General features: G+C 37.2%; 1 protein-coding gene and 1 long non-coding RNA gene across 3 annotated transcripts; one reads left to right on the forward strand and one right to left on the reverse strand.

Moving 5' to 3' along the window:
- Positions 1-1,963: 1,963 nt before the first annotated feature.
- CHIC2 (cysteine rich hydrophobic domain 2) lies at positions 1,964-58,549 on the forward strand. 2 transcript variants are annotated; one of them, XM_047854890.1, is made up of 6 exons: positions 1,964-2,479; positions 25,762-25,816; positions 25,965-26,120; positions 50,711-50,767; positions 50,934-50,993; positions 54,694-58,548. In XM_047854890.1, the coding sequence occupies exons 1-6, from the start codon at positions 2,361-2,363 to the stop codon at positions 54,742-54,744; spliced, it is 498 nt and encodes a 165-aa protein (XP_047710846.1). In that variant the 5' UTR covers positions 1,964-2,360; the 3' UTR covers positions 54,745-58,548. The 2 variants fall into 2 exon arrangements, with proteins under 2 accessions (XP_047710846.1, XP_047710847.1); XM_047854891.1 differs by lacking the exon at positions 1,964-2,479 and adding an exon at positions 5,861-6,906 and having other exon boundaries at positions 54,694-58,549.
- A 9,360-nt stretch (positions 58,550-67,909) lies between these two features.
- Positions 67,910-71,995, reverse strand: LOC125163337 (uncharacterized). The gene is made up of 2 exons (XR_007151411.1): positions 71,866-71,995; positions 67,910-68,518 (listed from the first exon to the last, which is right to left on the reverse strand). It is a non-coding gene; the product is annotated as an uncharacterized LOC125163337 (long non-coding RNA).
- Positions 71,996-72,089: the final 94 nt, after the last annotated feature.

The following is a 72,089-nucleotide window of genomic DNA, read 5'->3' on the forward strand; positions in this document are numbered from 1 at the left end:
CACAGAAAGGTGAATTCTCAGTCACGGCACGCTGGGTGTGGGCCACGCTTAGAACACGCTGACCTTCCTTCCTCTTGTTCCCTTTTTTCACCCTCCCATTTGCAGCGGCTCCTTCAATGGAGGGCAGCCACTGGCCTCTTGGTTCCTGCTAAGAATGAAACTCAGGAGCTTGGCCTACCCAGCGCACTGAGGTTGAAGCCGTGGGTTTGACTATTACATAGCTATTTGGCCATGAGGAAGTCACATAGCGTCTCCGAGATGAAGGACTAAATTACATCCTCCTTGGTTACCTCATAGGAGTCTTGGGGGAATATTCAATGATATGTATGTGCTTTATAAACAGTAAAGCATTACATAATGCGAGCAATTGTGCTGATCCTCATAGAGCTGATTAGTGGGATGGGGCCTTAGACAGCCCTTATTTGCTGTGTGCCAGACCTTCTTCTAGGCATTTCATGCATCTGCGGAGGAGGCCATTGTGGGGGTGGGGGGTGGGTACTATTATTCTTATTTGACACATGAGGAACAGAGAGGTTAAGTGACCTGTTCAGGGTCACATAGTAAGTGACAGAGCTGAGATTCAGAGGCAGGCAGTCACGCTTCACAGCCCACTGCTAACCACCAAACTAAGCTGCCTTCTGTGTGCTTCATTAGTACCCTCTGTATACTCCTCTGGGAGCACTTGACACAATTATAATTGCTTACGTTAGTGATAAATAAACTACTAGAAGGCAGGGACTGTATTTCATTCACACACACACACACACACACGCACACAGTGCCTGACACATAGAGCTCAGTATGTATTTGTTGAATTAGTAAATGAATAAATGTCCCCCGGGGAGATATACAGCAAGTCTGATACAACTACTACGGTTTTCCTTTGTCTTTTCTTGGCTACCTATGCTCATTTCCTTCAACCATTTCCAATAAGAAAATGTTTGGTATTTCTTGCCGTCCTTATTGCCCTCCTTTGCATTTTTCTCAAGTTCAACAATGACCCATCTAAAGGGAAATGTCAGAATGTGAACACTGTACTTGCAGAATAGTCTGACACCAGCCCTGGATCCAGTATGACTGTTCTCTCCTGTCTTTGTGGTATATACTCATTATCTAGGACTCCCTCAGGAGTCCACTCCTGCCCCTGAACTTTTTGTATGGCCGGACAGGTTCTTGACTATGAAACTAAGCACCCAGAGTGACCCTTAGGCCTTCATTAGTGGTCTAGGCAGGTAAGCAGAATCCATTAAACTCTTCCTCCCCTCCCCTCCTCTCCCTCCTCCACCCTTTCCATTCTAGAAGGGGCTGTAAGGAAGGGAAAGGGATTCCCTAAGGTCTTAAGGGAAGAAAACAGGTTATGGTTGATGAGGGAGTTGAGGCAGGGAAACTGCATCTTTCAAACTGGAATCCAGAGAATGTGGCAATTTTTTTTGCTTCATGTCATGACTACAGTGAGCTCTCTTGTAAGAAAAAAATAGCATCATTGGCCTGTATTTAAGGGGATGATGGGACATGATGTTTCAGTTTGGACATGTTTTGAAAATTCTTTTATCAAAGTGGACAAAAACATTTGCAATGTTTCTGTTGGGCTCCTCAAATTGGGAAAATACAGACTCTGGCTTCCATCAAGACTAAAAACACTGACAAAAAGCGAGATTCAGCTATTAGATAAACTGGCAAACGCGCACCATAAATTTTGTATTCCAACCAGGGTTTTTGTTTTTAGTAGTTTTGGGTAGAGGTTACTTTGGGTGATTAAGTGCTCCATTGGACAGACACTCCGGGCTCCATTCCTCCAGGCGGGATCAACGCCCCGGGCCCTCGGAGCCGCCCTTTGCAGGACTCTCTTGCTGGAGGGCGGGACCGCGCCGGCGGGGGCGCGCTGCCGAAGCGTCGTCGGCGGGTGGGAGCGGAGGAAGGAAGGAAGGCGCCCTGGGAGCGCGCGAGGCCACACGTTCGCGCGCGCCCGCGCGCCCACGCGCCCGACCGCACTCCCGGGAAGTCTCGCGATGCCGTAGCCGGCTGCTCCCGCTGCGGGTGGCTCTGGCTGTTGCTGTGGTTGCCTGAGTTGCTGCTGCTGCGGCGGCGGCGGCAGCGGCGGTACTGGTGGAGGTGTCGGCCCTTGGGCGGATGTTGACATTGTGTTGTTGTTATTGCTGATGGTAATGGCGGCGGCGGCGACGGCCGGGACCCCATCTCCTCTGTAGCCGGAGCCGAGGCAGCCAAGAGCGAACTCCGCGGCCTCTGAGCCCGAGGCAGCGACTCCCCTCAGCCTCCGCCGCCTCGCCTGCCCGTTTCCCGGCCGCGGCCCCGGCCCCTGGAGTCAGGCCCCTTTGGGCAGGGGGCCTCGGAGGCTCAGGATGGCGGATTTCGACGAGATCTATGAGGAGGAGGAGGACGAGGAGCGGGCCCTGGAGGAGCAGCTGCTCAAATACTCGCCGGACCCAGTGGTGGTCCGCGGCTCCGGTCACGTCACCGTGTAAGGCCCGGAGGAGGGGAGGGCGAGGACGGGAAGGTGCAGGGCTGGGGTGGGGTGGGCCCCCCCCCCCTTTACTCCTCGGGAGCCCTCTTTCCCCGGTGTCCGTCTTGTGTCGGGGCCTTCGGGAAGAGTAGGCGACCAGGAAGTGAGAACTTGCTTTAATTTCGTTTGTTTCGATCTCCGGAGTGGGGACAGACACTGCCCTTCCTCCCCCACACGCCCCCTTTAGCAGGCCCTACAGGCCTGGGCGATGTGACGGATCCCAGGAGCGAAGGTTTTTCTGGAGTCTGCCCTTTGGGCCACCTCTTCAGCTTCGGGGTGGAAGTACACGTATTTATGAGGTTCCTCCCCCTTGTTTTCTCTTCCAGTTACCCTGTGGTTCTCTCCTCTCATCTGTGCCTTTGAGCCTAGTGACATATGGCTCAGAGGCCAGATCTGGGCCATGTGAGACCCCAGTGACAATTGGTAATGAGTGGTTCACCGTTGTGTCTGTGCCTTTCACACATACTCACAGGTCTTCCCAGTTTCTTGCAGAGTCAATTTCTGCGGAAATGCAGGTTCCTGTGATTGTATATGATAAAAATGTGTGGATGAGCCTATATTTAAGATCTGCAGAACGATATATGTTTACTACCAGTTTTTAAAAAGAAATCTACGTGCTGGACACACTCTGCTAGGGTTACTGAGTTCTCTCTGTAATCAGAGCCTCCTTTGGGCATGAACTCTGGGATGGCTTCTTCATTTGATAAGGGTTCCTTCCTGTAAGTCTGATTTGCAACATTTAAACGTCCGATGTTATTCAAACAATAAGGAATGAGAGCTTTGTGAAAAGGTCATGACTAATAAAGGAATGTGAAGACTTGAACCAAATAATGAGCTGTCCGGAAGCAGGAAGTTTTGTAATGTTTGTCTGAGAAGTCCAGAGTTGTGTAGAACTTGAAGTATTTATATTCTTCATTTTAGATCTCTTGTTCAAATCCTAGATCAAACTTGTATGCTTGTCGGAAATCTCCCCACTACACCCTTCTAGTAAAATAAAAGGGCCAGCAGATCCGAGACTGTCTGGAACAGTTTTCGTTGCGTTTTTGGTGTGGGGTGAGTGGGATGTGCAGTGAATAACTTTTAGTGAAAAGGTAAGACTCCTTATAGAAGATTTTCAGCAAAATCCTTGTATTTCTCACTACGTGATATGACCAGCCATATTGTTGTTTGGGTGTGCTTATGTAATGCTTTGATTTCTTTAGCACCTGTTAGTCTATATTCAGGTGACTTAATAGGGTAAAAACACTGCATAATCATTGTCACAGTGCCATGGGAAGACAATGGGATTTATCACCACAATAACAGTTCCTTAGTATTTTAACTGTCATCTCCAGCAGAATTAAGAAGTTTCATGGATATTAAATCTTTCTTTAACATGTATTACAGAACTTTTTTAGTCTCATAGCCTGCCATTTAATTTTTTAGTTTGACACTCAGGACCTTTTTACATACATACATACATACATACATACATACATACATTTTTACATACATACATACATTTATTCATTCATTCATTTATTTATTTATTTTCTTTTTACATTGTTTTAAACCTAATGAGTGTATGTGTGCATAAAGAAGGGATTTTTTTTTCAAACTCTTTGATGCTATCTCCCTGCCTTTCCCCCCTAAATTCCTCTTGTTAAAGAAAAGCAGGCAATTTTTTGCTATTTAAAAAGGCGCTGCTAGAGTTATAATGTTTCCTCTGTTTAAGGAAAAGAAGAACTAAGCACTTTGTTGGGTAAATAGAAAATATAATAGATAAAGTGCTCAGAACTAAGTAGGTGATTAGTAAATTTGATTGTAGTTGGCTACTCAGAGAGGTTAATGGGGTGGGAAATGATTATTAGTGGTTTTCAATCTCACTGCCCATTAAAATTACCTGCGGAAATTAAACAAACAAAAGAACAACAAGAAAAGCTGCGTTTTCCCCAGGGCCAGGCCAGTTGAAGGCCTGGTATCTGAGTGAGGTCCCAGGCCTGGATGTTGGTTTAGAAAGTCCTACAGGTGATTTTAATGTACAGGCAGAGTTGAAAACCTCTCATCCAGAGTATGAGGAGGGACTACATGCCCCCAGTAAGCAGTATGCCTTTCTGCACTGGAGTTCATGTTTCTGTGATCTCTCTCAGTCACTTTCCCTCTTTTCCCCATTACCTTGGTTCTAGGCTCTGGGTTCAAATCTACTCTCTGCCACTTGGGTAAATTATTTATGCCTCTTCAGTTACGATGGGGATCGTTATAGTCCTTAATTTTTAAGGTTATTAAGGATTAAATGAGACAGTATACGCCAGGAAATCATCACATTGTGTGATACTGTGCCCAATAAATATTAACCTTCATTAGTTACCCTCTATATTTAAAAGTGTTCCACTTTGAGAAACATAAGTGTAAAGCACAGTACTAAGAAATCCGAACTGCCATTTTCAAACCTAACAGTGATTGACTTTAGTCCTATTTTTCCATTTCTAAACAATGTATATGAGGTTAAATTACTATGTGAAGTATTTGCATGAAAATTAGTGAGAATCTTCATTGAAAACCTAAACCTGTTTTGTAACGACATAGATAAGTATAGTAATAGTAATACAAAACTTTTTACATGACTCTGTCATACATAATTCACTGGCATACTATGCCCGTGGGTAGCCCACTTAGTGCCTATAAGGTTTTTGAAATTGGCTCTTTTTAAAAATTTTTTTTTTTAAAGTTTATTTATTTCTGAGAGAGAGAGAGCGAGAGAGAGCGAGCACGAGCTGGGAAGGGGCAGAGAAAGATGGAGAAAGAGAATCCAAAGCAGGCTCCAGGCTCTGAGCTGTCAGCACAGAGCCCCATGCAGGGCTTGAACCCACAAGCTGTGAGATCGTGACCTGACCAAAGTTGGACGCTTACCCGACTGAGCTACCCAGGCACCCCTGAAATTGGTTCTCAAGGGTTACTATAACTGTTGAGCATGTTCAGTTTTTCTTACCTTTAAATATAAATAAGAGTTGTTAAAACAGTTGTAGTAAAGCTGCTGCTGCTCCCACCCTACCTGTTTTTTTTAAACTAAGGAGCTCTTCAGAGCAGTCTTCTCTTACAGGTTTGGAAGTAAATGATAGTGCCACCTGAATCGTCTGTAATCCTGATCAATCTCAAAACATACCGATTCATCCATATTTGTTTTTCATAGATTTCACTTTTGAGTAGACCTTTATATCTGAATATTTCCACTCTTTTTTCCTCCCTACCATAATAATCATTTTACAGTATTATTCTTACTTTATTTTAGAAATTACTGTATTCTCATGTGACATGATCTGGCATGTCAGTATAGTGATGTGAAAAAGTAAGATACCTTCCATTTTCTCCTACATAGGCAGGTCGTGGTTATTTTGGGGGTATAATTGTATAATCAGATTTTTGGGATATAAGGATGTAAAACAATTTGTCTAAACAAAGTCTGTTTTAATGTGTTTTTTAACACAAATATTTTTATATCGATTGCAAATCAGACTTATACTTTGTACTTCCATTATGATCAGTATTCTTTTTTGACATTCTTCTGGATACGTTTAATAGTTTTCTTCATTGCTAGATTTGCATGTAACAATATGGAACAGAGTGGCAGCTCCAACAGGGAGAAATCTTATATAGAAGCATATTTTGAGGAAAGGTGGTATTTGAAGGAAGAGGGAAATAAGTTCCTATTATTGCATAACATTTATGTGCATGGAATTTAAGACTTGAGTTCACACTTCCATTAAAAGTACATTTCCTGTGTGTGTGTGTGTGTGTGTGTGTGTGTGTGTGTGTGTGAGAGAGAGAGAGAGAGAGAGAGAGAGAGAGAGAGAGAGAGTTTTCTCATTTTATTATGTAATGAAAATGAGGGGAAAGTGATTATCTCATTAGGGGGTATAGGCGAGATTGGTTAATATTCTTAAATTACAAAGTTTTTTACTCTTCAGTAGATTTGTCAAAATATAGTGATCATTGTTGAAGACTTTGATTTTTCACAATGATGACAGTGTTAAAGGATTTAATCTAAAACTTAGAATTTAAAAATAGTTTTTGGACCAGTATTTTCTAGCTGATCTATCATTATAACTGACATTATTTGCTTCTGTCTCATTTAATGCCCTCCCATATCAGAATCACACTTGGGGCTTTCCTAGGGCATATATAATCTTTGACTTCTAACTTAAGTCCTGTCAAAGAGGCAAGTTATTTTGCTAAGGTTTGTTTCTAATAATGTTATTCTCTTTTAATTTCACTAAATTATTGTATCTTCATGTACTCTCTTCTGAGGTATAATCTTCCTACCATCTCCACAAATAATTCCTCATTCTTCAGTACCAGTTTTTACCAATGGCTGTGGAACTCACTCTCTTTGCTTGTCTTCATGTCAGGTATGCTGTGGAAAATTGAAAGATTTAGAATGGGGCTTGAAATGAAAAAACTTGGAAACTACTTTGGGGTGCAATAAAATCTTTGCATAGGAGACATCACAAGAACACGTTGACCTTTCAAATGGTAGAGTTAATAAAAAATGGTCTATCTTGAAATGTATCAGTGTTCCAAGACTGATACCAGATGCTGTAGTTAGCAACAGGAGATCTGAACGTGATTTTCCCAAATAATAGAATCACTTCAGTTAAACAAGTTTTTTAACTTCATAGCTTTCACCTTCTCTCCCCCACCCAGCATGATATGTAAGGTGTATTCCATTTTTTTATTTTATTTTATTTTATTTTATTTTATTTTATTTTATTTATTAAAAAATATTTTTTAATGTTTATTTAATATTGAGAGACAGAGAGAGATAGAGCATGAGCAGGGGAGGGGCACAGAGAGGAGGAGACACAGAATCCGAAACGCTCCAGGCTCTGAGCTGTTAGCACAGAGCCCGACATGGGGCTCGAACCCACAAACCGCGAGATATGACCTGAGCCAAAGTCGGATGCTTAATCGACTGAGCCACCCAGGTGCCCCAGGTATATTCCATTTTTAAAGATTAAACTTTTGTTCTGAGATTTTTTTTTAAGACATTATTGATCTTTCTCCATAAGGCTGTGAAGTTGTTTGAAGGCAGGAATTGTGGTTATTAGTTTGTATTTCTCCACTATTTAATCTAGTGTCTGGAATTTTATGGGTCCTAAAATGTTTGCTAAATAAATGAGATAATTGCATACATCTTTGGATCTTGTCAGAATTGCCAAAGGTGTAACTGTTTTCTTTCCTGAACCTCCTGATGAAGGCAAACAGTGTTTTACAATAGAACTCTTATAAAATCATATTCAAATGATAACTGGCTTCCTTTTTTTTTTTGAATTGATAATTATAAGGAAATTGTAAAATTAAAGTAAGATATTTTTTCCTCAGAGATTTTTCTTACTCATTATTTCAAAGGAAATTAGTTTGATTTAGAATATAGAGTTGAACATATCTTTGGTAACTAACACAAAGAAAAAGAATGCTAAACACTTTAATTGGATCAGCTACCAAAACTTCGCAGTGGGTAAACTTTCTTGAAGAAATGAGGATGATGGCCGTAAGCTGAAGTTTCAAAATTTTACTGTATTTGAATTTGAAATTTACATGGTGTTTCAGTGTAAACAGTTTAGTGTTGGATTTCCTCCTATTAACAGATGTGAAATTGACTAGTGCTTAAAATTTTATGTGACTAGCTAAGTGCAACACAGGGACTAAATGGTGAAAATTAGTTCTATGAAATTATAATTACTTAAATACTATTCTAGGTAACATTACCTTGAATAATAATATTTCTCTAAAGAGTAATATTTTTACTTTGAGAGCTACTCCTAAACTCCAGATTGAGTTTATATTCCTTCATTTATTTATTTATTTATTTTAGAGAGTGCCATCGTGAGAGTGTGGGAGTGGGGGAGAGGGGCAGAGGGAGAGAAAATGTTAAGCAGGCTTCATGCTCAGCACGGAACCTAATACGAAGCTCGATCCCACAACTCTAGGATCATGACCTGAGATGAAATCAAGAGTTGGGTGCTCAACTGAATGAGCCATCCAGATGTCCTGAGTTTATAGTTCTTATTAGGAATAGGTTAAAGGCCCAGGATCTTTTACTCCCTGTAGTATCTATGCCTGGTTTAGCTTTCTAAACTATAAAGCTACTTAAGATTTTATTCTCAATAAAATTAGGCTTTAAATATAACATTTAGCAACAGATACTTTTAAGTATCCTTACTTTAGTATCTTCTGTTTAACATTTTTTTATGACTTTTCATAATTTGTTTCAGAATCCATTTATAAAATCAAATCTTAAGCCAGACTTTCACCATTCATGTAGTCTAGCTTAGTCCCAATGCAGATTTCCTTCTTGTTTTTTTTTTATTTGAGAGAGAGAGAGAGAGAAACATAGACAGTTCAAGTGGGGGATAGGCAGAGAGAGAGAGAGGGAGACACAAAATCCAAAGCAGGATCCAGGCTCAGAGCTGTCAGCACAGAGCCTGACACGGGGCTCGAACTCACAGACTGGGAGATCATGGCTTGAGCTAAAGGTCTAACACCTAACTGACTGAGCCACCCAGGTGCCCCTGCCCAATGCAGGATTTCTTCAACTTGCCTGATTATCAGAATCACTGAGAGTATTTTATTTTATTTTTTATTTTAAGGTTTATTAATTCATTTGGGGGTGGGGGGAGGGGTAGAGAGAGGGAGAGAGAGAACCCCAAGCAGGCTCTATGTAGGCTGCCAGCACAGAGCCTGATGGAGGATTTGAATTCACAGACCGTGAGATCGTGACCTGAGCCGAAACCAAGAGTCGGACGCTAAACTGACTGAGCCACCCAGGCACCCAAGAGCATTTTGAAAAATACACATTTTAGGTTCTCCACCAGTCGGAATCTTTAAGGAGAAGAGTCTAGGAATTTTTATTTTCTTTTTAACGTTTATTTATTTATTTTGAGAGAGAGATTGCGCACAAGCTGGGGAGGGGCAGAAAGATGGGAGAGAATCCATTCTAAGTAGGCTCTGTGCTGTCAGCGTGGAGCCTGATTCGGGGCTCAACCCCACAAACTGAGATCACAGCCTGAGCCGAAATCAAGAGTTGGGCACTTAACCAACTGAACCACCCAGGTGTCCCTGGGAATTTTTATTTTTAATAAGAGCTTAGGTAATTCTCATATCAGACACATTTAGAAGCAATTGATGATATGTGGAAAGAGTATGGTCTTTGATGTTAAGCAGACTAGTTTTAATTCTCAGATACTTCCTAACTGTAACCTAACTGTAACCTAACTGTAACCGTTAACATTTTTGAACTTTAGTTTCCTCATCTGCAAAAGGGATAAGTAAGGTCTGCCTCAGAGATTAGGTGTGAGAGTCATAAATAATTTATCTAATGTCATGTGTCCACAGGAGAAATACAGCAAATTATTACTTATTACATATTTTGATATTTATGCTTTTGTGCACATTTTTGGCTAATATTTACCATTTTCCTGGAAATCCATATAAAAGGTAACATATGCTTTCCTACTTTAAAACAAGATCCTGGTGGCTCAGTCGGTTAAGTGGCCGACTTCGGCTCAGGTCATGATCTCATGGTTCGAAGGCTCATGAGTTTGAGTCCTGCATCGGGCTCTGTGCTGACAGCTCAGCCTGGAGCCTGCTTTGGATTCTGTGTCTCCCTCTCTCTCTGCCCCTCCCCTGCTCGCACTCTGTCTCTCTCTCAAAAAAAAAAAAAATAAATAAATATAAAAGAAATTAAAAAAATAAAAGTAAAACAAGATCCTGACCATAAATCAGAATTATCTCATTGTGTTGAGGAAACATTTAATCAAAAGCAGATATTATCAGGTTGGTACACAGTCATAGTCTTAGGGGTTCTTGAGTTATTTTGGAGTTTGAGAATCTTCTCTTTTTTAAAAATGTTTTTAAATGTTTATTTGTTTTTGAGAGAGAGAGAGAGAAAGAAACAGAGTGTGAGTGGGGGAGGGGCAGAGAGAGAGGGAGAGGTAGAATCTGAAGGGGGCTCTAGGCTCTGAGCTGTCAGCACAGAGCCCGAGGCCGGGCTCGAACTCAGGAACTGCAAGATCTGACCTGAGCCGAAGTCGGACGCTTAACCGACTGAGCCAGTGAGGCATCCTGAGGATCTTCTCTAAATGGCACTTTATTTTAAATTTCACATGTGTGGGCTTTTCTTTTCTATTATACCTTCTTTATCTAATGGATGAACTGTAGGTTGAGAATGAGACAACCAACATTATTAGAACTATGAATAAAGTAAGAGTAGTTGGTTCTGGGTGCTGGATTTAGATCCTTGAGTTTTAAGATATTTGTTTAATCAGAGAATTTTTTGCTTAATCCTTCATTTTCAGCTGTCTTTTTTTTTTTTTTTTTAATGCTTATTTATTATTGAGAGAGTGTGTGAGAGAGAGAGAGACAGAGCGTGAGCCAGGGAGGGGCAGAGAGAGAGGGAGACACAGAATCTGACACTGGTTCCAGGCTCTGAGTGTCAGCACAGAGCCCAACGCAGGGCTCGAACCCATGGAAAGTGAGATCGTCACTTGAGCCAAAGTCAGACGCTCAACCAACTGAGCCACCCAGGCGCCCCCATTCTCAGCTGTCTTACTAAAGTTTCCTGATAAGTAGTTTAACAAACATTTATCAGATTTTGTGTTACGGTGTTATGCGAGACTCTAGGTACGTAGTTATGAATAAAACACATAGTTCCTCTGTCCTTCTGGAGCTTATGGTTAAGAGACAAATTATGTCGGAGCACATTGCTGTGAAGGAGCCCGGTAGAGTGCTGTGACTGAAAATAACGTGGTTAGGGAGAAGCTCCCGGAGGAGTAACATTTAGGAAGGGCGAAAGAGTTTTGTGAAGAGCATCCCGGGTGTGGAGAACAGTAGAATAAGTCTGGCTGGCCTGAGATGCTGAAAAGCTACTTGTGAACTGCGGTGAATGTAGGGAGTTTAAGGGGACGGTGCCTTGAAATGAGGTCGGTGAGGTCCGTAGGGGCAGGAAAGGATGGTAGAGGGATTAGACTGAAACCGCATTCAGAAGGCTTTTGAATGGTGTAGGTGAGATATGATGGTGGTGATAGTCTTTTGATAAAGGAAGTGTTACGGTTCTGTCTAGAGGTCATCAAATTTCGCAACTTTCCTGTGAGAGCCGGAAAAAATAGCAGTAACTGCTTTGGCTGTCTCGTTCCCATCTCATTTTCTATTTTGCTTTGTGTTTTTTGTTTTGCTTTGTAAAGAGTGAGGTCGGAGAACTGTGGCTTCCCTGACTGTAGACGCGACTGTCTTGATGACATACCTGCATTTCCTGTTCTGCCGCCACAGGGCAGCTCACGTGCCAAGAGGACAGCCTGTGTCGGAAGTGGAGAGGGGCTTTCCCACAAGATCATAGATTTGGAAGCGAGGAACTTTGTCAGGTCTTACCCTTCAACGACAAGACGTGTGGTGTTTGACAATGATCTATTAGACTGGAAGAAAAGACTGTGCTTTTAAAGTCTTGACACTTAAAGTGAAATTGAGTACACAGTGGATGAAATTTTCTCACAAAGGCCTGGGCTGATGATTCGTTTTCTCCTTAAGCTCTTCTCCAGCCTCTCATTTACGTAGGGTCCTACCATCTAAGTAAACCTAAACTTATTTAGGTTAGAGTTGGTTGGACTTTGGGGTAAGCTAACCCTGTTGTTGTTGTTTTTTAGTGTGTGTGTGTGTGTGTGTGTGTGTGTGTGTGTGTGTGTGTGTGTATGCTTCCTGCAAGAGCTCCTTTTTTTTTTTTTCTCTTTGAATTTGTGTTGTAGTTACAGTGGAGTCCTTGGTTAAGTCTAGTAAAGGAATTCCTGTATACTAACCTTCTTTTTCTGCTCTTTCTAAACTATTCAATTGTAAATGTCACTTGAAATTGATACTTTTGGTAGTTTATACTATAATCCAGTTCAACCACGTATTCTTAAATGAACATAATTTATCATTATTTTTGAAATGTTTATTTTGAGAGAGAGAGAGAGCGAGCATGCTTGTGCAAGAGTGGGGGAGGGGCAGAGAGATGGAGAGAGAGAATCCTAAGCAGGCTCTGTGCTGTCGGTGCAGAGCCCTACAGGGGGCTCAGTCTCACTAACCATGAGGCCATGACCTGAGCTGGAATCAAGAGCCAGACGCTTAACACACTGAGCCACCCAGGCGCCCCCATAATTTATCATTATTGTGTTGCTCATACAATTTACGTAAGCATGAAGAATATTCTAACATATGTATAAATTAGATAGTTGAGTTAGATTAATTGAATTCTTTTTTTTTTTTTTTTTTTAAATTTTTTTTTAACATTTATTTATTTTTGAGACAGAGAGAGACAGAGCATGAACGGGGGAGGGGCAGAGAGAGAGGGAGACACAGAATCTGAAACAGACTCCAGGCTCTGAGCTGTCAGCACAGAGCCCGATGCGGGGCTCGAACTCACGGACCGCGAGATCATGACCTGAGCCGAAGTCGGCCGCTTAACCGACTGAGCCACCCAGGCGCCCCATTGAATTCTTATATCATCAGAAGTCAATACCATTAAGTTTAATCAATATATATTACATAACTGCCATTGTTTAACAACATATGTAAACATCTATAAATACTTGAAAATATAATCTTAATAATTGAAAATTAGTAAAATTCTAATGCTAGAATATTATGGAACTATATAGTGATGAGTGAATTAATAAATGATTTAATTAAGTCTTTGATTTCACAAGTTTATTAGTAAAATTGTACTTTCACGGGGGCGCCTGGGTGACTCAGTCGGTTAAGCATCTGACTCTTGATTTCAGCTCAGGTCATGATCTTGCACTTCATGAGTTCAAGCCCCACATTGGGCTCTGCACTGGCAGCATAGAGCCTGCTTGGGATTCTCCCTCCCTCTTTCTTCCCCTCCCCGGCATGCACACTCTCTCTCTCTCAAAATAAATAAACATTTAAAAAAAAAGATTGTACTTTTACAGAGTTGGATGAACCCCAGATATTCAGAATTTGGTCACATAGTTAAAATTTTTAGATGTGTTCTGAGATGCATGTGTATATGTCTCCCAACACCAGGGATTCTATATCTTCTGGGTAAATAAACACTGCACTTTCAGTTCTGTCCCTTCCTCCTTGAGCCACATTGATATTCTGATGTCTATCGAGACAGCCAGATGAATTTAAAGTGTGGCTTTTATGCATTAAACTGTTAATTTTCTCTATAGTTACGACTTCACCTTCCAAAATAGCTAAAAAACTGATTCCGTTGAACTCAGAGTTCAACATTAGGAAATAAATGTTGTCTTCACTTGCCATCCTCATAACTCCCCCTGTGTTCAGTTTGAAAGTTCTAGTTCATATGTTCATAGATCTTGTCATATCAATAGGAAAATAAAATTCTGTGAGTCTAGGTTTGTACAGGTTGAGTGTCTCAAGATCCAGAATAGCCAAACTGATTTCATAATCTTTTCCCCAAATTAATTTCAACTGCAGTCTTTTAATTCTCAGTTGATGGCAGATCTGGCATCCTATTTGTTTAGATTAAAAAACATCTTTGATACATCCTTAAAGTCCCTCTTTCTCTTTCCTTGCATCCAGGCTGTCAAGAAATCATTCATTGGCTCTGTCTTCAAAACATATTCAAAATTGGACCATTTTTTATCATCTCCACTACTGGTGTGAGTTGTCATCGTCTCTCTTCTGCTATACACTTAATTTTTCCCCCTCCCTCCTTCCTTTGCCTCTCAACCTATACAGTCTTCTTAGTACATCTGACATAGTGATCCTTTGATTGATTGATTGATTGATTGATTTTATTTTTTTTTTTTAATTTTTTTTTTTCAACGTTTATTTATTTTTGGGACAGAGAGAAACAGAGCATGAACGGGGGAGGGGCAGAGAGAGAGGGAGACACAGAATTGGAAACAGGCTCCAGTCTCTGAGCCATCAGCCCAGAGCCTGACGTGGGGCTCGAACTCAGGGACCGCGAGATCGTGACCTGGCTGAAGTCGGACGCTTAACCGACTGCGCCACCCAGGCGCCCCTGATTGATTGATTTTAAATGGAGCATTATGCTACAGATTTTTTTTTATGTTTACTTTATTATTTTTGAGAAAGAGACAGCGTGAGCAGGAGAGAAGCAGGGGTGGGTGGGTGGACAGAGGATCCAAAATGGGTTCTGTGCTAACAGCAGAGAGCCCGATGTGGGGCTGGAACTCATGAACCGTGAGATCATGTCCTGAGCTGAAGCTGGACGCTTAAGTGACTGAGCCATCCAGGCGTCCCTTCTGTTTTTTGTTTTTTGTTTTTTGTTTTTTTTTTTTTAATTTTTTTTTTTTTCCAACATTTATTTATTTTTGGGACAGAGAGAGACAGAGCATGAACGGGGGAGGGGCAGAGAGAGAGGGAGACACAGAATCGGAAACAGGCTCCAGGCTCCGAGCCATCAGCCCAGAGCCCGACGCGGGGCTCGAACTCCCGGACCGCGAGATCGTGACCTGGCTGAAGTTGGACGCTTAACCGACTGCGCCACCCAGGCGCCCCTTTTTGTTTTTTTTTTTTACTCTTTTCTAATTATAGTGAAAAACAAAGATTAGTTAAAAATTGGAAAGTAATACTTCTCAGTGAAGCAGAAAATAAACTGCCTATAATCAGCAAGAGACCAAGGTCATTTAATATTTTGGTGTATTTGTTTCTAGTCCTTATTAAATTTTTCTTTCTAGGAATCTCTTTTTTAGTTTAAAATAGCAATATATGTTATTATAGAAATTTTAGAAAACTTGAAAATATTAGAAGTGAAATATCACCTATAAGGTAATTGCCTATGATTAACCGCTATTAATATTTTGATGGCTTATCTTTTAAAATTTTTCTCTGTGTATGTAAATATTTTTATTAAAAAAAATTGAGACCAAACTTAAAAGTCTTTTGTATTCTACATTTTTCATTTGACATTAGGAAAATATGCCAATGTCACTATGGGTTCTTAAAGTATGAAATATGAGACTCTGTTAGATTTCAGAGAACAGAATCACTCAGAGGACCGTAGGCAGTGGAAACTTATTGTAAGAATGCATGGACACTAAGGAAGACAGGAGGCATTTGTCACTGTACAGCCAGGCTTCAAGGAGACTGGAATATTAATATTTTTGGATATAGTACAATCTATGAGGTTATTCTTCTCAATAGCATGTGTCCTTTGCTCCCTGGTCTGATGGTCTATCACAATGACTTACTTTCAGTTGGAGCTTGTGCTGTTGCAGTGTGAACTGGCAGAGAGCTTTTCCCCTCTCTTGTTGTATCTGCTTACTGTTGGCCTCAGCTTATTCCTTACTTCTACTTATTCATGGCTTTACTGTATCTTGGCTTCAGTTGAAGCTTCATGTTACCAACTATTGTCTCCTGTGTAGATAGACACCTCGAGAAAGAGGATCAGACCGAATTAGTGAATGTTGTCTAAGTTGGGCGGGTTTGTTGGGCCTCCGTCCCACATGCTGCTAGCTATATAGCCAGGGAGTAGGGGTTCTAAAATCAGATGCCCATTTATGGTCTAATTCACCAGAGCATAGGGAACTCCTGGTCAGGCACTCAGAGTAACAGACTTCTCTTTAGTATACGTGGTTTTGAGCTACACAGTGTCTTTTCAGATGGACATATTATCGTTAATGTAATTGTAGGACATTTCTAGTATTTGAGAACTTTCACTGTCAAAAATAGCACTGCAACTGAGAAGCAAGGAAAATAAATACAAAACAAGATGAAGCAGTCAGATTCTTGCAGTTCTGTATTTCAAAGACAAAATTCGTCATGAGATCAAAACATGATTCAACTCAAAATAACAGTGCATTAGTGAATTATAAGAGACATTAATGTGAGAAGATATAAGGAACATGGAAGAATTAAAAATGGAGGCAAAAAGGACTGGATTTTTTTTTTTTTTTTTGAAGTGGGTTCCATGCCCAGCGCAGAGCCCATCATGGGGCTTGAACTCAAGACCCTGAGATCAAGACCTCACCTGAGATCAAGAGTCGGATGCTTAACTGACTGAGCCATCCAGGTGCCACGGATATATATTTTTTAAGATTTTATTTTTAAGTAATCTTTACACCCAGTATGGGGCTCTAACTAACAACCCTTAGATCAAGGGTTGCATTCTCTGAGCCAGCCAGGTGCCCCAAGACTGGATATTATATAGGCTTGAACTATAGAAAAGGTTGAAATGCATTCAGAAAAACTGTTGATTAGTGAACCCAAACTTTTTTTATGTTTTTTTTATGTTTACTTATGATAAGTTACCTAGTTAATACCAAATAGATTCATATAGAAAAAAATTATAATGGTATTGTATATTATGAAATGCTTTTAAAGTATTTATTTAGCAACTATAGTACATCTGAAAATTAGATCTTATTTTAAGAAACAACAAATAAAATGTTTAATACTCTCATACCAAAATAACGCTCTAGAAGACTTGATTATTTATTAACATATTTGTGCCAACTGTAATTATTTTCTTCTGATACATTTCTAGAGGGAGAATTACTGGGTCAAAAGGTATGTGTATGTTTTTGACTCTTACAATCAAATTGTACTCTGAAGGTTTCTGTTTATTTTGGAAGTTTTTTTTCTTTACAATTAAAATCATAGTGTATGTGCAGCTTTGTATTTTTTTACTTAATAGTATTGTATATGTATCTCCTATGTTGTTTGCAAACTTCATTTTTAATAGTTGTCTAATATTCTGTTATATTGAGATACTAAAAGTTACTTAACATTCCTGTAATGTTATTATGTTTATTTTTCTCTATTGTGAATAAAGTTTCAGGGAACTTGTTTATGCCTGTTATTTTATCCACATTAGATTATTTTTCTTTCTTTTTAAATTATTTATTTTTTTATTTTATAGAGAGAGCAAGCAAGCATGTGAGCTGGAGAGAAGTGCAGGGGGAGAGAGAATCCCCAGCAGGCTCCAGGCTTAGCTTAGCTTGATCCCATTACTCTGGAATCATGACCTGAACTGAAATTAAGAGTCAGATGCTCAACCAACTGAGCCACCCAGTCACCCCTCAGATTATATTTTAGGTTAGAGTACTGAGAAAGAAATTACTGGGACAAAGGTTTAAATGTTTGTAATGCCAAATTGATTTTTAGAATGGTTATAATTAATTAATTAATTAATTAATTTTATTTATTTATTTACTTTATTTTTGAGAAAGAGAGTGTGTGGGGGGCGAGGGGCAGAGAGAGAGAGAGAGAGACCCACACACTCAGAATCCGAAGCAAGCTCCAGGCTCTGATCTGTCAGCACAGAGCCTGACATGGGGCTCGAACCCACGAACCATGAGATCATAACCTGAGCTGAAGTTGGATGCTTAACCAACTCAGCCACCCAGGCACCCCTATTTGCTTTTTTAAAGAGTTTATTTGTAAGTACTCTCTATACCCAGTGTTGGGCTCAAACTCACAACCCCAAGATCAGGAGTTGCATGCTCTACAGGAGGCAGGCAGGTGCCCCTGGTTGTAATGACTTAAAGTTTCATTAGCAGTGCATGGTATTTTCTATCTTAAGACCTCTTGACAAATATTTTTTTGTTGTATTCATATATTAGTCTTTGTAGATAACTGAATTAAGATGCCACCCACCCTGAATCATATCTTTTGAAATTATTGTTACTTGCAGCTTTTTTGGATCAATACGATGTTAGGTTATTAGGCTTGAAGGCAGTTCAGCTTCCTACCCATTGCTCTTCTTTCAAGCATATCAAATTGGCATTGTAGAAGACGAAATTTGGCCTTTTCAGTACTGTCCAGAGCCAATTGTCCTTTGATTTAGAATAAAGGAAATTATATTTTGCCATATTTAAAGACTTTAAACTTGGAGGAGCATAATGGATAAAAGTAAGTAATTTATAATAAAAGCAGTAATTTATAATGTGGTCAAGTTAAGCTGAAACATATAACTCATTTTCATTGCTAACAGACCCCACTTCCTGGCAAACTTAAAACCCCCTGAAACTGGAACTAAGGTAACATCAAAATTAAGTGATCTAGGTCACATCAAAACCATTTAAGATACTTTGCAGTTATATTAACAAACATGAAGTGTGACTTTTCTTATTCACTTAATAAAATAAGATGATTTTCTTAAAACTTTATCTGACGGTATTGCTTTGGTTGGCCTAGAATTAAACAAACAAACAAAAATCAAAGCAGAACTCAAAGACATTGCTAAGGAGTTATTTGCTGTAGCCTGTGCCAAATAGGACATTGCCCACTCTAGGGATACCTGGGTGGCTCGGTTGGTTAAGCATTGGCTCTTGATTTTGGTTCCGGTCATAATCTCACAGTTTGTGAGTTTAAGCCCCGCCCTGGTCTCCGTGCTGACTTTGAGGAGCCTGCTTGTGATTCTCTCTCACCCCCCTGCCCCTCCCCCATTCGCGCTCTCTCAAAATAAACAAAGTTAAAGAAAAAAAGACATTTGCCACGTAATACTGAAGCTTTTTGCTGGGAGAAAGCATGCTCTGTGAAGGAGGACTTGCTGAAAAGACTTGTTTTCAACTAGTCTGTTGAGTGGTCTCATCAGTAAAGAAATGTAAAGTCTGGATCTTAGTAGTTTGAATAGTGGATAGAAGGCGAGATAAAGATAGTGAATATAAGGACTCTTTCAAGACATTGGATGAGGAAAGAAAAGAGGTGGATGCCGTCATTCACTGAGGGAGAAGAAAATAGGGATTCAGATTCTCAGGCTGGGTAGACATAGGCAGGTTTGTAGGATATGTGTAAGGAGCCAAACGAGAGGGAACAATAGAGCGGATTACAGAGGAGACTGGGGGAGATGCAACCAGGAGCAGATGGTTTAGCTTTTGGGAAGCTTGCCTGCGTTGAGACAGATGGTAGACACTGAAGACATAGGTAAATGTGATTGGGATAAAGACAACAGTCTTCATCCGTAGAGAGTTAGGATGTGTGTCTTTAGAGAGTAGGAAGGTGTACAGAAAAGATTCAACATAGTAGGCTTGAGATTGCTGTCCTTAGAAATACTTGCCTATACTGTCGGCTCTTGGCTGGTGTCTGGGAACTTGAACTTTTGGAAAGTTCCCAGTGTTCCCAAAATTGATAGGCATGGTTCACTGAGCCTAAACTATTTGAACAAACAGTGTGGTTTATGCTGAACACCTGCTTTCCTTCTGGGAATCTGGAATTCTGGTATATGCTAAGCAGAGGGTACATTCTATCAGTTCCTGATAAAAGCCTTGGGCAGTGAATCTGTAATGCACTTTCCTGGTAGACAGTATTGTATACATGTTGTCAAAACTAGTTGCTGGAGGAATTAAACGCATCCTTGTGTCTTCACTGAGAAGAGACTCTTGCAAGCTTGTTACTGGTTTCCTCTGGACTTTGCCCTATGTGCCTTTTCCCTATGTGCCTTTTCCCTGTGCTGATTTTGTTTTTTATCCTTTGCTTTGAGTACAACTATGTACTGAGTCATGTGAGTCATCCTAGTAAATCATCAAACCTGAGGGTAGTTTTGTGGACCTCCAACAAAGGGGGTGACCTGGAAGGCTGAAAGTGATGGTTGAGACTTAGAACAGTGTGGCAGAAACAGAAGTCATGGGCATCAGAGGAAGAGAGAAAAATGGTATGGAAATTTGCAACAAAGAGTTAGTGGAATGTAGATTCAGCTTTTGTTTTGGAAATTAATTAATTTATTCAGCAAGTATTTATTGACCATCAGGCATTGGGGTATAATTAAGAAACCATACTTACCTATAAACAACTCATTATTTATCAGAGTAGGGAGTTAGGCTTGTAAACATAATTATAATAAGGTACGGTAAGGACTGTAGAGGAGAGAATGTAGTCAAGTATTACTGGAACCTGGAAGATGGGGAGTCTGAAAGGTGGACTTTGAGGAAATAAGCTATAATTGAGAATTTCTAGGAAAGAGTGTCATTCCAACAGGATTTTTGGTTATACTCAAGAAGAAAAAAAAATTTTTAAAGAGAAGATAGAAGAAGGTATCCAGGTTAGGGGTACCAGAGTTAAATATTGAAAGGAGTTTGGAAGAGGAGTGGTCTATCAGGAAAGGGAGATTCTGAATTGGATAAACATGACAGTGCAGGGTAACAGATTAGAATGGCTCACACTCTGAATTATGGCTATAGAATTGTAAGAATGAAAAACGAAACAAACAAAAAAAGAATTGTAAGAATGAGGGGACAGTGAAATTGAAGAAGGGATAGGAGGAAAACAAACCTATTTGAAGATTTCATTTAGATTTAAGTGTTGGGGTCACCTGGCTGGCTTAGTTGGAAGAGCGTGCAACTCGTGATGTCGAGGTCATGAGGTGCAGAGATTGCTTAAATAAACAAACAAACGAACTAAATAGATTTAGGTGTAAAGTTACTGTCTCTCCAAAGCTTTACTAAGTATATTACATGAACTTTCAAAATTACCTCAAATTACATAAAAGTAAAAATCAGCCTTGTACATGCTTGCTTCTTGAAATTTTTAAAAAAACTGTGTGTCTTCTGTTGTAGGACCTTGTTTTCTTGAAGTATTACATAGAAGGTTTTCGGTGGTTGTGATTTGAGTGAATTGTCTTTTCTCCAATTGTACTTGGAGACTTGGAGACCTGTAAACTTGTAATGGTAAACTTGTAAAGTAGGCTAAGTTTAATATATTTTATCTTGTTATATTTGCCATTCTTTGAAAAAATTTTAAATATTTTATCAGTTCTGAAGCCGTGAGTATTTTAACCATAATTGAGGAAAAGGTCTTTTAGGTAAGAGGGATAGATGTCGATATAGCACGTCTACATTTTCTTTAATTCCATCAGGTGGACTGACAGTAAGTATTGAGGGGTAAATGAGACAGTTGTTGGTAGCACTTTGTTAATGCTTACTTTCTTTTTTATGTCATCTCTCCCTCTTTCCTTCTACTTTCCCCTCCCCACTTTCCCTTACATTTTCCTCTCTCCTGCTTTTATTGCCAGGAGACCTGTTAAAATTAACAACCATTGTGTATCTCTAGCAGTAACATTCAAAGCTAGAAAAACAACTGTTAAAATAATATGATGTTAGTTTTTAAGGTATAGATGGTAGCGTAAATATTTTTAAATGAATCATTTTTTTCTTTGTTTACGTAATGCTGGTTAGTTAACTTTCAGCCTCTTATAATTTTTTTGTTTATTTTGAGAGAAAGTGAGCAGGGGAATGGGGCTGAGAGAGAGAGAGAGAGAGAGAGAGAGAGAGAGAGAGAGAGACAGAATCCCAAGCAGGCTCTGCACTGTCAGCACAGAGCCCAACATGGGGCTCAGAGTCACAAAACTGTGAGATCATGACCTGAGCCAAAATCAAGAGTCGGATGCTCAGCTGAATTAGCCACACAAGTGCCCCTCTTGTTAATATTTTTTTAAAATAAAGCAGGACCGGGGGTGCCTAGGTGGCTCAGTTAAGTGTCCAACTGCGGCTCAGGTCATGATCCTGAGGTTCGCGAGTTCAGGCCCCACGTTGGGTTCTGTGCTGACAGTTCAGAGCCGGGAGCCTGCTTTAGATTCTGTGTCTCCCTCCCTCTCTCTCTCTCCCCTCCCCCACTCATGCTCAGTCTCTCTCTCAAGAATAAATAAACATTAAAAAAAATTTTTTTTTTTAAATAAAGCAAGACTGTCACTTCAAAACAACTGATAGCATTTGTTGTCAGTAATAAAATTCTAGCTTTCAGTATGAAAATTAGAACTTTGGAAAACTTGTATCTGTCACTGTGAACTTGACAGCTTCCCAATACTTAAAAGACCTTTCTGATGAGATCAGTGGTTCTATTAATGAGTGTGATGATTCTAACATCATACCATGAAGTGTGTCAACATTTGGAGTATTTGCATAACTTAACTTAGTAATATTTCCATTTCCAAGGGACAAATGCTTGAAGTTATAAAATCAAGTGTAAGTAAAGCCTTCAAAAGGCAAAATATATCAACGGAATTTTATGTAACAAAGTATTAAAAGTTTATCGATATGGTTTCAATTTCCTTTTTGCAGAAAAACAGTTAAGAAACTACCACATGTTGAGTTTTTTTTTTTTTGTATATAATCAAAGAATGATATATACAGATTTCCAAATGCGTATCTGGTGAAGCCTAAGTTTCCTTTTAAATATCAACCAAAAGAGCATATCACAACAGTTTGAATGCACAAAGAAATGTGAGAATCCACCTGTCTTCCATTGTCAGATATTAAGGAGATGTAAAAATGTAAAACAATACTTTTCTCTCTAAAATTTTTTTTGAAAAAGTTGTGTCTCATTAAAATGTTATATTTATTAGCATATACTAGGTTCTTTTATGAATAAGTTTTAAAAATGTTTTGAAGGCTCAGTTCTAATGCCTAATCCAAAATACTGGTAAATATAAACGACATAAACTTAAGCTTTTTGTGGTCCTCAAGGATTTAAGAGAGCAAAGAGGTCCTGACCAAACCTTTGAATTGCCCTGTAGCAGAGAACTAATTTCCAAATGAAGATGAAGAAGGGGCGCTTGATTATCATGGCTCATTCTCCTGGTAATCATGAGTACTGGATTTGAATATTAAATGACTTGTTTAGAGACTTTAAAAGAGAAAGCACAGTTGGGGTTCATTCCTGTTGGGCTGGGGAGACTTCAAGGGCTTCAAGCACAGGATTTTCTTTACCTTCCTTCCAGGTATTGTTGTTCTGTGGATGGGAAACACGAGCAAAGAGGAATGGAAAAATCATCAGCACCAAGTTAATGGCTGGTAGAAAAACTAAGCACTCCCTTATAGTGTTAATCATGTCACTGGGTAATCTTTTCTTGGGACATTCTTTGGGGGGTGAGATGAAGGAAGAGGCAGGTTTATGATCTGTTCCTAAGATAAAACCTAACAGAAAGTATGACTGAAGAGGAACTGAGTGAATATCCTTGGAGCTACCAGTTCTTACTGGAAGAATAACAAGCCTGACTTAAAAGGAGCCCTGACCTGCAGGAACAACAGGACAATTTATTAGCTGGTTGTGCTCCCTGGGCAAAGCATCAATACTCAGCCACTTAGCCAATAAGGAAATACTCAGCCTCTAGAAAGAAAGGAAATTGGGGTTTAAACTCATGCTGGACTGTTCCCTTCAATTTAGCATATTACCTGGCAGTAAAGTGTAGATATTCACTAAAATAATTGAATCTGTGTTAAATGTTTAATGATTGGGATGAAAGAGGGAGGCTTTTCTATTTAGGGGACTTGGAGTTATCTGGTGGTTGCTTCTCTAAAAAATTTTCAAAGACCAATTGGAAGGAGATGGTTAATTGCAATAATAAACATGGTTGAAATGGGAGCTACTGATTGAAAGCAAGAACCATCAGACCAAGGGAGATAATACTTCAAGAGATGGAAATTTATAATTTATGCTCACTGAACATTTGTTGAATGTCCTCTTCCCTGAGGGAAATAGATGAAAAGGAAGTACATTATGTAGACGCCTCACTGAGAGCTATCATTGAACACTTCACAGTGACTTCTTCCTCATGCCAGGACTTTTGAGGTTGGAAGTGAGTTATCTGTTGGGGCTTTTTCAAGTAAAACCACATTGTTCTGAGGGCCCTGCATAGACAGAAAATAGATTTAACTCAGAGTCTTTCAGTCTTAGAATGGCATTAATGCCAGGATTATGTACAACACCAATAGTTGCCAGTTTATGTTTAGTACGAAAAGAACTTTGGCTTGGACTTAGGTAGTTGGGTTGTAATCTATTTTGTAAACAGTACCCGTTATTTATAAAGACAGATTGATATCATTTCAATGCTTCTATAAAATAATGTATGAATTACTTATGATAATGATAAAATGGTCTCCGAGGCCACCATTCGCACGTAGGGAAATCTAGATGATGATGCAGACCACACAACCTGACCCACAGAAGTGTTTTGTTTGCCTTGCACGGTACTTTAAAGATGGGAAATTTTACATAGAAATCTAGTTTTCCAACTCTTCTTAAAGAAAGACAAATCGTACAATTTTTCAGACTTGGGCCTGCATTCTAGTAGGACCATAATCAGCTGGATCTGTCCCATGACACCATACACACACACGTTCTGTATACCCTCCTCTTGGCCAGTCTCCACCACTCCTTACTGCTTTCGCATGGCTCACCTTATTTGATTTTCCTGTTTGGCTCTACTGATGGTTAAGTTAGAAGTCTCATCTGGCCAGCTGTTTCACACAGACTATCCTAGCGGATCCTTCTTACTAGTGCCAGCTACCTGAAGTGCAGTATTGTGTATTTATAAGGGTCGTTAAGACAGCGAATCTTAAGGGTTCTCATCACAGGAAGAAAATAATTGTAACTATGTAAGGTGATAGATGTTAACCAAACTTACTGTGGTAATCATTTCACAATATATACATGTATCAAGTCATGTTGCACACCTTAAACTAACACAGTGTTAATATGTCAATTATATCAATAAAAGTGGAAAACATTTTGGCTTCAGGATCCAACTTATCATTTTTAAGTATCTCACTTTTGATTTCCAGGTGCAATCTGCTATTACCAATGTGCTCATGAGTATTTTATTCTTTCCTAATGACTCATACAAAGAAATAGTCAAGTGCCCAGTCCAATCTCATGATTTTTGCAAACATTTAAAAGCTTAAAGATATTGAAATGTACTACCTCAGTTCTATTTCTTTGGGGGTATATGCGTATAGCAGGTGTCCTCGTACTTGAAAGTTTAATTAGCCAGGGCAGCTGTCACATCGTCCAGGTGTTTTTAGCATTCTCTGGTTGTAATGGCAGTGGCGATGTGATCTCAGAAAATGCTAACTGATCAACTTGCATTCTTAGCCATGTTTCTGCTTTATTGAGTGCTGACAAGTGCTCTTGACGTAAAAAATAACTAATAGCAGAGGTTGTGGCTTTCTATTACTTAGTTGGAAGAATCTCAGTAATTTTGGCAAAATTGGACAGTTGTGTTGTTTCTCATTACATTAATATTTGACTTACAAAGAGAGCCCCAAAGAAGTCATTTCTTTCTGTATTTTTAGCCTCTTATACAAAAGTTTTGATTCAGCTGCTAAAATTGCTTGTTGCATTTCATAAATTTTTGCTGATTACAATGTTTTTGTGTCTCAAACTTCCACTGTTACTCTGTATATCAAGTTGCATCTATTTACTTGACCTTTGATTAAGTTAAATGGTCTGGTTTTTTTCAACAATGACATGTAATAACATATTTCTCTTCTTTTTTTAAAAACTAGATTTGGACTGAGCAACAAATTTGAATCAGAATTCCCTTCTTCGTTAACTGGAAAAGTGAGTGTCTGTCGTTTACTTAGGTACTATTTATATACCTCAAAAGTAGAGGCTTTTCGTAACAAATTAGAAAAAATAATTATGCCAATGAGACATGTTTCTTGACATTAATATTGCAGTGTTGTTATTTCTTAAAATTTTTCTTTAGGTAGCTCCTGAAGAATTTAAAGCCAGCATCAACAGAGTTAACAGTTGTCTTAAGAAGAACCTTCCTGTTAATGTACGTTGGCTCCTTTGTGGCTGCCTTTGTTGCTGCTGCACATTAGGTTGCAGTATGTGGCCAGTTATTTGCCTCAGTAAAAGAGTAAGTTGAATTAATGTATTTTAATTTAAATTTAGAAGTAGATAAGCAAATCTTTCATTTACCTACTTTTTATTTATGTATTGAACGAATCACACCATGTTGAATACGACAACAAAAATAATCTGATCCAGTAGAATGATTAAGTACATTATGGTATGTCCATAATGTTATATTAAATTTAATTATATGTTATATCTGTAATTTTTATGATCTAGGAAATTACCTAAGAGTAGAGTACAATACAGCATTCTCTCTCTACGTATACATTAATGGTGGTATAGCATAGTGATTGAGAATGCTGGATGCAGGTCTACCACTAATCTCTGTGACCCTAGGCACATTTCCTAACCTTTTTAAAATCTAGTTATCCTATATACAAAATGACAGTATTCACCCAACTACTTGAATAGGATTGTGGCAAGTATAAAGTGAAATAGTATATGGAAAGCTATTAACTAAGTAGCTCAAAGCGTCTAATAAACATTGACTAATGGTGTGATTACTAAAATGTAAGATAGTACCAACAGATGAAGTAACATGGTTACAATGTTTGTTTCTCGTTGGTCAGATTATGGGGAATTCTGTTTTCTTTTGAAGAAATTTTGTGGCTTTTTTTTTCTTTTGTATTTTACAAGTTTCCTGAGATGAGTACATAGTGATTCTGTAATCAGGAAAAAATGATCTGAAGAGTCATAATTTTGACTAAGATATGGATTGAGATATGGCAAATTGTTAAGGATGGAATGCATTACATTTTTGTTAAAGTTTTTAAAAAGTATGGTAACTATATGTATAAAAATGAAATACTGTTAAGTTGAAATTGAATGAGTGGTTTTATGTGGCTGCATTTCATTTTGTCATCAAATAATGATAGGGAACATGGAAAAGCAAATTCAGTTTGTCCCTTGATTTCTGTTATAAAAATAAGCAGTATATTTCTAATGAGAAAGAATTTTAGCTAGTACATTTTATTGATAGGAAGGAGATAATGCCTTTGTGTTAGAATTTTGTAATATTTACTGTATTTATCTGTAATACTCATTTTTTCTCCAAGAATATTTCTTCTTTTCCTTCCTGTATTTCTGACCAGATCATCTTCAGACCACAGAATGGTTTTTGTTTTTGGTTTTGGTTTTGGTTTTGGTTTTGGTTTTGGTTTTGTTTTGTTTGTTTTTGATCTTTGGTTGTCCCTTGATCCATGATCAAATTTGCAGCCCTTGGAGTTTAGATCCTCTTACTTCTGCCTCCTGTTTGGGATGTTTTCATTATTTAAATGACTGCTGTATCTCATTTGGTTGGCAGTTTACTGCTGTTTAACTCAGGGAATCATAAGAATTTTCTTATTTTAGAAATCTAGGTATTTAAAATCTACTTTTTTTGGCTTTTGAGGTTTTGAGATCCTTTGTTTTTTACCTTTTAAACGAGAAAACAAGACATTGCAATGTGTGTACACTGTAGGATTTAGAAAACAAAACTAAACTTCCTACTCTTTTCCATGTGTTTTTAGCAACATAAATCATTTTGTCAAAAACATTTATTTATTTTTGAGAGACAGAGAGAGGCAGAGCATGAGCAGGGGAGGGGGAGAGAGGGAGGGAGATACAGAATCCGAAGCAGGCTCCAGGCTCTGATCTGTTTGTTAGCACAGAGCCTGACACGGGGCTTGAACTCTCGAACTGAGAGACCACAACCTGAGCTGAAGTCAGACACTCAACGACTGAGCCACCCAGGCGCCCCAACATAAATCATTTCTTAGATGCTTTCATTAAATTCTTATTTGAGACATAAGATAGATTGATTTTTTTAGGTTATTCTCATCTGTAGTTTCAGAAAGTACATTTTGTTCAACAATGTAGTATTCAGTCCAAGGTCTCTGTATGTATATAATTTAATTTTATATGGACTTTACTATCTAGTGAGTGCAAACAAATACGATTACTGCTTTTAAAAAAGCCGTGCATTTCCTTGTCTCTGATGTAAAGTATTACATACCCAGGGAGAGAGTGACACTTCATGCATGTATGAAGGTGCTTTGTACAATGGGAGCAGGATAATTTAGAGCAGGGATTTTTGACTTTTATTTGTTGTGGACTCTTTTTGTGTTCCGGGGAAGCCTATGAACCCTCTCTTAGAATGTTTTACTTGTATTTTAAAAGATTTAATGTATTTAAATGTATGAAATGAAATACTTAATGTATTTTAAATGTAGGAAATGAAATACACAAGTTATAAAGTTTCCTTATAACTTTCGTTATTGAAGTGCTAAAATCCCTCAAATATATTACTTATAAATATTTATTAATGCAAATTATTAATTATTAGTGCAAATAATTAATATTAATATTAATGCAAATAATTATTAATGCAAATACAAAATAAGATAGCAGAGGATCTATGGTAATACGATGTGATAGGAAAAACCTATGATATCTGTGAGTGATGGAAGTACAAGTCCTGTTTAGTCTACCACAGATAGTTGTATACATTCATGACCTAAGGAAACTATACCACATTTCAGTTAGAGGTTAGTGAAAATGAAGACAAATCTTTGTTTCATCCACTTTTCGTGGAGTCCTAGAATTCCATCTAGGTATTTCATGTTAAGAACCCTTGATTGAAATACTAGTATAAATAAAGGCTAAAACCCTGCCTGATTGTTAGCCACTGAACCTTTCCTTTGTCTTCATTTGTGAGGTGGTATTGGTTAGAATTGTCTTGGGGCGCCTGGGTGGCTCAGTCGGTTAAATGTCCAACTTCGGCTCAGGTCTTGATCTCACAGTCTGTGAGTTCGAGCCCTGCGTCGGGCTCTGTGCTGACAGCTCAGAGCCTGGAGCCTGCTTCAGATTCTGTGTCTCCCTCTCTCTCTCTGCCCCTGCCCTGCACACGCTCTGTGTCTCTCTCTGTCAAAAAATAAATAAACATTAAAAAAAAAAAATTAGAATTGTCTCCGACTCTTAAGTCGAATCAGGACCAAAGGCATACTTTCTATGCAGCTCAGTGTTTCCACCTTCATGACATTATTCAATGGATAATTAGATATCTGCATTGCTTTGTATTTTTTTATTTTATTTTTTTCTTTTTCTATTATTATTATTTTTTTAATTTACATCCAATTTAGTTAGCATATAGTGCAACAATGATTTCAGGAGTAGATTCCTTAAGATTTCTGCATTGCTTTTTAAATCCATCTCCAACTAAGTACCCCTTTGTATCAGTTGACCTTCCTCTGGAGACCTTGTTTTCAATCTGCATTATTATAATTATTCCTTCCAAATTGCCTTTCCTTTTAAAAACAAACCGCCATAACCTATCTTTGAAAATTATTTAATACACAGCAGAATTTACTCTTTTTGATGGAGATCAATGATTTTTGACAAATGCATAGAGTAGTATGCTACCACCACAACCAAGATACATTACGGTTCTCCAGAAAACTTCCTTGCTCTCTTCCTTTGTAGTCATACCCTTTTCAGCTCTTCAACCCTGACAGCCACTGATCTGTGTGCTATCCCTACAGTTTTGCCTTTTCAAGCATGTTATATAAATGGAATTATGCAGTATATGTAGCCTTTTGAGTGTGGCTGTTTCCTTGAGCTAGTGCATTTGAGATTCATTTATTTGGTTGCAAGTATCCATAGTTTATTTATTTATTTATTTTTGCTGAGTAGCATTCCATTGTATGGATGTGTCACAATTTGTTTATCTGCTCACCAGCTGAAGGGACATTGTGTGGTTTACACAATCCAGTGTGGATTGTGTAATCGGTTTCCACAATCCAGTTTTTGGTGATTTTGAATAAACTTACTGTAAATGTTCACATGCATATTTTTCTGTGAACATAAGTTTTTTTATTTTTAGGAGTTGGGTGGCTGGATCCTACAGTAAGTGCATGCTTGATTGTATAGGAAACTTCCAAATTGTTTTCCAAAGTGACTGTACCATCTTACATACCAGCCAACGGTATATGAGAGTTCCAATGACTTAGTATTGTTAGTTTTAGAAATTTTAGTCGTTCTCATAGATGTAGTGCATCTCATTCTGGTTTTACTTCCTATTACCCTCGTGGCTAATGGTATTAAACACGTTTTAATGTGCTTATTTGCCATTTGTACCTCTTTGTTAAAGTGTTTATTCCAATATTTTCCCATTTTGTTGTTGTTTTTGTGTTTGAAAGAGAGAGCGAGTGAGCAAGAGTGGGGGAGAGGGGCAGAAGGTTAGAGAGAGAGAATCTTAAGCAGGCTGCACTGCGTGGCGTGGAGCCCAACGTAGGGCTCGATCTCATGACTGTGAGATCATGACCTGAGCCAAAATCAAGAGTTGGATGCTTAACCGAATGAGCCGCCCAGGCACCCCCAAATATTTTGCCCGTTTATAAATCGTTATTTTTTAGGATTCCTGGGTGGCTCAGTCAATTGAGCATCTGACTTCAGCTCAGGTCATGATCTCAGTTCGTGAGTTCATTAGTTCGAGTCCCTCATCAGGTGACCTCGTGCCCTGCTTCTGGTGAGCACGAGCCCCACTTAGGGTGAGCCCCACTTCTCTCTCTTGATGCCTTGCATGGGATTCTTTTTCTCTCTCTGTTCCTTGCTCACTTTCTCTCTCTCTCAAAAATATTTTCTATTGTTGAGTTTTGAGAATTTTTTATATGTTTGGAGTATAAGTCCCTTGTTAGGTATGTAGCCATATATATTTTTAAATGCTTTTTCTAAATATTAAAAAAAAAGTTAAAAGAGGAGTGTCTCTGTGGCTCAGTCTGTTAAGTGTCCCAACTCATGGTCCATGAGTTGAGCCCCTTGTGGGGCTTTATGATGACAGCTCAGCCTGGAGCCTGCTTCGGATTCTATGTCTCCCTCTCTCTCTGCCCCTCCCTCGCCCACACACACTGTCTCTCTTTCTCTCAAAAAATAAACATTGAAAAAATTCTTTTAAATGGTTTTTCTTTTTTTCTTTTCTTTTATTTTTGGGAGAGCGCAAGTGGGGGAGGAGGAGAGAACGGGGGACAGAGGATCCGAAGCAGGCTCTGCACTGACAGGCTCACAGCAGCGGGCCTGATGTGGGGCTCAAACTCACAAATTGCAAGATCATGACCGGAGCCAAAGTTAGAGGCTCAATCGACTGAGCTACCCAGGTGCCCCCCAAATATATTTTTCCAGTCTGTGGCTTGTATTTTCATTCTCTTAATGCCTTTGGCAGAGCAAAAGTTTTTGAGTTTGATGAAGTCTAATTTATCAATATTTAAAAAAAATGGGTTGTGTATTTGGTGTTCTAAGAATTCCTTGCCTAAATCAAGGTCACAAACTTTTTCTCCTATAGATCTCTTCTGTATTTTACTTTTAACGTTTATTTATTTTTGAGACAGAGAGAGACAGAGCATGAACGGGGGAGGGGCAGAGAGAGAGGGAGACACAGAATCCGAAACAGGCTCCAGGCTCTGAGCTGTCAGCACAGAGCCCAACATGGGGCCTGAACCCACCAACCGTGAGATCATGACCTGAGCCAAAGTCCGACCCTTAACAGACTGAGCCACCCAGGCGCCCCTGTATTTTACTTTTAGATCTATGACCCATTTTGAGTCAATGTTTGTGTAAGTGTGAGGTACAGGTCTGAGTTCATTTTTTTTTTTGTATATAACTACAGGTTTTCCAGTACCATTTTTTGAAAAGACTATGTTTTCCTCATTAAATTGCCATTACACATTGACAAAAGTCAGTCGACCCTATTTACCTGAATCTATTTTTAGGCTCTGTTCTTTAGATCTTCGTGTGTCTATCGTAATTTTAATACCACATGATTTTTCCTATAGCTTTATAGTAAGTCTTGAAATTAGATGGGGTGGCTTCCAAACTTGTTCTTATTTTTCAGGATTATTTTGGCTATTCTGATGTCTTTACCTTTCCATGTAAATTTTAAACTCAGCTTGCCAATACTGTGTCTGAAATTTTTTTTGATTGGGATTAAATCTGTAGATCAGTTTTTGGGAAAATTGACAACAAGTCTTCCACAGCATGAACATGGCATAACTCTTCAATTATTTGGATCTTCTTTGATTTTTTTCATTAGTGTTTTGTAGTTTTTTGCATTGAATACAGATCATACACACATTTTGTTAGCTTTATATGTATTTCTTTGTGCATGGTGTTATTGTTAATGGTAGTTTTTTAAGTTTATTTTTGAGAGAGTGAGGGCTTGCATGGGGGAAGAGAGTGAGAGCTTGCTTGGGGGAGGAGGGGGGGGGGAGAGAATCCCAAGCAGGCTCTGCACTGTCAGCATGGAGCCTGTTGCAGGGCTTGAACTCATGAACTGTGAAATCATGACCTGAGCTGAAATCCAGACTGACTTGAGCCATCCAGCCACCCCAATGGTATCATTTTTTTTTTTTAATTAAAAAAAAATTTTTTTTTAACGTTTATTTATTTTTGAGACAGAGAGAGACAGAGCATGAACGGGGGAGGGGCAGAGAGAGAGGGAGACACAGAATCGGAAGCAGGCTCCAGGCTCTGAGCCATCAGCCCAGAGCCCGACGCGGGGTTTGAACTCGCGGACCGCGAGATCGTGACCTGAGCTGAAGTAAGACGCTTAACCGACTGAGCCACCCAGGCGCCCCAATGGTATCATTTTTTAAATTTTGATTTCTAGTTGTTCATTGCTAGTACATAACAACTACAATTGATTTTTGTATATTAACACTGTGTTCTGTGACCTTGCCAAACTCACTTATTAAATTCCAGGAATGTTTTTCTAGATTCCAGGGGATTTTCTATGTAGAAAATAACCATGTTGTCTGAGGATAGTGACAGTTTTATTTCTTGGCTTCTAATCTGCATACTTCTTATTTATTTTTCTCTCTTTTTTTCCCACTGGGCAAGACTTCCAGTAAAATGTTGAATAGGAGTGATGAGAGTGGACTCTTTGCTTCAGTCTTGGTTTCTCTGTTGTTTTTCTGTTTTCGATTTCATTGATCTTTGCTCTTATTTTTATTATTTTGTCTCCTTGCTTTGGATTTCATTTATTATTTTTTTAGTTTCTTAAGATTGATGCAGAAGACATTGATGTGAGAACTTCCTTTTTTCTGATATAAGCATATAAAGCTGAAATTTTTCTCTAAAGCACTGCTTTGCTTGCATTCCATATTTTACTTTCATTCAGTTCAAAATATGTTACGATTTTCCCTGAAACTTCCTCTTTGATTTATGTATTATTAAGAAATGTGTTATTTAACTTACAAATATGTAGGAATTTTCCAGACACCTTTCTGATACTGATTTCTAGTTTCATTCTGTTGTCAGGGAATATACTTTGTGTAATTTCATTTTCTTAATGTGTTAAGTTTTATTTTAGGGCCTCAAGTATTGTGTATTTTGTTAAAGATGTCTTTAAAATTGTTTTTATTTTAGCAGCCTTATTGAGATGTAATTCACATACAATAAACTGCATATATTTTAAGTGTATCATTTGATGAATTTTGTCATAAAATTACCACCTTTATACAGGTATACATTAAAATAGTGAACATATTCATCACCCCCAAAAGTTTTCTTGTGTCTCTTTGTAATCCTCTCCTCCACCCCTTCCAGGCAGCTGCTAATCTGCTTTTTGGTAGTATATATTAGTTTCGTTTTCTAGAGTATTATATAAATGGAACCATACAGTATGTACTCATTTTTTTTTTTAAGTTTATTTATTTATTTTAAGAGCGTGCACATACATAGCACGTGAGCAGGGGAGGGGCAGAGAGAGAGAGGAAGACAGAGAATCCTAAGCAGGCTCCACACTGTCAGCAACAGGAGCCTGACATGGGCCTCGATCTCACAAACTGTGAGATCACGACCTGGGCCGAAATCCAGAGCTGAATGCTTAACCACCTGGGCCACCCTGGCGCCCCTCATTTTTGTTTCTTTTACTCATGATTATTTTGAGATTCATCCATGTTGTTGGGTCGATGGTAGGTAGTTTATTCCCTTTAATGCCGAATAATGTTTTATTGTGTGGATCTATCACATTTGTTTATTTGATTGCCATTTGTGTTTTCAGTTTTCGTCTATATAAATCTGCTATTACTATTTTTGTTCAAGTCTTTTTATAAACATATGCTTTCTTTTCTCTTGAGTAAAAATTTCTAAGAACAGAGTAGTGTGGTCATATAGTATATGTGTGTTTAACTTTTTAAGGAATGGAGAAACTGTGTGCCCAAGTGGTGCTGTTTTTTTACATTTTCACCAGCAGTGTGCAAGAGAGTCTCTTCTGCTCTATTCTTGTCCACATTTAATATGGTTAATTTTAGTCATGCTAATAGGTATGTAATGTCATCATTATAGTTTTAATTTTGCATTTCCTTAATAATAAATGATGTTGAGCATCTTTTCATGTTTATTTAACATTTGTGTGTCTTTGGTGAAGTATTCCAACTTTTTGCCTGTTTTTTTTAAATTGAGTTTTCTTACTGTTGAGTTTTGAGAATTCTTTATGTATTATGGGTACAAGTATATGCTTTAAAAACATTTCTTCCAGGGGCGCCTGGGTGGCTCAGTCGGTTAAGCGTCCGACTTCAGCTCAGGTCATGATCTCGCGGTCCGTGAGTTCGAGCCCCACGTCGGGCTCTGTGCTGACAGCTCAGAGCCTGGAGCCTGTTTCAGATTCTGTGTGTGTCTCTCTCTCTGCTCCTCCCCTGTTCATGCTCTGTCTCTCTCTGTCTCAAAAATAAATAAACGTTAAAAAAAAAATTAAAAAAAAAAAACATTTCTTCCAATTAGTGGTTTGACTTTTCATCTCCTAACAGTCTTTTCAAAAGTGGAAATTTCTAATTTTAATAAAATCTAACTTATTCTTTTGTTCTTTTATGGATTGTGCTGTTAGTGTTATATCTTATAACTCTTCCTAAGCCTGGGTGCAAAGATTTTTTTCCTGTTTCTTCTAGAATTTTTATAGGTTCAAGTTTTACTTTTAGGTCTATGATTGATTTAGAGTTAAAATTTTTATATGGTGCAGTGTATGGATTGAAGTTAAAATATTTTTTCTTTGCATATAGGTATCCAGATGTTTGACTAATATTTGTTATAAAGGCCATTCTTTCTTCACTGAATTGCATTTATTCATTTGTTGGAAACTAGTTGTCAGTATATATGTGCATCTGTTTCTTAGCTCTGTTCTGTTCTCTTGATCTGTTTGTTTATTTTGATGCCAATACCACATTGTCCTGAGTATTGTAGCTTTATAATTATGTCGTATAATTGGGTAGTGTTTTCCAACTTTGTCAAGTTGTTTTTCTTTTTCAAAGTTGTTTTGCTTTTTACGTTGTTTGTATTCCATATGGATTTTACAATCAGCTTGTCAGTTTCTACCAAGGGGATTCTTTTGGGATTTTAGTTTGGATTGCGTTGCATCTCTGCATCAATTTGGAGAAATTGGTGTCTTAAAAATATTTAATCTTCTGACCCATGGAACAATAATATATCACTCCATTTACTTTTAACATTTTTTCTGAGCAATGTTTTAAGTTTTGAGTGGACATGTCTTGTATATCTTTCCTTAGGTTTATTCTCAAGTATGTATTATTTTTATGCTATTTTGAATAATAAATATATTTTTTTATTTTTAATTAAGATTTTTTTTATAGTGTATATAGTATACTACTGTACATTACTATGGTGTATAGTGTAACATACAGTGTTATATTTCAGGTATACAATATAGTGATTCAGCAATTCTGTACATACTCAGTACTCATGTTGTTAAGTGTACTCTTTAATCCTCATCACCTATTTCACACACACACACATACACACACACACACACACACACACACACCTCCCTCTGGTAACCATCAGGGTTTTTTGTTTTTTTTTTTTTAATGTTTATTTATTTTTGAGAGAGAGAGAGGGAGCAGGATAGGGGCAGAGAGAGAGAGGGAGACACAGAATCAGAAGCAGGCTCCAGGCTCTGGGCTGTCAGCACAGAGCCCAACTCGGGGCTCGAACTCATGAACTGTAAGATCATGACCTGAGCCGAAGTTGGACACTTAACTGACTGAGCCACCCAGGTGCCCCATCCCATCAGTTTGTTTTTTTATAGTTAAGAGTGTTTTTTGGTTTGTCTTTCTCTTTTTTTCCCCTTTACTCCTTTGTTTTGTTTCATAAATTCCACGTATGAATGAAATTATATATTTGTCTTTACCTGACTTATTTCTCTTAGCATTATATTCTCAAACTCCATCCATGTGGTTGCCAATGGCAAAGTCAGTCTTTTTTTATGGCTGAGTAATATTCCATTGTATGTATATACCACATCTTTTTTTATTATTATTTTTTTAATGTTTATTTTTGAGAGAGAGGGAGAGAGACAGAATGTGAGCAGGGTAGGGGCAGAGAGAGAGGGAGACAGAATCGAAAGTAGGCTCCAGGCTCTGAGCTGTCAGCACAGAGCCCGATGCAGGACTCCAACCCATGAGCCATGAGATCATGAACTGAGCCGAAGTTGGACAGTCAACTGACTGAGCCATCCAGGTGCCCCATACCACATCTTTATCTATTTATCTATCGATGACATTTGGGCTGCTTCCATAATTTGGCTATTGTAAATAATGTTGCAATAAACATAGGGGTGTGTGTATCCCTTCAAATTAGTGTTTTGGGCTTTTTGTGGGTAAATACTCTGTAGTGTGATTACTGGATCATAGAGTAGTTCTATTTTTCACTTTTTGAGGAATCCCCATACTCTTTTCCACCATGGCTGCACAGGTTTGCATTCCCACCAACAGTGCGCAAAGGTTCCTTTTTCTCCACATCCTTGCCAACACTTGTTGTTTCTTGAGTTTTTGATTTTAGCCATTCTGACAGGTGTGAGGTGATACTGCAGTTCTGATTTGCATTTCCCTGATGATGAGTGATTTTGAGCATCCTTTCATGTTCTGTTGACCATCTGGATGTCTTCTTTGGAGAAATGTCTGTTCAAGTCTTTTTCTTGAAGCCCATTTTTAAATTGGATTATTTATTTACAGGGTATTGGGTTGTGTACATTTTGTATATATTTTGGTTACTAACCCTTTATTGGATATGTCTTTTGCAAATATCTTCTCCCTTTCAGTGTGTTGCCTATTAGTTTTGTTGATTCCTTCACTGTGCAGAAGCTTTCTATGTTGATGTAGTCTCAATAATTTATTTTTGCTTTTATTTCCCTTGCCATAGAAGACTGATGTAGAAAAATGTTACAGCCAGTGTCAGAAAAATTACTGCCTGTTCTCTCTTTTAGAATTTTTATGGCTTCAGGTTTCACATTTAGGTGTTTAATTCATTATGAGGTTTTTTTTTTTAATTTTTTTTAATGTTTATTTTCAAGAGAGAGAGAGAGACAGAGTGGGAGTGGGGGATGGTCAGAGAGAGAGGGAGACACAGAATCTAAAGTGGGCTCCAGGCTCTGAGCTGTCAGCACAAAGCCCAATGCAGGACTTGAACTCATGGACTGTGAGATCAGACCTGAGCTGAAGTTGGATGCTTAACCAACTGAGCTACCCAGGTGCTCCTTAGTATGAGTTTATTTTTATGTATGGTGAAAGGAAGTGGTTCAGTTTCATTCTTTTGCATGTATTTCTCTTTTGGTTTCTTCTATGACTAGTGTATTATTTAGTATTTTACTTAGCTTTCAGATATTTGGGGGACTTCATAGAGATCTTTCTGTTACTGATTTTTAATTTAATTTGTAAATTAAAAATTAAGAGTGTGGTTAGATAACACTTTGTTTTGAGTCCTTTTATATTTATTAAGAATTGTTTTATTTCAGCTATGAGCTGTCTTGGTAAATGAAATAACTTTTGTGCACTTCAAAAGAATGTGCATTCATCTGTTATTGGGTAGAGTGTTTTATAAATGTCAATTAAGTCAAGTTGGTTGGTGTGTTCAGATCTTCTGTATTCTCACTGATTATTAGTTCTATCAATTATCAAGAGACTAGTATTAAAATCTCTGATATAATTATGTAGCCGTGGGTTTTTCCGTTCTTCTAGTTTTTGTTTTATATTGTGACACTTTATAATTGGGTGCATAAACTTACAGGTTTTGTATTTTCGTTGTAGATTGACCTCTTTATCATTATGAAATTGATCTTTAGCTCCAATAATTTTTTTTTTTGAACACTACTTTCTCTAGTTAGTCATTTCTACTTTCTTTGGATTAATATCCAGATCTTTCATTTTTTTGCTTTTAACTTATTTGTACCTTTATATAAAGTTCATTTCTTCCAGGCAGTGTTGTGTCTTGCTTTTTTTTATTCAGTCTGGCAATCTGCCTTTTAGGGATTTTGGACCATTTGCACTTATTGTGACCAGTGACATGGCCAAATTTAAAATTTCATTTTACTGTTTGTTTTCTTTTTTCCTACATCAGTGTTTAGTTTCCATTTTCATTTTCCGGCCTTTTATTTCTCTAATGTATTGAGAATTAATATAATATATTAATCTCTGATTAATATAATTTATTGAGGTGAAATTCACATACCAGAAATTAGCAATTATAAAGTGAACAATTCAGTAGCGTTTAGTACATTCACAGTGTTGTACAACTATCACCTCTCTCTAGTTCCAAAACCTTCCCATCACTCCAAATCCCTAACCCAATAAGCAGTTTCTCTTCATTACCTTCTTCCCCCAGCCCTGCTAACCATCATTCTGGGTTTTTGTCTCTATGGACTTATCTATTCTGGCTGTTTCGTATAAATGGAATCGTATAATGTATGACCTTTGTTGTCTGGCTTCTTTCAGTTAGCATAATGTTTTTGAGGTTCATCTATGTTATGGCCTGTGTCAATACTTCATTCTTTTTTTATGGCTGAATAATATTTCATTTTGTGTATATACCATACTTTGTTTATCCGTTCATCCGTTGGTGGACATTTAGCCTATTTTTACCCAAAAGGTGCTAGTAGTGCTGCTATGAACATGGGTGTACATGGATGTGATACTTATTTTCAGTTCTTTGGGTGTATACTTAAGAGTGTGGGATCATAAGGTAATTTTACGTTTAATTTCTTGAGGAACCAGAGCAGTGTTATGTTTAGGGCTAGTTATTTCCCACCAGTGAGGCAAGACTATCCTGGATACTTTTCTTAACCGCCTGTGAATTGTTACAGTTTCTAGTATGGCTGATGGAAAGAGGCAGTTTGCTAGATTTTTGTGAATTCGGGACATTGTTACCTCTAATTCTTTCTAGTAGTTCTCTTTGCTCCACCTCTGGTAGTTTCTTTACCTGCAAGCATTGCTCAGGACTCACCTTAGCAATTCAGTAGGAACTGTCTGCATATCTTTGGGGTTTGTTCAGTGTGTAGCACTCTCTTTGGTGTTCTGTTCTGTGGCTTCTAGCTGCCCTGGTCTCCCCAGACCCTCAGTTTTGTCGTCTTAACTTAGGGAGGCCCCAGGCTTTGTCTGGTCTCTCTCCATGTGCTGTGACCCAGAAGCTGCCTTATATCAATAAGCTTGGGAAAGCATGGGACCTGTGTCATTTTTTCCTGGTCTCTCAGGAATCAGTATTTTTCCTTGTCTGTTGTCCATTGTCTTCTAAACAATTTCATATGTTTTGCCCCCACTTTTCTTTGTTGTGTCAGGCCAGAGTGTAAGTATGGTGCCTCTTGTAGTATCTTGGCTGAAAATGGAAGTCCGTTCTCTTTTTATAGAACCGTTCTTGACATATAAGTACTATGCTGGATGCTGGGGATAGAAACATGTATGTTAATGCTTAGAGAGTATGTAGTCTCTTTGGAGAGTTGGCTGAGTGAGTGCAGAAATAGTGTAAGTTTGTAATTGTAATGTTTTTCATGAAGTAGCTCTAATAACAGAAGACAATAAATATATGTCCTTAGGGCCTAGGAACATGAAGTGGCCACCTGCAATCACAAAATGCATTTGAATCTTGTCTTATATCTCAAATACTCATTTGAATCTTTCATTCTATTGCATAACATATATTTGTTTTAATAGAAAATGTTTAAAATTACTTCTGTTCAAAAAAATTTTTTTTAATGTTTATTCATTTTTGAGAGACAGATACTGAGTGCGAATGGGGGAGGGGCAGAGAGAAAGGGAGACACAGAATCGAAAGGAGGCTCCAGGCTCCCAGCTGTCAGCACAGAGCCTGACTTGGGGCTCGAACCCACGAACCGTGAGATCATGACCTGAGCTGAAGTCAGGCGCTTAACTGACTGAGCCACCCAGGCACCCCTAAAATTACTTCCTAAGTTGATAGTATGGAAAAAGCATATTTGTCTTATGAAAATGCTGGTTTCAACTGCCATTTCTTTATGCTGCTAGTGTGCCATTCTCTGGAAAGTACTTATTCAGCTAATATTTCTGAAACCTCATTAGGGCTTGGTGTACTGTTTTAGATGCTGTTTAGGTACTATTTAGAGGTTATGCATTTCCTCTTGTGAACTTAAAAGACAAAAAGCAATGAGGTGATTACAGATAGTTGATAAGAACTTGGAAGACAATAAAACAGGAAACTTCAGCCTCTTAGTAGGTTCTCTGGTAAGCACCTGAGGAGCTTCCAAGTGAATAAAATGCTTTAGCTTCATTAAATAGATTTTATGGCATTTTCTTTGCAAAAGCTTATTTTTGCTTACACATTTGTTTATACTTTGCTCCCTGATTGTGCCTTAATTGTAGTATTATAATTTAGAAAATTTATGTCCAAGTAAGTGAACTCTGACTTGCATGTGTTTTCATTTGGGTTTGGCTGATTTTTTGAGGAAACAGGTTTCATAATTTTACTGTGTGTTGTGTTACAGTATTTTTGTTTTGATTTGTGTTTCATATTGGAGAGACTATTAGTTTCAGTCTTCTGAGACTTTGTGCATATTTATATCCTATTCCAACTTTAATAACTTTATAGACTCTGTATATGCTCTTAGCCATTATCCTTTTTGACTGAAAACCCTAAGTTGTTGACTGTTCATACACCAACTTCTTCTACTTGTTAGTTTAAATTTACCTCCTCTTTTTCGTGCCTTATCTCTCTTACGTATGACCAGAATTATGTGGTTTCTAAAAATGCTATATGGATTTGTTGTAAATAGTGTATATTTCCATTCCCTTTATACTCTTTTATTTACTTATTTTTATTTATTTATTTATTTTATTTTTACTTAGTCCTCTATCAGGGAATCATTTGCTTAGGAATAGGGAAGTAGGCTGCACCATGTGGTACCTGGGATCTGTAGTTTGGTGCTAGAAAGAACTGGTTTGGAAAGTGGCACTTACTCTGAGTGACTTCTCAGTTTACACTCTCTAAACTTCAGTCTTTACCTAAATAGAATGGTGTTAATCTCTTACTTGCAGTGTTTTAAGACTTAGATCAAGTGCATGTAGAATACTTAGTATAGTATTTTGTCTATAGTAGGTGCTTGGTTAATGGCAGTTGCTATTATTATCATTTTATTATTATTCTTCCTGGTATTTGTCCTGCTAACTGCTATGTCCCAGTGCCTCTCACAGTGCCTCACGTCTACCTTGTGTTCAATAAATATGTGTCGAATGAATGTACCCTTTGGCTTTTGAAATCCTTGAGTAGTAAGATCATAAGATTTCAGAAGATACGGTTCTTACTATTTAAAACAAGATTCCCACGTAAATAAAAGCATTTTGTCTTTTAGAGTAAGTAACAGGCATTTTTTCCTGCAGTGTAATAGTGTAATAGTAAATCACCGTTTGAAACTGGGTGACCTTGGGGCGCCTGGGTGGCGCAGTCGGTTAAGCGTCCGACTTCAGCCAGGTCACGATCTCGAAGTCCGTGAGTTCGAGCCCCGCGTCAGGCTCTGGGCTGATGGCTCGGAGCCTGGAGCCTGTTTCCGATTCTGTGTCTCCCTCTCTCTCTGCCCCTCCCCCGTTCATGCTCTGTCTCTCTCTGTCCCAAAAATAAATAAAAAAACGTTGGAAAAAAAAAATTAGAAACTGGGTGACCTTGAAGGAATCACTTAACACCTCTGTGAGCTTGAAGTTTTTCTATCCCCTACTCCTCTTTTTCTTTTAATCTGAAAAAAAAAGGAAGCCTAACTGACCTCTCAGGTTCTTTCCAGCTCTGAAAATCTGTAATCCTTTAAAAATTGATCTGTGTCAGTCTACAGAAATGTTTGTATTTCTGAACCTTAAGTAAAGAAGTTTTCAATGTTGATTTTAATTTCAAATGTAAAGAATGAACATTTCAGTAAAATTTTTCATACAGGTTTTTTTTTTTTTTTTAATTTTGGCTTCTCTGAGTTTGTTTGTTTTTTAAGATTTTATTTTCAAGTCATCTCTATACCCAACGAGGAGCTTGAACTCACAACCCTGAGTCACAGGCTCCAACGGACTGAGCCAGCCAGGTTCCTCAAGTTTGTTTGTTTGTTTGTTTGTTTGTTTGTTTGTTTGTTTGTTTTAAAAGGTAATTGCTATTTAGGTTTTGAAACTGATGAAAAGGGCCTGTATACAGTCTAACTGAATTTCTCTTTAAATTGTGGTATGCTTAGATTTACTTCTGGATATCTTTTTCTCTCAGCCCCAGTTTAGTTAACTAATAATTATGAATTACTTTCCTTGGGATGTAGCTGGAGTTGAAAATCCAAACGGGGGAGGTCAGGAGTAGAGTTTTTGAGTGAAAATATAGTCTTGTAAGACTTGAAGAAATTCAAGGGAAAGTCAACCTGGGGGAATCATAATTAGGAAGCTACAAATATTTGTATACGGGAGAAATTTGAAATATACTTACTCAGTTATACTATAGTATTAAAAGTTACCAGAGTTTTCAGAACTCTAAGTTACTCTGTGTTTAGATGGTGAGAATTTGTAGTCAGTAACTGAATCATAAAATGAGAATGGCATTGAACATTTGGGTGAAGAATTAGATAAACAAAAATGCCTCTACCATATTACAGATAATGAAATGAAGCAAAACAAACTTAAAAGCATCTTTCTCTCTCTCTCTTTTAAAAGTGTATCTATTTATGTTTTAGTAATCTCTACATTCAGTAGGGCTTGCACTTATGACCCTGATGGGTCAAGAGTCACCTGCTTTTCTAACTGAGCCAGGCAGGCACCCCCAAATTTAAAAACATCTTAATGAAATTTTAGTGAAGGGGAATCCTGAAAAGTTTCTAATAAACAAGGGATGATGAAAGAAATGTGTTCTTATAATAGTCATTATTATTAATTGAAGATGTAGAAAATCAGTGCTAACTTTTTTTCTTTTTTAGAATGCTATCCAGTTTGCTTTGTTTCTATAAGTATAATGGATATTTATAAGGGCTTTCATGTGGTCAGTAATGCTTTTTGTCTTCAATGTCTTTTTTTTCTTGACTTTATATGCCCTTCTTACAGAGGTTTTTCAGGAATCTGGTCTTTGTTGCGAAGGAAGGTTTAATGATCTTTTAATGTACAGTGATACACTTAGTATTATAAAATACAATTTATAGAAATTTCTATCCTGTAAACCAGGAGAAACAAACTTGAATTATACATTTGGGTATAACTCACATTATGTATTAATGTAGAAATGTATTAATGTTATATTTAAGAAAACCTTTCATATTGGCTATCTGACCTTTATACCTTCTTTAATGTAATTTAACATATTAACATTTGGTTTATAACATAAGTCACTCCAAATTGCTAAATTCTTGATATTTGCATAACTGAAAATATTTTGCTATAAGATATAAACTCTGTAGTGATATGTAATGGAATAATAGACTCCAAGGAACAAATGAAGAGAAAGATCATTATAGATAGCCCCTGCTTTTTGAAAGTTCACATTGTGAATACTTCAGTTTTACAAAAGTTCTGTATTCGTACCTGTTTTTGGTAACTCACTGAATGAAATCTGAAGAGGATTTTGGCTTTTAGGAAAAAAGACAAAAAGTGAAAATAGTGTTTAGCGTTTGTTTTGCAGCCAGCCGTCATAGAGACAGCGGGCACCCGGGGCAGCAGGAAGGATCCCACCAAGCTGCCTCCCCGGGGAACTACATCTCAGCATCCAGCAACTAGCATCTCAGCATCCAGCCACCATAGCTTTGAACTGTGTCTGTGAGCATCAGTACCTTATCTCCTTTTATTTTGTACATTTGTTAGCAAGATGTGTCCTAATGTATCAGAAGAACCTAAGAGGTTATTTTTTGGGTCTGAGAAATCTCAAAAAAATTTCCATATAAATTAATGGTAATTGCTTCTTTATACTGTTTTTGGTTTATGGACAAGTTTTTGTTAAGAACACTCTTTTGGATAGTGGGGAAACCTGTCTTGTACACCTGCTATTAGCAAAGCATTTTATATGCATTCTTTTTGGATTTTCTGTCTCCCTTTTTACTAAAATATGATTGGTATACATAAAAGCTGTGCATATTAATGTATACACCTTGATGAATTGCGGCTAAGTATATACCTGTGAAACTGTCACCATAATACCATGAACATGACCATCACCTCTGATAATTTCCTCCTTCCCTCCCTCTTTTGTGTGTATTTGTGTGTATAATAGAGTATTTAACTTGTAAGATCTATTCCATACATTGTCTTTTTTATCCAGCTTTGAGATACAATTGACATGTAAATTTAAGGTGTACAACATGATGATTTGATATATACATACATTGTTGAAACCCATCTAAAATTTTTATACCAGTCCTATGTGGTAAATATTACAATATCTAATAGTTATTGAGTGCATACTGTGTGCCAGGGATTGGCTTAATCATTTTACTTGTAGTGTGTCATGTAATTTTCCCCAGATTTCATGAGTAGATGTTCATGTTATTCCTACTTTAATGATGAGAAAACTGAGTAATCTGTTTGGAGAAGTTAAGTAATCTATTTGAAGCCCCACAGTCTTAAGGCTAAGCCACGGCTAGAATCCCAGCCTTACTGCTCCAGATCTCATGTTTTTTTTTTTTTTTTTTTTTCCCATTCTCTGATAAGGATACAAAATTAAGCTTTTAAAAATTACTGATTATAATTTGATTTTATACCTAGAAGTAGGGGGATTTTAAAGGTTTGAAAGAAACTTAAAGTAAGATAATTACTGGGGAGCCTGGGTGGGGCTCAGTCAGCTAAGTGTTCAGTTTTGTCTCAGGTCATGATCTCATGGTTTATGAGTTCGAGTCCAGCATTGGGCTCTGTGCTGACAGCTCAGAGCCTGGAGCTGGCTTTGGATTCTGTATCTCCCTCTCTCTTTCTGCCCCTCCCCTACCTATGCGCGCGCTCTCTCTCTCTCTCTCTCTCTCTCTCTCTCTCTCTCTTTCTGAAAAATAAGTAAACATTTAAAAATTTTTTAAATTATTAAAAAGTTAATGTCCACATAAAATTTTCAAAAGGAGCCTTTAAGTATAGGGAGGGAATTTGCTTAAACATCCTTCTGAGGAATTTGATCGTGTTCTACTTTGTCTTTTTGCTGAATCCAGATTTTTCGTGTGTCACAATAAGATATGCCATTTAATTTTCTGCACATAGTACAATATAAGACTTATATTAATTCCGAATAGAGGTGTATCATGTAATTTTCTCTTGTTCAAATAATTCATTTAAAATTTTATATGGTTTCTAATGAATTACAGCTAAAAACATTTCTGTGTCACTTATTTTAGCAATTTGAATTTGCACAGATGTTAAAAGAAAGTATAGTTCTTGAAAAATACTTAAAATACTTTAAAAAATAAGATTTTGCATATATTCATGCATTGTTCTAGTTAAAGCTTAATGCATTATAAATTTAGGAGTTTAAAATTAAAACTTGTTTTAAATAAGAAATTGAATTTAAATAAGAATTGATATTGTGATGTTATAAATTAATCTTATTCAAATAAATTTGAAGTTTCAATAGCTGAACTTTTATAAATAGTTATTCGTGAGATATTTTATTTATACATCTTATTAACATATCTTAGCATCTTTATGTTTTAAAGACTGGTAAGAATGCCATTTCTTTGGGAAAATTTCAGAGAAATTTTGTTACAGCTTCTACATTTAGCATTTTTTTCTTTGGCTTTAAAGTACTTTAAAATTCATGAGATTTCCATTGATTGTATTAGCAACTTTTAGAAAACCACTTTTTGAAAAACCACTTTTTAAACAATTGATTGTGATCAATGAATCGTTGGTAATTGAGTATGCTATTAAGTAATACTTGCAGCAAAGTAGAGGAGTAACATGCTCAAGGTTTTCTAGAGGATTTCTTGCTGCCCTAAATGACTTATTTAGATCTACTGGCACATAATTTGCTTATAGGGAGTAGTAATTTATTCCTTAGGAAGTAATGATATTTAGAAAAAAATGACAAAAATGCTTCATAATGAGTCCAATTTGAATTTTCAGGAAACCCTAATTTTCAATTGTGCTAACTTACTATTTCTAGGTGCCTCATAGGTATTTTACTATTGTAAGCTTACTTTATTTAGATGCCTCTTTGGAAATTGATAGGAACATGTCATACCTATTGTAAATTTTTTTATTAATCATTATTTAGTTAGCCATTTTGTGAATTGTCCAGGCCATTTTACTTCTCTTAAGATTTTCACGTTTTCACTTATTTTCACAATTCTCAAAAAAGTGGTCTCAAAGGTAATAGAAATAGAAGCCAAAATTTCTATCCTTCTGTTATTACTACTTGTTACTTAAAAGTCTGTTTATTAAATAAGTTTATTTAGAATTGCAATGTTTTTGAATCTCTATTATTTTTTACTTTAACATTGCCATATGGCTATATTAGAGTTAGTTCACCTGTGACAGAAATAGAATTAACAAGGTGTTGAAGAAATGTGTGAAAAAAGAGTTAAAGTGAGCTTTGTGATAAGGAAGATAGGTGGGAGTCCAGGTTCTTGGAGCTGTCCCCTTACAGACCAGGTTACTGGCATGCCATTATTCCCTTAAAAACTTGTTTTGCTTGCATGGTGTGAGTTGGTGGTCTTGGTCCTTTTTGTTAAGAATCCATGATAAAATTAGATTTTTGTTGATCATCTTATGCTGCCGGACCGAGGATTCATTGGTAAAGAACCACTAACCTGTCCTCTCACCCCCAGGGTGTGAACGCTGAAAAGGATTAAGGCCCACTGTAGGGAAGCTTGCACTGAAGCCTGCACTGCCCTCTCCCCTGTTCTTTTCAGTTAAATAGAAGAAGATTTTTGGTTCCCATGAATATCAATCTGGTGCTTTTCATAAGCACCAAATTCTTTTAATAAGATGACTTATTTTTAGAAATCCAGTGGGCTAGAATACTGAAAAAGGATTTTTTTTTTTTTTTTTGGTATTTTGTGTTGACAGATCCTGTACATACTAATTTTTTTCGATGCACATTAGTTTGCTTTAATTATTGAATTTGGTGATTGATACAAACTTTTAAAAAATCAAGAACAAATTTTTATATGGCTAGGTTTGCTTGTCTAGTAGTAATTATAGAGTTTGGCAGTGTTAAATCTTATATTTCTTTAGAAATAGCTATCTAACAACACTGTGGACATAAACTCTTAACTTTGATTTCTAGGTGACTGCAATTATGAGGTGCTTTCTCTTCCTGTTTAAAGACTTTTAAGTAGCTTTTACAAATGCTGAGATGTATATTTTTTCAATATTTGCTAAATTGATGTTGTATTTGATCTTGAAAATATATTTTGATTTTGTTAGCTAAAATAAGTACAGAATATTAAACATTCTTGGTAGTTAAAGCTTTATTTTTCCATTTAATTTGAGCTTTTGTTGTTACTAACAAATCATTTGTGGCACAGTTTCTTGCTCCCTTTTTCCTTCCTTCCTTTCTTTCTTTCTTTCTTTCTTTCTTTCTTTCTTTCTTTCTTTCTCCTTTTTAAATGACTGCTAAGAATCTATATACTTGTCACCTTAGTGTCCTAGAAATGTTCCACTTAGATCAAGGGTTCCTTTCTGGTTTTGTATGTTCTCACCTGCTCCTCACTGTAAATCATTGAGATGTCAAGTGCAGTGATTAATTAAGCTGCACGTGCAAGTGCTTTTTTTCACCTGTCAAGCAGGAAAGAAGTCTTATCGCAAGATTAGATGTTGCTAATTCACATTTTTTTCTCCAGATTGTCAAGTACGTAGAAATATTTTATATTTAGATGCTTATTCAGAATACGGCATACCAGGGTTTGTTTGCTTTAGAATTCTTAAATGTCGTAAGATACAATTATTATACCAAACCCTATCATTAAACTCCTAATTAGAGGCAAAGAGTCAATTCAGAATTCCTACATAAATATTTTGGAATTTCAGGCTCATACTTTGTAATTTACCTTTTATCCAAAAACTGCTAGTTGATGTCAGTTATTTAAAGTAACTACTTTCAAGTTTCTAAATTAATTTTGTATGCATCATATACACCATGAGATCCATTCCTAATGAGATCCATTCTCGCTATAGTATAGCATAGGTTTAAATTTGTGATGAAATGATGTTGATGGTATCTACACTTTTTTTTTTTTTGCGCAATGAATATTTACTGAATGTAATGTTAAGCTTTTACTTTTTATACATTGATAGAAAACAACGGACTCGGAAAGCTTGTTCTCTCCTCCCTAGTTATTTCATTCTCCTCCCCCAGTTTTAAACATCAGTAAAAGTAAAACCTCAAATTGTATAGTAATCTTAATCTATTATTAAAAAGTCCTAGAAAGGAAGATTACAAGGTAGATTCAGGTCTTGAATCGGTTTTGCCATTGGTTTAGCAGCGGGTGGGCAGGCAGATGCCTGCTCAGAGTAGAACCTATTGCCATTTTTCACCATTGATAGAGTAGCCTTTCAGAGTCAATGAGCTCTGTCAATGTGAGCTTGTCAAGGCTACAACTTCATAGACCTGAGAGGCGGTTTGAGAGGTCAGCCCTTTTCAGGTTCGCTGTGATGCAAATGAACTTTAATGCTTAAACAACTATTGGAATTTTTATGTCTGCTCCTTGTTCTTTTTTCTTCACAAAGTCATTGACGAGACATTCAGTGCTTTTTAAATTGGAAGTTGCATTGTGCTAAAGACCTAGTACAGATTTACGGAGGGCTGAAAGCAGTTAGATCATGTTCTTTTCATGGTGCGATTAGAATCAAATCGATTTCCCTACAGCCTTCAGCATTCAGATGGCAATTTTAACAAAGCTTGGGGGCTAGACAAGGGACAAAACGACTGAACTGAATGTTAATTACACTCTGCAGCCTTATTTTCTTTTGATTTGGGGCTGACTGGCAACTAAATTAACAAAAAGTGTGACCATAACTGCTGCCCTATTTTCATTTAAAAGGAGAGCTGCCTCTAAAAGGCTATCTTTACAAAGAAACAAGTGAGGTCTGCTGATCATTGTTAACAAGGGCACTTTTTTTCCTTTAAAATTCTTGCCAAAAAAAAAAAAAAAAACCCACACAACTGTTAAAAAAAAAAAAAGTAATGTAATAAATTAGTCATTGGCGTATTATTGCTCTGAGTTAGGTGATTTTCTGATTCTTAGGACATAAGCTTGGAGAAAATAGTAATAGTGGGTAACTCATTGGTAGCTATGAATTATAATTGGCACCTATGTGACTAGTGTAACGTTAGTATGTACAACATGCTAAAAGGTAATGTGGTAACTTAGGTTACTGTATATACTTTAAATATTAACCATTTATTCTGTGACAAACTATTGAAAACCAGCTTGATCCCAACAATTTTTCACCTTGCTCATCCTTGCTTGACATGCAGATTTTCATATTTGATTCTTGGTAGGCATTTAGTTGTGCACATTAATAGCGCTGGGTGCTTTTTTTCCTTCCCTTGCAAGGAAGCTGCAGCTGCACCAAGTTGCAGTTGCTTCTGGTGGCAGCACCGTCCCTTTTGCACCTGCAGCTGTGTCAGTCTCATCCTAACACCTGGCATCATGAATTATCCTCTCCTTTATTCACACGTCCAGGCAAGACACGTTTCATGCTGCATGGTGTATATTGCAAAAATCAAGGGAACTTAAACATAAATTTTTCAGTTGATTCCTTGAGCAGCTAGTAGTATTGATTTAAAATTTTGATTTTAATAATCACTTTTGTTGGTTTGTATACAGTTTTGCCTCTGCTTGAAAATCTTTGTGGAATAATTAATAAACTAGCTTTTAAATTTGGATATTATTTTTAAGTGTGGTGTAAAAGTTTGTTTTGATAGCTGATTGATTTTTTTATTAATTTTTAATTATTTTCTTTTTGATTTTACCCTAAAATCTTTTGTATTTTGTTAACTGATATTTAGATAACTTGTTTTAAAATCGATATGAAGGAACTTTTATCACTAAATACCGCAAAAATATTTTTCAAAGAAACGGGGATTAAAATGTACATCACTTGGTAGATTACATTAGCTTTTTAGACGTTGACAGTTTTAAACCAGAAGCTAGTAATTTTGAAATGGTTTAAGAAAGATACAGTGCTAGAGAATAAAGCCATATCTTTATTAAAATAGAGTACTCCTTCTGGTCAGGTTACTATGCAGTACGAAAATGCTGAAAGTGTTCTAGACTACCATGTACTCAGTCACTGTCTTCTTACCTCTCTCCTTTTCACACAAAAAACAGCTGCAAAACAAAGTTTTTCTAAAACCAGTCAAGAGTAAACTTTTTTCTCATTTGTCTTCCAGACACGAAGATCGATTGAGAAGTTATTAGAATGGGAAAACAATAGGTTATACCACAAGGTGAGTACCGCAGGGAGCAGCTTCGTACTGTTGGGGTCTGAATTGCACAGTATGGAAACAGATGCTTTTGTTGAACTAAAAATATGAAAGGTGGACAAATGGGTTAGTCTGTGCGCTGCAATAAAACAGAGCTCATTTTTCTTCTTTTACTCTCCCACTTGTCTAGCTGTGCTTGCACTGGAGACTGAGCAAAAGGAAATGTGAAACGAATAACATGATGGAATATGTAAGTTAAAGGGCTGTTTTGTGAGTTTCTCTATTAAATGATCATTTATTTTGCTTCTGATCTTATTCTTTCCATGATTATTAATCAGCAAAGGTGTCAGGAGCTTAATCTCCTGAGTGCAAGGATTTTCTACGGTTCACAGATGCGTGGTTTCATGTGCAGGACTGATTTATAAAGTTATGAATGACTTGAGAACAAGGCTTCACTGTGTTCTGAAAAATAATAAATTAATTGCCAAGATAAAATAGCCTGAACATGTGTTGATGGAGTGTGAAATTTTAGATGCTGTATAAAGAATAACCACAACTTTGGTTACGCAGCAAGTCAGATATGGCTTTTTTATATAATGCTAATCAAGTTTCCAAGTATGGAAGAAAACCTTTCAACCAAGCCGTTGGAGCTTAAGAAACCTTTAGCCTTTATAGATTTTAACTGCCCATACCTCAGTGGCCTTTAAAGAATCTTTAAAAATGTTATTAGAATATTGTTTTGTAAAAATTAACTTAGAGGGAAAGCAGGAGGTGAGATGTTGCTCATCCTGTATTCTTTAAAAGACATCTAAGTGGTGCATGTATACAATGAGTTTGAAAATTTATTCAGTATGGGATTTAACTTACTGACTCCTTGATTTTACTTGAGCGATTTTCCTTGTACAAAGTTGAAAATGCTGTAGAAAATCATGAATTTTTATTTACTCTCCCTTGAGCTCGAGTGCTTTATTTGAAATATGGAAAGGTTGTTATACTGAAAGAAAAAGATTTGTGAAGGGTTAACTGTTGAAAATTAAAGTCCTAGTCTTTGTGAAGTACCAGGCACATTTCTGACAAATTTTGTCTATTCTTTGAAACCGTACAGCCATCATAGATAGTATAGATTTGTGTGTGCATGTGTGAGAGAGTGTGTGTATGGATAAGAGATTGATTAAAACAGTGCTTAAATAGTTGCAAATTATCATAAAATCATTTTTCTCTGTAGCGTTTTCCCTTTCTTTCATTATCATACAGTCAAATCCCATTTCTAACCTTGAACAGAAAAGACGTCTTAAAAATGTCTTTTCAGTGAATCAAAAATGTAGATTTTATCATTAGTTAGTATATCAGACATGTTAATTTATGATGATGTGAAAGTCACTTGATACTTTTTTATTAAAAAAAGTACATTCCAATAACTCCTTTTGAGATTGACCTGTGAAAATGTTGGTCTTGTGCTCTCATGATGGTAAGAGAGTTTATGTATTTTGTGAGGAGGGATGAATATGTAGATTTAAAGGCTTTTGTGAAAAAATACTTGCTATATTTGTAAACCCAAATAGTAGTGAATTTCTAAATTGACTTTCAAAAGTAAAACATAGGGGCGCCTGGGTGGCGCAGTCGGTTAAGCGTCCGACTTCAGCCAGGTCACGATCTCGCGGTCCGGGAGTTCGAGCCCCGCGTCGGGCTCTGGGCTGATGGCTCGGAGCCTGGAGCCTGTTTCCGATTCTGTGTCTCCCTCTCTCTCTGCCCCTCCCCCGTTCATGCTCTGTCTCTCTCTGTCCCAAAAATAAATAAAAAAAGTTGGAAAAAAAAATTTTTTTAAAGTAAAACATAAAAGTTATTCCCAATGCTGTTATTTCCAGATAGAGCTATAAGAAAGTCATCCATTCATAAAATGTACTCATTATATTCATGCTTATTTTTATGACATATTTTATTAACTAAAAATAATTTACTAAACCTTCCAAAACATTCTGAACTATGTGCTTTGTTTGTAAAATAGTTTAATTTATTACAAATTTTTAGATAAACACTTTTCCTCTAAAGCCATATTATTCTTACACCATCATAGAAGATACCCAGAAGAGTAGTAAAAAGGAAAAAAAAACAGGGATGCCTGGCTGGCTCAGTCAGTAGATCATATAGGACTCTTGATCTCGGGGTTGTGGGTTCAAGCCCCATGTTGGGTATAGAGATTACTTAAAAATACAAATTTTGTTTTTAAACAAGGAAAAATACAGAAAAATTGCTACAAAATGTATTTTTTTCTAAATTTTCTCAGAGTACGTGTCATTTGTGATAGTCGCATGGTGGAATAACATAATTTCAAAAACTCCCTAAGAAATAATTTTAAAAAGTTAAGATAGCACAATAATTAGTAAGAAGAGAGTGCTTTGTTTTTCTAACGAATTGGGCTTTTTTACCACAGCTTTCTCTTTGACCTTAACTTTTCTTTAACTTACAGAAATTTCATTTGTTAGTTAAAAGAAAAGAATTCTCCTCGGTTATATTTTGAATACTGGGGACAATCTGGAAAAAAATAAACTTGATACCAACTTTTATCCAGATGCAATAGAAGAAATATTGCAGTTTCTGTGGCCAGTTTCTGTGTGTGACTCTGAAGGAAAAGAGTTTCTAGGATATATTTTTTGAAAACCAATAATAATTGACATGTAGTCAAAGATAGCTTTTATTTTGTATTCCGTAGTTGTAGTATGTAATGTAATGCCTACACCTAAGACCTGAAATTATAAAAACTGCTTGATGAGGACATGTTTGAAATATAGAAGTATTTATTGAATGTTGACTCATAAGTTGTTAAACCTCAAATCAGGTAGTTTAATCATCAGATCTTAGAGCTGCACAGAATTTTGTCATCTAGTCCAGTCCCTTTATTTAATATGAGGAAACTGAGAAACAGGGGAATCTAGCTCAAATAAGAAAGCTAGACAGGAAGCTAGTGGACATTTTGTCAGCAAATAACAGGTCAGAGAGTGGCACCTAAGGCTTATTAGTATGAGATAACCAAAGTAGTGGAGGAATGTTTTTGAGCTGTATGTGGAAGAGCCTTCTTTATTGAGGCAGATCAAAAGTCAAGAGAAATGAATAGTGAAAATGAATGTTTCTGGCCTATTTGGCTAAATGTACAAGAGTGTCCAAACCTGGAGGTTACATCAGGACAAGTTTGTGAAAGAAAAAATGAGGAGTTGACCAAACTTGGAAGCTGTTCAAGTAATGTTTTGTTTAGCATCTATTTCATACAGAGTTGGAACAAGGGAAAGAATTGATTGTAATTTAAAGCAGCTCAAGATTGGAATAAAAATTAGCTCTAGTCAACTTGTGTTTTTCTGTGTTACTGTGTTTTTGTTTTTCCTAGTAAAAGGTCTTTTGGAACAAATTTGACCTTTAATTTTGCTAACCTAGGAAGAAAAGGGCTTCTAAAAAAATTAAGAGATCCTTTATCAAGAGATCCACATATCCTGGTGCAGTAAAGTGAGAGCAAATCTAGAACCTAAAGACCCATGGAACTGGGTTAGGTACAAAAGAGGAAGCCTGAAGAAATAAATACTGGGTTGGCTGCAACCACGTGGTGCAGTAGAAAGGGCAAGGCTTAGGAGTTAAGGTAGCCCTTTGTTCAAGTAGTGACTCCACAGTCCATGATGTTATACTTGGTGGATCATCGCTGTCCTCATCTGTAAAATGAGATGCTAATACTTGCCTCGTAGAAAAGTTGTTGGGATTAAATAGATGGGTAGAGTATGAAACACTTGGTATGTAGTCCAGTTCTCATCCCATGACTGCTAGCTCTGGCTCCCTTTTCTTGTCACGCATGCATGCATTCTCCTTCAGAGGCAGCAAAATTGCTGTGAGCGACGGACTAGAATTGAAAGTTTTTGAGATAAAAATGTACTTAAATCTTTTTAAAACTTTTTTCTCTCCCTCTACAGGTCATCCTCATAGAATTTTTACCAAAGACACCGATTTTTCGACCAGATTAGCATTCACTTTATTTATAGAGACTTTCCAAGTATGTTGTCTTTCCAATGGTGCCTTGCTTGGTGCTCTCCTGGTGGTGACATAACATTGGTTCTACAGAATCGTGTGGTGTTTGTTTTTTTTTTTTTTTTTTTTTTTTTCTGTTTTTGTTTTTTTAAATAACCGCATGTTCTAAGTGTGCATTTTTGTCAAACTTTGCAACAGTTATTTCATACAGATGTTTAATACTTAAGTTATTGTGCTCTTTTCTGTTATGTATTCTGATTTTCAAGGATTACTTTTTTGTATTATCGAAAAAATACATTTGAACTTAGCATAAAAAGTGGCCAGCCTTTTTTATTTTATCACCAAGGTACACACACAGTCCTCTATTTATTAATTCCATAATATAGAAGAACACTTTTGTAAGCCTCTACTTATCTATTCCAAGCACACTCTTTGTATTATTTTTCTTCCTTTTAAAATTTAAAATAGTTATTATTTTAAAATAGTAAGTTTTCTTTAATAGCTTTTTGGAATCTAACATATCCTTTTCCATACAATTCCTAATGCTCTGTTTACAGCAGAAATATCTGTTACGTTATGAAGACCTATCAACAAATTTTGAAAGTGTTTCTGTCTTCAGAGGTAGTAAGGCAGTATTAAATTATTTTTAATAGAATAGACAAATAATGAATGGTATGCATGCACCTAATGGTTACTAGAGCTCAGGATCACAAAATATAGTAGCATTACAATCTGTGTATATTTTTGATCAAGATGATAATAATGGCCTTACTTGTGTTATTTTTTATTGTTTGTCAAATCTTCTATAGAAAAGTATGGAAATACTCCTTTTAAAAATTTCTAAGGAAAATACTTCTCCCAATCTAACATAATTGTAGAATGGATATATGTTTCTGAAAAGTTTTTGGAAGAAAGCAGAAGTTCTAGAATTAAAAGTAAGCTGGTGTTTAAATACCCCATTGATACTTAGAACAGATTACTATTGCTAAGAAACGGATGACGTATTTAGTACTGTTTCTATCCACTAGTTTGCTTTCAGTCCAGTTAATGTATACTTTTTTGACTGAGAATGCGACATGTAAGTTTGAATCAGATTAACATATTTCTTCTAAATATATACAAATATACATATCCCCCCCCCCTTTTGGTTGTACATATCTCCATGCATTTTAAAACTTTCTAAATTTCTGAATGGCCTCTGTGTAAATTTTTGTTTTTATAAACCTGAAATTATACAAGTTTTAATGTGTGTCAAGAACTTGTTCCATTCAACTGTGGTATCTAGCAATAATGTGAATAACTTTTGAAATTATATAAACTATGCTTACTAATTTGTATTAAGAATTGGTACCACTATACAGTATCTTTTCTCCTTGTATTAAATCTTTTAAATACCAGTTTCTTTAATTTATATACCTGTATTTTTTAAAAGTATTTCTCTGTACTTCTCCAGAGTACTGTAATTGTATATAAATTTGAATAGTTGGAGTCTAGAATCTTATATCCTATATCCTATATTGGACATTAGGAACTATCTTAAAAACTAGGGTGTTGTTTTTGTTTTTTGTCTGAGAATGATTTGTTTCCATTGCCCCCCAAAACACTTTTCCTACGAAGAGTTCGAGTACAAAGATTCAAACACTTCTTTCTCGCTTTATTGACTTTATGTCCAGGGCATGTCCTACCACGTTAAAGTAGTGGAACTAAAAGGGAATGCTACTCAAAAACTAGTATTGCTGTATGGTTTCAGTGTGAAAAAGTATTAAGTGGAGAAGGCTGACTCTGCCTCAGGATTCAGAAAGAACAGAAAAATACATGTGTAGACACTGCAACACGTCTACATATTTTAGGTATTCCGTATCAAAAATTTTGTAAATTTGTAGAGTACCATATTGATCAGCTTTATAGGAAGAACTATACCTATTTAGACATAATTTTTTTCTCCTGTTATTAGTCTTCTGGAAATTATAATTTTAAAATTATTCCCATGAGAATATTTTAACAGTAAGATAATACTCATAGTTGACAATATTTAGGAATAGGATTTTTTCAAGCTTTTCTGATTTTGAGAAGTATGTCAGTTGCTTTAAGTTCCCTAGAAATATGCACTCTCATATTTTCAATGTGTGTGTAGAAAAGAACGATGAATGATTAATATGTGGCATCACCATTAACCAGTTATACCTTGAGCAGTTCCATTTCCCCATTCGGCTTTTCGTTATTAGCTCCCGCGGAGCCCTCTGGCTTATCTTTTCTTGATTCATGAATCTAAGGGCCCATGTTACTAGAAGCTGAAATGTCAGAGATGCATATGTTGTGTGAACATTAGTCCAAAGGAAATATTTAAAATGGTAATTGTTCTTCAGTTCCTATTTTCTGACTTAAAGTTCCTGAGACATAAACTATATAGGTACTTTTTAAGTTGGCCAAGAAAAGGTATTATTGGCAGAAAATCTAATGTGTAGACTTTACATAGGCTAAGTGAATAACTGTGATCCTTGTTTATGTATGATTGGCATTTTACAGGTAGTCCATCATTCTTGTGTAGAAACATTTACTTTGCAAAGCTTATTATATTTTAATACATGACTACAATATAACTGGGTTAAAACGTATACTCTAAAACCTAATGACTATAGTAAAAGTCAAGTGACACAGTTAGCTTCTAAGGCAGATACTGGCCCCATTCACAAGAGGGTCACCTTACCTATGGCAAATGGTCGTCAGATGCTTTATTAAGACTCTTCAATGACTAGGTTCCATTCATTTGAAATTCAAACAAACAATTTGGGCCAAAAATCAAGAAGTGTTCAAACCTTTAATAGTAAGCAATGATTCCCTTTTCTTACTAGAAAAAGTACTTTTATAATTGAACAGTTTTAGAGCAGGAAGAACTACAAATTTCTCCATGGTTGTGTTCTCAATGTTATTTGCAGACGACTTCTGATTGCTTCTTTATACTAGTAGACACAGGCAAACTGTGTAAAACTTTGACAACATTCCATATCCATCTTTGGTTATAAAAGAATGATATTAATAGTGACAGGTACAGCTGGATTCACAGTTGCATGTGTTCAAACTACAGTAGTCTTACATGACATTATGTACATAGACTGTTTCCGCTTGTATGGTATTCTGCTTTACGGTTACAACCTTGAGCTGCATGCCTGATTTTCACTGTAAATACTTGCTTTGGCTCGGCTGTTGGTCAGTAGTACTAAATCAGAAGTACAACCTGTTTAAAAAACTGTCTTTGACTGAATTCCAGCATCTAGTCCTGGACCCTGTTTCCTTGTCTTGTCCTATCCTACTGAAGTACCGTGGGTCCTTTTGCTGCCCTCTCGACGTCCAGATGTCCATGGACAGAGTTCACCATGCCTCTGTCTTCCTTCCCCAGTACAAATGGTAATTCTTTTGCGTTCTTGGCTAGGTGTTTAGAAGGCCAATTAAATTGAGTTAGTCACATTAAGTGATTAATGGCTGACTCTCTCAATTCTGCTAAGATGGTACTTGAATTTAAAAAATTTCCTGACTTAAGTTTCCCATTGTTGCAGTGGTACAATTGGTATTTTCCTTTTCATCAGACTATCAGTCCAGACTCTGCAAGGATGGTTGCAAGTGGGGCTTCTCAAACCACCATTCCTGAAGAAAGCTGATTTATTCATAGAGTATTAGAAAGAAGAGGCTCAAGGCCAATCCTTTGTTTTTATATATATATATATATATATTTTTAATGTTTACTTTTGAGAGACAGAGCGGGTGTGGGGGAGGGGCAGAGAGAGGGAGATCTAGAATCTGAAACAGGCTCCAGGCTCTGAGCTGTCAGCACGGAGCCCAATGCGGGGCTCGAACTCACGAATGATGAGATCATGACCTGAGCCCAAGTCGGATGCTTAGCCGACTGAGCTACCCAGGCGCCCTAAGGCCAGTCCTAAACCAGACTATTAATCATCCCATAATAGTTGTGCTTAAATATACTTTTAGATATAATAGCCAACTTTATGTTATGTTAAGGAACATACCTTTTATTTAAGTTGAAATTTCAAGGTGATTAGTCTTTAAGGCTTATTATCTTGTTCTGTACTTCTACAGAGATTTTTAGGTAGTAACAAAAGAGAAGCTTAAATATTGTTTATATTGTGAGTCATAATTCTGTGCACTTGTTTCTGTAATCGGGGAGCAATACTGCCCTTCCTCCCACCATGGTAAATTGAAACAGCAGAGGCTGATTGTAGCCTTAATAGACAGTACTGAAAGCAGCAATTCAGAGTGCTAATCCTGATTTTGAATTTATTTCTGATGTTCTGCAAAATCATCAGATTACTTGGCTTCTTTGCATTTATTTTCATTTCCACAAAAGGAAGATACTATGACTACCTCATATTTTTAAGTCATTTATTTTGCTTTTATTTACTAAATCCTATATAAAAGTAAGTAGCTAGATGTTCAATAGTAACGAATGAGTAGCTTTTTGATTGAGTTACAAAGTCAGCAGAAATTTGAGTTACTGTCCAATTTTGCATTTAAAATTAAAGAGAGTGAGTACTCCTTATATATATAGTAATGATTTGCATGTTTAAAAATCACATAGACATTAAATATAATACTTGAGAAAGGTTTCTTTCTAATAAGACCCTTTAAGATAATAGGTACATCTCAGATACTTGAGCAAAACCATGCCCCCCCCTTTAGTGACATTTCCTCTACTTCATAAAACATGGTGCTCGGAATTTGAGAGTTGAGTGCTTTTTTCTCTGTATGAAAGATAATATATTGCTCTCCTAGCTCTTTGTCAGAAATATTTCAGTAAACTAACTATACCAGGCATTCTTAATTTGGGCAGATAAGCCAACATTTTATTTTTAAAGAAAGTCAACCAGCCTTTAAGAGAAGACAAGTAATGGATCAGTGTTTTGGCTACTCTTCTGGACCATAATACATTCTCAAACTGCAGATTTCCTCCTATTATCTTTCCTGCCGGTTTGTAATTTAGTATAGCTGGTTCCAGTTCTTTCTTGACACAAATACTATACAGATTTAAAATGTTCTAGAAGGAAAGAGCATTCTGTTCTCTCAAGAAACCTTTGGCACTAATAAAAAGACCACCTCCTTATCTTCTAAGTAGCAGCTTATTTAATTAGGTTAATTGCAATAATCTCATTGCATTGCTCTGAGGTCTTCATGAACAGGAGTTTGTATTAACTGAAGTTATCAAAGCCCTTTGAAAGTTCGTATTTCTCTTGACATTTGTCGGAGCTAATGACTGACATCTTGTCCTGGCAGAAGAGTTAAGCGTTATGAAGCTGGCAGTGGAAGCAAGGTAGACATGACTGGAAAGCAGTATGCTGAAATCTACTGGCCAAGAGAAGTAACTGCATTGTTATCCTACACTTTGGTTCCAAGGGGCAAAATTATGCGATGGCTGGGAATTGCACACAGCTTTACTGCTTCCTTTTTATACATTCTTTATGTATTACAATGGAATTTTTTTTTAAATTTGTTCTAGATAGTTTTCCTCGGCTATCATGTCCTTTGAGAAGAGAATGGGAGGCTACCTTGAATAAAGTATTCTTTTATTTATCTTTTATAATGGAAGTGTGACAGTTTTTTAAAAAAATACTAAATAAAGGATTTTAGGAATTTGTTCCTATATATATCCTTAAGGAGCATGGAATAGTTTTCACGTAGAATAATCAGAAACTCATGATGGGTGAACAATTATGCAGACCCAAGATCAGGGTCCGTATTGTGTTTTCAGTTAATTCTAGTTACAATCAGGTAAGTCTAGTAACATTGTAAAAAATGAAAATAACCGGTAAAATATACAGCTGAATTTTAAAGGTATTTGTATTTTTCTTTCATTGAGAAATTAACACCATTGTCAAACGTCTGTTTTTATTAAAATTAGATTTTTGGGGGGTTAGATAAAAATTTGTTGACCTTCATAATTGTGAAGAAATATGTAGATGGGTTCTATTTGAGGCGATTTGCTTTTTGGTCACATGTTGGTTACAGTAGGTTTAGTCTTATAAAATCAAGTCTTAATTGAGAGGGTTTTTCTAGTAAATGGATTTCTAATTTGAAATAGGGGACTTTTTTTTACTTTTTCTTTACTTGCTTGCTTTGGCTAGCTGAGGTTTTGTTAAGTGAGTTGGTTTTAATGAGTGACTTCAGTGCATGTTTCTATGCTTGAAACTAAAATGTGGGCTGATTTACAGCATTTGGTCTTTGCAGACTCTACTAATATTAGATAAAATTTTAAGGCAATTTAGGTGAAGTTGAAAAAGAGAGCCTGGTACGTAGAGATCAAACACTTTAAAAGAAATTGGCCAAACTAAGGATGTCTGTTGAATTGACCATGTAAATGAATACACACACAAATACTTCTGTAGACATGGATTGTACGAATATCAGGGAATTAAATAGTTGACATTATGTATATGAGTTTAGGAACCATGCCTAACAAACCTTTATATTTATGTATTCATAACTTGCACGTAATTAGAAAGAAGAAGAGGAAAAAATACAACTTATATATTATCTTTTTTCTCCAAAGATCTTATTTAAGTTGTTCCTAAATTTCAAAAGCCAATACAGCTTTAAAATAGGATTCTCAATTATCTTATTTAGGTTTAGCCTCGGTTTTTAAGCTTTCAGGGGGACACAAATAATTCTAATCACTACTCCTGTAAATATACATATTTAGCAGTGTTTAAAGTTTGTTGTATTGTTTCAAATAACTGTCATACAGATTTTTGACGTTCTCATTGTACTTGATGACCCAGCACACACATGCACACCCACTTCATTCGAAGATAAATTGTAACTTAGCTTACTAAGGCTTCTCTTCACAGTAGGCAGGAAAGGTGCTTCCGTCCGTCACCTGGATTGCTGACGTTAAAATAAAAATGACAATTCTATTTGAAACGTTTAAAAACTAAGAGGGAAATTTTGTGTTTGTGGATTGTTTCCTCAAATCATCTCAATACTGTAGTTTTCAAAGAATTGATTCCTTATTTTCTGAATTCCTGCTCTTTCATTAGCTTATTTTTTTTCATTCTGATGAGAAAAATATGAGAGTTCTCAGAAGTGTATTCAGTTTCCTTTTTCACAAATGGAGGCCTAAGCAAAAATGCCATTACCTCTTGCAGCAGTTACTATCTTAGAAGGCAGCACAGAAAGCCTAAAAAAGATAGCTCAACCTTTTGTACCTACAGCCTTAGATATTGTTAGGTAGCCATTCAATTTTCTTTGCATTGTGTGTGAGATGAATATTTCTTGAGACTTTTTTGTTTGCTTTACTAAAGAAATCAACGAAGAGAAAAAAAAAACCCTCAAAAAACAAAACAAACAAAAAACACCCTGTAACTCATGTGAAGCATGCAGGGTGTTGTAATTTCAGTTTGCAAAGCGGTGTGATACAATGTTGCTGAGCCAAAAGCACACGATAGATTTAATGTAGCCAATTGTGTACTTTTGAAAAAAAGAGTAACTGTTCCCTGTGAGTTAATTTTGGATTTTTTCAAAATCTCTCTTTTAGGCTTTGTGCTGGATTCTTCCAGACAAATGCGTATTCCATGTGGGCCACTGTTCTGCTAAATGCTCTCAGTTCTCCTTTTGCAATCAAGATTATGTTGCTAAGGAGATTTTGCTTTTATTGGTGCCATTGATTTGTGTTAATACGTTTTGAATACCTCTCCGTATTCTTCCGCAGACAAGGCCAAAAGAAAAACTTCCCCGAGTTTCCCAATTTACATCACAAATGGAGCGGTGGTGTAATGAAGCCGATATAAAGTGGGCAGTTGAAAGGGAACTAAAGAAGGGCACTCAAGTGAGAAATGAAGAACTGTGCCGAGTGTAGTCTGTGGGCTGCCTTCGGTCCAGCTGCAGGAACTGGCTCTGGCCAGAGGTAGAGTGAGTGAGCACCTCCCCTCTGCAAAGACCACCCACTTTTTGGAGCGCAAGGCTGCATACCATAGATGACCTCACTGACTCATATGGGGCCATTAAAACAGTGAGAAACTCTTTTCTGAAGTGGCAAAGAGATGGTTCAACTTTCTTTCCGAATCCTTCCTGGTGCGTGACTGAGGCTAGACTTCCTACACCTTATGACCTGAAGTTGTCCTTTAAAGGAGGCCCTGTGGATGAACCAGTTTTGGCTGTGAGGATTAGCATATTCATAATTGTTGGGAAGGCTCTAGGTGAGAAAGACCTTAACTGGATTGTGAAATTGAAGGTTTTAGTTATATGCTCCTTACTTGGTATCACGTTCTAGACTTCCAAGACTCTCTTCACTATAAAGCTGAGTGGAAGGAGGATCCAATTCGGTCTTGAACCAGTGGACTGACTTGCTTAGGTTGCAGTACCTGAAGGTGCTAAGGACTTCCTTTTATGGCACATTGTACACACCCTTTTAGTGGTTGACATCGTTCAGACAGTCTGGCATTGATGCATGTGGCTTTGTTTTGTTTTTTTTGTTCAGCACAAATACTGCACTGATATAACTTGAAGAAAGTTTAGACATTTTCGATTAGAAATGTCAGAAATCTAGAAACTAGGAAGAAAAATTGCTACACGAATCTCCGCAAATTTAAAATTGATCACAAGGGAAGTATCTCAAGTATTAAAAGAACAAGCCTGTGTGATTTGGAGGTGAGAAATGACTGTTCCTGGTCAAAACAATTAATTACATCAGTAAAAAACTCTAAACTAGTAGTTCTTTAATATTGAATGATCTGGGCAAGAAGCATAAATTGCAAAGGCATTCTGCTACCGGGGGAAATACAAAATTTATTAAAAAGACATCTGAAAAGGAAATTCTTAATTCCTGTACTTATCGTACCTTTTCATTAGTTGTTTCCCCCAGAAGATGCTTGTTGGCTACTGTGTGTCATAGATAAAATCCCAATTTCCAGACTACATCCAGTAAGAATTTTTCTTACAATCAAAAACCTTGGTATATACATATTTGTGGATGTTTTCCCCCCTGTGATATTTTTAAAGCTTTTTTTTTTTTAAAGCTTACCTATAGCTTAAAGACTAAAGTTGAAAAGTATAGGGATGAATTTAAATCTTCAGCCTTGTGTTTCTGACTGTATTTATCAACGGTTTCTATGCTACCATTCAATGCTGGAATCCTAAAATTGAGAATTTGTAAGAATGAGGAAAATGGCTAAGACTTCATTATAGGTGAAAAGTAGTGAGAAACACAAGTATTTTTATATATTGAGAGCTTTTTTCTTTCCACTGAAAATGACTTTTACGTTACTTTATTTATTTTTTGTTTTTTTAATGTTTATTTCTGAGAGAGAGAGACAGAGAGCAAGCAGGGGAGGGGCAGAGAGAGAGGGAGACACAGAATCCGAAGCAGGCTCCAGGCTCTGAGCTGTCAGCACAGAGCCGGACGCGGGGCTCAAACTCACAGACTGTGAGATCATGACCTGAGCCAAAGTCTGACGCTCAACCAACTGAGCCACCCAGCGCTCCAACATTATTTTAAACTTTGGAATTCTCATACTTGGACAGCCTGACCTGAAGAGGCGGGCAAACCTGTTCTGTTCATGTGCATAAAACATAATCATTATAGTCTTACTCTGTGCATCAAGCATGTACCAAAAACTCTTGCGAAGTTATTTTCCAAATATAGGTAAAATTTACCGGAAGTATTATAAGATTGATGAACTCTGATAAGCCAGCTCTTTATAGTTAGTCAGTCTTCTGTTTATAACATGCTACTACTACCTGCTGGAAGGTAATTTTTGTAAAAGAATACAGGTGTAAAACCAACCACTCTGCCTTGACTGACTAGTATTTCTTCTGCATACTACTTAGGGCAAAGATGAGTTGGATTATTTATAAATGCATGGTGTGTGTGTAAATACTGTCAAAACCATCGACAATTTGGCTGGAAAAAGCTCTGAAGAAAGGATATGTGCAGGAAATAAATTACCTTCTTTTCCAGTTTTGTCATTAGTGAGTGGGTCTTGCCTTTTAGCCATAGCTTACAGACCTTTTTTTTTTTTATGTAGAATATCGGATCTGGAAGAAACCCCAAAGATGTCCTATGGGGGGTGTGCATTAGAATCAACTGGGGAGTATTTTTGTTTTCCCGTTACCCATGACTGTATCCCCACCCAACCCCCATTAGAATTGGGAGGAGAGGCAAGGAGAGCATGTATATTTTGAAAAGTGTTCTCAATTATGGTAAGACATTTTCCCTTCCCATTCTAACTTTATAATGACCTAGGCAGTTTGTCACTTGTCTACACTCTTAGATGGTTAGTGATAGTACCAGGACTAAAATCCCTAGTTCACAAATGTGGGGTCTGTCTTGCAGTAAATGCTATAAATAGAGTCTTTTTTTTTACCAACTTAGTGATTTTTTAAAAAAAAAATCCAAGAAGTTACCATTTGAAATCCAGAAAGCATTATCAAAATTGATTCTTTGTCGCTGAAAGAGTATCATCTAAAGCAAATTGTTCGAGCAAAAAGTTCTCAAAATTTCTTAGGTCCAAAGTGAGGAAATTTTAGCTCTAGCTCCTGCCCAACCTGAGAGCTGTGACTTAGACATTTAGTTATTTATTGCTGATCCGTGTGAAAACATTCAGAATGGCTGGCAGCCTCCCAGGCCCGAGTTAAACATTCTACGGCCTGACGAGACTGCTGGGTAGCCAACTTCACATCAAATTAAACACATTCTCTTCATGATGAATAGCTTGGAACCCAAAAACTTGATTTCGTTACAAAAAATGCAAGGGGTGTGTTGTTCTCTAAATTAAAATTATTTTATGTGTTAGTGCCACCATTCTGGTTGTGATTGTCAGGTGTATTTTCTTCCGTGGTGGTGAGATGGAAGAGAAATGGACAACGAGGGACTTTTGGTACTAATAAAATTAAAAAAAGGACTCCAAGAAGGTTGGACACAATGTGGCCCAGAGATGAACATTCATGAATTTTGTATTGAAAAAATTTACATTTCATTAACATTTTAAATTACAAAGGCAGGTCTACAAATACCGATTTGTATGTGTGTGTTCTCATTGCATTTTCCAAGCAAACAGTGAATAATGTAATGCTAACTTAACTATATCCTGTTTCCTTACCATTAATTTCCCTCTTTATTTTTTCTCCCGCCCCCCTTTTTGTTCTTTTTATTTTAAAGTGTGAGTTAACTATAATGTGTAGCAACATTAATTTCAGTGAACCCTGCTTTACATTTTCTATAGATCTACGCATGTAAACTTCATGTACTCTTCCCTATGTAACAAATGCTTGGGGATAATGAAGTGTAGTCTGAGCATCATTGCTCGGCTGTGTAGTAAACCCATTCTCCACAGACTTGCCACTCTAGTTCTGCATCCACGTGGATAGAAATCAATTGTCTTGATAAGGAGTGACAATATAAAAATGGGATGTTCGACAATTAATGTTCACTAGGGACTAGAAATTCGACTTCAGTTTGCCATTCTTTTAAACATCTTATACTTTGGGAAGTTCTGCGAAGTTACAAGGGATTTGAAAGGGTTGTGGAGGAAGTAGCGACTGACTAATGTAATGAATTGAAATGTTGGAACTAAGAACTCTATGCTGGAGGGGCTGGCTGGCCAGCAGGCTGCCAGTGTAGGGTAATTGACAAGCAGGTGCCTGAGAGATGAGAGGAAAGGCCCTAGTTTTAGTTATTGGCATCAGTAATAATGACATTGTGGCTCTAGGCCGTGACTGAAGAAGAAAGTAGTCTATCATATGAATTTGATGTGTGAACTATTCAATTGCAGAAAGTTATAATGTCTAAAATTGTTTTTACTGACTGAAAGTCCTTTGACCAGAATCTCCCATTTAAGGACTTGTTCTTGTACAGCTTGAAAATTTAGCAGCTTAAAAAAACATAGCAGTTGTAGGTATATTTTTGAGGAAACTATAAACTTTAAAAATCACAGAATTTTTAATAGTTTTTATGAATGTGCTTTTCCTTTGAATGCTTCGAGCACTCTCAGATTCTTACATAGTTTGGGATTCTCTTCTCAAAGAAGCAGCCGTCAGCGAAGATAGAGCCTTTTGATGTAGGATTGCTGAGCTCAACGTTGTCTCTCTTACGGTAATTGTCTTCCTGCGGCAGTATGGAGCCCCTAAAACTATGCTTCAGGTGTGTTCTACCTGAATGCCACATTTTTTTTTCAATATATGAAATTTATTGTCAAATTGGTTTCCATACAACACCCAGTGCTCATCCCAAAAGGTGCCCTCCTCAATGCCCATCACCCACCCTCCCCTCCCTCCCCCCCCCCCCCCCCCCCCAATCAACCCTCAGTTTGTTCTCAGTTTTTAAGAGTCTCTTATGCTTTGGCTCTCTCCCACTCTAACCTCTTTTTTTTTTTTTTTCCCCTCTTCCCCTCCCCCATGGGTTTCTGTTAATTTTCTCAGGATCCACATAAGAGTAAAAACATATGGTATCTGCCTTTCTCTGTATGGCTTATTTCACTTAGCATCACACTCTCCAGTTCCATCCACGCTGCTACAAAGGGCCATATTTCATTCTTTCTCATTGCCACGTAGTATTCCATTGTGTATATAAACCACAATTTCTTTATCCTGAATGCCACATTTTCAAACATGAAGGGTAAACATGAAGCATCTCTTGATTATATCTGTGGTTCCTCCATTGAACTGCTCTGATTTACTCATCGAAATGACATTCTTGGAATGAATTTGTATTAAGACCACAAATGAAGTTCATTACATCATTGGAAACCAACTGGAGAATGTTTTCAATTAAACAGGAAGGTGAAGTATAGCAGCTGACAATGTTGAACCCTATCTACTTAAATAGCATGCTAGAATTTGTTCAAGGTACACCTTTGAGTGATGTCTAAAATCAATTGGGGGAATATTTAAGTAGCTTAAAACAAGGAGTAAGACAAAAATGATCTTTGTTTTTAAATAGTTCAAAGTATTGACCAGAGATAGTAGTAGTTCTGCCTTGAAGTAACATTTAGATTTCAGAATTTGAGTGTTATTTTTATGTTTATTTTGACAAAATGCTGATTCTGCTTTCTTCAGCAACGAAAAGGCTTAAGGCTTTGGATTTTTTGAAACTGCTAGGTCTAATTGTTGAAGTTTTGAAAACAAATCCAAGGGAATGGCAAAAATAAGTCAAACAAGATAGGATTTACTATGACAGCAAATCTATTTACTTACAAAATTGCCTTTCAAGAATATCTTTTTTTCAAAGCAAAAGAGAGAAACAAATTTGACAAATTTATTATTGTCATTTAAATGCCACTTCAAGTGTGTTTTCTTTGACTCTAATTTTAACAGTTTAAAGATAGGTGATTACCTCATCTTTTTTCCTGAAGCAAAGGAGTCCAGCTCAATATGGCAAATCTACTGTTAAAAGCTTCCCTGTTAGTATACTTTTCTTAATAAGATTGTTCATTACATTTAAGTAGATTGAAAAAAAAAAAAAGTCGTCTCCATTATCTCACACGATCCGTAGGACTCTTGTTACTTCCAACAAGTACAGTTTTCGCTTTAAAGAGTACTTTCATCATCAGATGAAAGTTTTTTTGACATCAGTTCAAAATTCAGAAGGCACAAAAGAGAATAATTGCTAGTTTTCGTTCTCTTCAGTTCACTTCCTTAAGTAATCCTTATCTTGTGAGGTTATTTTGTTTTTGTTATTAGTATTTATTTTCCTACTAGTCATTAAGGAGATTTATTATTACAGCGTCCACAAATCACGTAGAGCGGCCTGGAATTGCAGATAAAGACTTCCTTTAAAAAAAAAAAAAAGGTAGTTATGTTAACTAACTAGAATTTAAATTAAAAAAAAAAAAAAAGGATGTATTGAAGTGTACTTCCAAGAGATGACACCACGGTGCTCTAAAGACCTGTTGAATTATTCTTCCTGATTAAGACAAAAAATTCAATTAATAAGTTGTCTTCGGATCCACAGTCGATCTTAGGAAAATAGTCTGAAAACCAATTGCCCCTCATTGTGGCTGAATGCACTAAATTGATTAATGTAGATTTGAGTGCCAGGTAACAGAGCTAGAAATAAGTTACTACTGAAGACATTTGAATTATTCTCTTTAATCGAGTCATATTTCAGATGGGTTTGGTGAAGGAAAGGCTCAAACAATGTATTAAGCTTGGCCCATTCCCAGATACCGTGTGCCAAGTGCACAAGATATTAAAGGAAATAACATCTCTGTTTCTGAAGAGTTGAGGTTGGAGGAATAAACATGCAACGTGGTCTGACAAGAGCCAAGGGAATCGGCCGTGGTAATGACCATACCATGTAATTCAGCAATACATTGTGTACCGTGTGGGAAGTTCAGTGAAGTCTGCAGGAGAGAGAGTAGAGGTGATTTCGAAGCCCCAGTTGAAACTTAACGGACGTGTGCCGAGACAGAACTATGTTGCGCTAAAAAAACTGAGGGGTTCTGATAAATAACGGAATGAGCAGTTGCCAGAGGAGAGAGAGGTGGGGAATGGGCAAAAGGGGTGAAGGGGAGTGGGAGGCACAGGCCTCCAGCTAGGAAATGAAGAAGTCACAGGGATGAGAGGAACGGCATAGGAATAGAAAATGAAGTCAATGGTATTGTAGAAGGGTTGTATGGAGACTGATGGCAGCTGTGCTTGTGAACATAGCATCACATACAGAGTTGTGGAATCACTACACTGTACCCCTGGGACTGATACAACATTGTATGCCAACTACAAGCACACACACACACACACACACACACACACACTACTAACGACAAAAATGGGTTCTGCAAGACTAGAAAATGGAGAATTGTCTGGTACATAGTATTATATGTTAAATCAGTGAATTAAGTGGAAGCATCAAGAGAAGGCCACAAAAGGAAGAAGGGGTGTGTATAGCCTGCTGCGATTTTAACTCTAACCTGAAGCTGTCAAAGGGTTTTTAGGAAATGAGCGGGCCTGATCGGTCTGCCCCTGACAAAGCTCATCCTGACCCTGAAATCAGCCAAAAGAAACAAGCCCCAATGTTAATGTTTTAATGCGTAAAACGGGTTAAAGTCATACTTCCTTAAAGAACTCATTATTCTAGAAATAAGAGCAAATAATGGGTAAGAGGGAATGGAGGTGTAGAAAAATGATTCTGCCCTTTAACTTAAAGACTAGCCTTCAGACAATTTTGGATAGTTATCTGGGAATTTATCAAGGAATCTGCTGACAGCAGAGAGCCCAATGCAGGGCTCGAACTCACGAACCGTGAGGTCATGACCTGAGCTGAAGTCAGACGCTCAACCCGCTGAGCCACCCAGGCACCCCTCACGAAATAGCTGTGAGGATTAAATAACATCCTGCCTATGTGCCACTGGCAATGCCACTGGCCATGAGTCACCAGGAAGTGTAGGCGTCGAACAAAGTTGGGTTCGTTGCGTTGTTGAAACTAGAGCGCACAATAGGGCATCAGTGAGTGTATTCCTATCGGACAGCACTGAAAAGGACTTTATTATGGGATATGGACTTATTTGGGAGAGTTCAAGGAAGCAAGAGTTTGCTTGCTTCCTGAGATTCTCTCAGGAAGTGGGGTTATTTTATGATTGGCTATCTTCATGGATCTTGTTTATAAGGTGGGAAGAATGCAGCGAAGTTAAAGCTGTAATTGGTAAAGAAGCTGCAGTCGCTAGTCTTGACGGGGCGAGGGGGATGTTTGGAATTTGTGCTTTGCACCGTGGCTTTGTTTTTGTCTATACTTAGACGAAATTATGAAGAGGGCTTCTCTGTTTCTCATTTCATCAGGGTCATAGAGTGACCTTGCCTAATATTGGTGTTCTGTGACATTAAGTGTACGTTCAAGGCCTAGCTGATAGTAACAAGCCAGCCTCCAGATGCCATGGACTGCTTTTCTCCCCTTAGTGAGCACGATGCCTGGCAAACAGTTAAAGCTTAAGGAATAGTTCTTAAGGAACTGTGATATTGAGCCCACGTCTCAAATGCTTTTCTGAAATCTGGCATCGTGGCTCTGTTGGCCTCTTGTATGTGAATAGATTTTTCTTACATTTTAGATTTTTACTTTGAGTTAGTGTTTTTCATAATCAGGAAGGATTAATCAGAATGTTAAACTTCTGATTCCTTGAACATTTTTATGCAAGTTTAACGGAAAGTTTAAAAATCTAATTCCAACATGTCTATTTTATGTAAATACCACACTGGCCGACCTTTATAGTGTTCATCATGACTGCACTTAAATATTAAGTGCAGTTATTCATATGATCTCTCTGTTCCCAGATATACCACGAGAGCAGGGCCCTGTTTGTCTGTTATTTTATCCCAGGCACTTGGTACGATGCCTTGCATAGACTAAGTGTTGAAGAAATGGTTATTGAACAACTCAAGGAGGAAACCATACTGTGCTTGGAAAGCGGAACCGAAACTAACATCTCCTGAGTGGTTACTCATCGCCAGGTGCGATTTTAGACACCACACACAAGTTATGAAATCCTGTACATAGAGGATAATTTTTCTATTCTGCAAAGGAAGCTTTGACTTAAGCTGAATAAACTTGCTCTTCTAGGAAGTGATTAAGCTCGATTCCAGATCAGTGTTTTTCATCAAACATTTAATAAACACTCGCATTGCACTGGGAATTCAACTTATCAAAGGCTGTCATTAGCATCTGCTGCCTTGTAATTACAGCCGTTTCTTCATCTCCTCCGACCCCCCCCCCCCCCGTCATAGTCACCTGGGAGTCTCAACGTGTCTTCAACATAGCTGTCCCCGACTCGGTGCTTACACCTAGCAGCCGAAGGAGGCTGGAGAAGAACCCACAACCAGTGCTCATTTCATTTTTAGCTCATTACCACAAGTGTCAAAGAGTTACCACCCAGAGTTGTTGTTATACTTCGCAAATACAATTGCTCCCTTGCTCTCCAAAATTACTTTGTCGTATCTCTGCTTCCCTCTTAAGTGTCCAGCACCAACCTTCTCCTACCACTGAATCTTTTCATCCGTCCACACACAAACATCCTCTTTTGCCTCCCATCTTGAAACAAAACAAAACCCTCCCCGGACCTCCTATCCCTTTCTGCCGCTCCTCTCACATCTCACAGACAGCTCAGAAGCTTCCGCACATCCCAGCTTACCTTTGCTGACCCTAATACAGTTTTGGTTGCTCTCTCCCCTTGAAAGATTACCAACACCACTCTGCCGGATCAGCAGTCGAGCCTCTGTTACTCTGAAGCTTGGCGTCCGTTGGCCACTCTGTCCTCTCCCTGCCCTGCCTTTCCTGTTTCTCTCTGTCAGTTACTCACTCCTCTCTCCACCCACTGGCTCCAGCTCCTCTTAACCCCCAAATGGTGGCTCCCTT

The sequence above is a fragment of the Prionailurus viverrinus genome, chromosome B1, assembly GCF_022837055.1.
Source record: "Prionailurus viverrinus isolate Anna chromosome B1, UM_Priviv_1.0, whole genome shotgun sequence".
NCBI classification, from domain to species: domain Eukaryota; kingdom Metazoa; phylum Chordata; class Mammalia; order Carnivora; family Felidae; genus Prionailurus; species Prionailurus viverrinus.

What these genes read in the sequence shown, in the direction of transcription:
- CHIC2 (XM_047854890.1), top strand. Translation starts at nt 2,361, where the DNA reads ATGGCGGATTTCGACGAGATCTATGAGGAGGAGGAGGACGAGGAGCGG. An exon ending in TTATTTGCCTCAGTAAAAGA is followed by an intron (nt 26,121 to 50,710) that starts GTAAGTTGAATT and finishes TTTGTCTTCCAG; the next exon opens with ACACGAAGATCGATTGAGAA. An exon ending in ACAATAGGTTATACCACAAG is followed by an intron (nt 50,768 to 50,933) that starts GTGAGTACCGCA and finishes CCACTTGTCTAG; the next exon opens with CTGTGCTTGCACTGGAGACT.